General features: G+C 40.5%; 1 protein-coding gene across 5 annotated transcripts; it reads right to left on the bottom strand.

The window, feature by feature from the left end:
- Positions 1 to 23,686: 23,686 nt before the first annotated feature.
- Csnk1a1 (casein kinase 1, alpha 1) lies at positions 23,687 to 69,036 on the bottom strand. 5 transcript variants are annotated; one of them, XM_013512278.1, is made up of 13 exons: positions 68,850 to 69,036; positions 67,224 to 68,531; positions 66,510 to 66,616; positions 49,875 to 50,001; positions 45,884 to 45,982; positions 43,451 to 43,534; positions 39,400 to 39,539; positions 37,852 to 37,930; positions 36,844 to 36,918; positions 35,143 to 35,249; positions 33,948 to 34,096; positions 29,630 to 30,015; positions 28,879 to 28,911 (listed from the first exon to the last, which is right to left on the bottom strand). In XM_013512278.1, exons 2-12 carry the CDS (start codon positions 67,344 to 67,346, stop codon positions 29,996 to 29,998), a joined length of 1,110 nt encoding a protein of 369 aa, XP_013367732.1. In that variant the 5' UTR covers positions 67,347 to 68,531; positions 68,850 to 69,036; the 3' UTR covers positions 28,879 to 28,911; positions 29,630 to 29,995. The 5 variants fall into 5 exon arrangements, with proteins under 5 accessions (XP_005380659.1, XP_005380661.1, XP_013367732.1 ...); XM_005380602.2 differs by lacking the exons at positions 28,879 to 28,911; positions 29,630 to 30,015 and adding an exon at positions 23,687 to 26,231 and having other exon boundaries at positions 68,850 to 69,031; XM_005380604.2 differs by lacking the exons at positions 28,879 to 28,911; positions 29,630 to 30,015 and adding an exon at positions 23,687 to 26,231 and having other exon boundaries at positions 33,984 to 34,096; positions 68,850 to 69,030.
- Between the last annotated feature and the right edge of the window lie 3,053 nt (positions 69,037 to 72,089).

Genomic DNA, 72,089 nt, shown 5'->3' with positions numbered 1-72,089 from the left:
AAAAATTTTAATATTAAAATAGAAACTAAATCTGCTGGAAGATAGAGTACACAGAACTCTTGAAGACATTGGTATAGGCAAAGATTTTATGAACAAAACCCCAATCATACAGAAACTATCACAAAGAATCAACAATTGGGATCTCATTTTAAAGGCTTTTCCACAGCAAGAGAAGCCACCCACAGAGTGAAGAGACAACCCACATTGTGGGAAAAAAAATTTGCCAGCTGTTCTACAGACAAAGGATTATTATCCAGAATGTACAAAGTACTCAAGAAAATCAGACCCCACCCCAGATTTAAAGACGCAATCCACAAGTTGGCATCTGAGTTGAATACACACGTTTCAGGTGAAGAAATACAAACAGCAAATAAATATTAGAAACAATGTTCAATATGAATGTGGATATTTGAGAGATGCAAATTAAAACAACGCTGAGATTCCATCTCACCCCAGAAAGAATGGCTGTCATGAAGAAATCAACCAATAACAAATGCTAGCAAGGCTTCAAGGAAAAAGAACGTTTCTCCAGTGTTGATGGGAGTGCAGACTGGTGCAACCACTGTGGAAATCAGTGTGGGGATTCCTCAAAAAACTAAGACTACAGGTTCCATTTGACCCAGCTATTCCCCTTCTTGGTATCTTTCTGAAAGAATTAAAAGCATCATGCCACAGCATATATACACAGACATGTTTATAGGAGCAGAGTTTGTAATAGCCAAATCTTGGAAACAGACCAAATGCCCATCAACTGGTGAACCGATAAAGAAGATTTTTTTTTTATACAGTGGAGTCCTACTCTGCCATAAAGAAGGATAAGCTCGAGACATTCTTAGGTAAATGGATGTGCCTTGAGGACACACTGCCAAATAAACAATAAAATAAATCAGACATGTATAAATACTGTATTGTTTCTCTGATGTGAGACATCAAAAGTGTAAACAAGAACCAAAACATATAATAAGTATTGTGAAATACAAAAAAAAGTTCAAATGGGGAGGGGAACAAAGGAGGGAGAAAGGGCAAAGGAAAGAAGGGAAAAGGAAAAGAAAACAGAGAAAAAGAGGAAAAGTGGAAGCAAATATTCTGTAAGTGAGGAAGGGAGGAGGGATTGGAAGGAGTGTAGGAGAATGGGAAAATAGAATCAAGTTCTATCATGTAGAGGAACAAATTCTCTATGATGAATGTGGACATTATGTATATCTAAAATGTACCAATAAACTCTGATTGGAAAAAAAGAAAGGGGAAACTGAGGCCAAGCCGGGTAACGGACTTGTTAGGGCCTCATGCTGGAGACACGGAGCTGGGCCCTGGCTCTAGGCCAAGAGCCTGCTGCAGTAGGTCATCCCGGCTGTGTCCGGGTTTATATCTGTGCAGGGATAAAGTAAAACAGGAGGGGCCCAGAAATGTGGGCAGGAGGTGGAGAGGCCTGGGCCGGGTTGGGAAGCCGTCCAGCACTCCCCACAGGGGCGGTACACACGTTCCCCTGCTGCCCGTGGCCGGCTGCACGGAGAAGAGGCCCAGGGAGGTGCCCAACTCCCCCGGGTCACGGGGCCGTTGATGGCTTATTGCCTCGGCGTGTGTCTCTTGTCCCGGTGCACAGAGAGCAGAGAAGGACATTAGTGTCTCCCCAAACCTGCTCCCAGGTTGGGTCCTGCAGAGGCCCAGAGAGAGCTGGGCCAGCTTGCAGCCAGCTGGGCTCTCCCAGCTCCTCTACCAGCCAGGAGGGTGAAGAGAAAGGAAGACACTGCCGAAACAGGAAAAGCACCCTGCCCTGCCTCCCTGCTGTACCAGTGTGGAAACCAAGGGCTGGGACCTGCCCCAGGCAACAGAGCAAGCCCGTGGCGAAGCCAAGACAAGCACCCCACTCTTCTGAGCCATGGCTCCCTGTCCTCCCGCTTCCTGCCAGCCCTTCCCCTACCCCAGCTCCCTCTTCCTCAGCTCTGACTGGCCTCTGCTCATGCTGGTTCTCCTGCCAAAGTTCCTTGCTTGACCCTTCTCACCCTACAGACTCTGAGAAGTGTAGATATTTTTTCTTCATCGTTATGTTACTACTCTCAAGTCCTAGGCCAGAGCCAGAAGGGCCTGGCTCCCAGGAGTCCCAGTATACCAGATCTGGCCACTTGACTCAAATATCAAATAGGGAAAATTAGGAAGGGAATTTAGAGTACAGTATAGCCCTACCCAGAGCCAGCGCTTTTGGGGGTCCTGGAAGGAGCTTCAGGTTTAAAAAGCAGAAGAATTGGGGCAGAAACAAGAAGTTTGTGTGGCTCCCCAGCCTGGGTCAGACTGTGGTTTGGTTGGTCATCTCCTCAAGTATGGTTCAGTAAGGTCTGGAGAGGTCTAGTGCTTGGAGGACAGTTTGGTTCCCAGCTCAAGATGGTTGCTCCTGCTTAGAGGGCGGCCTCAGTCCCACCGCAGGGGAATCTGCCCGCGAGGCTTACTGTTCTTGGAGTCTTGAAAATATCTTAGTTACTCTGCTCATGATGTCATTAGTCTTCAAAGAGGACGAGAGAGGTTAAATAAGTTTGGGGGTAATCAATCTTGTTTGACCAGTTTTTAGAAGACGGACACTCCTTAGATGATGAGCGTGTCTGTGAGCAGAGCTGAGCAGGAATCTGACCCAAGGTCTGAGCTAGGAAAAGGAGACAGACCCACGATGAAGATGGACAGCAGAGCTTTTATCCCGCTTTTAGACATCTACAGGCCCAGGCGAAGAGTCAGCGCTTTCAGCAAAATAGTTTCTAAGTCCCTGTTACAATTATTCCCCAAGCAAAAGCTCTAACAACTATTTACTTCCTGCTTACATTGTATGAGGTATTATAAATAATCCAAACTGATTTAAGTATACGGGAGGCTGTGAGTAGGTTATATACAAAACCTACACTTTTTATAGAAAGGACTCAAGCATTTGGGGATTTGGGTGTCCACCGTGGCTGTGAGGGATGACTGTACTCCAGAACAATTTTGAGTGCTTCCATGATGCAGCCCAGCCCGGCCCAGGCCTGAGGTGGGTCCTGCAGTGGCAGCAGCTGCCCTCAGATGCCAGCACTAGATCCGAAATCCCGGCAGCTGCGAAACCTGGTTGCTGGCAGCAGCCAGGAGTGACTCACAGGGAGTGGAAGGCAGGAAGGCTTGGGTGTCGCCCTGTGTAAAAAGTCTCAGTGTCATGAAAAAGAGCTTGGGACCTGGCCGGAGATCTGGCCCAACCTGCCTGTCTCCTCTGGGATTCTGCATGCTGGGTGATGTCACTGAGGCTCGGGCTCTGCTTTAGAACCGCACGGACAACCTTTATCCCTTGTGCCAGCTCCAGCAGGCTGATGTCGCTGGTTGTTCAAAGATGAGGAAGGGAGGCTGATAGTAGCCACTGAGTTGATCCCCCAGGGCTGCAGTGTCTCTTAGGGTTCCCCTTTGCCCTGATGAGTGCATTCCTTCCATCTGAGTCACGCACAGAGCCACTGTGTCGCTGCACACAGAGAATCCAGGCATTCAGGTGAGATAAAGGAAATATGTCTCCTGCAGGCTTCAGCCCTCTCCCCTCTGCATGGCTGCCAATAAGCCTTCTTTCCAGCTGGTCCCAGCCGTGCGTGCAGCTCAAAACAGGCCTGAGCAGAGAGTTAGGCTGCACTGTTTCCTGCCTACAGATTAAGGAGGACAGGGGTGGGGAACACTGGAGAAGCCGGGAGGAGGGCTGGGAGGCAGAGTCCAGGCCCAAGCTGATAAGCCGCCCTGGACGCTGCCCTGAGGATTTCCATCACCACTTCCTGCTTCCTGCTAGAGCGGCTCAGGGCTCCTCCAGTACAACAGTGGCCGGTCTAGGCCGGGGCTTAGCTCAGGGAGCTGGGTGTGACACCCAGCTTTCTGTGTGGATTTGGGCCACTCTGTGCCTCAGTTTCTTTCTCTGTAAAAGGAAGAACACTTATAGCACCGGGTTCAGTCTCATGAAAGATAGCTGAGCAATTAGGGGGATAATGTCTTGCTCAGGTTCATGTCCCCCAGAACCTGAGAATAAGAACCTATCTTGGAGGAGAAAAAAAGATCTTTTCAGATGTAATTAAATTGATTTCATAACAGGTTAGGATGGGCTGATAACCCGGTATGACTAATGTTCTTATTTAAAGAAGGGAAATTTGGACCCAGAGACACAACACAGATATGCACAGAGAGAACTGCGCTTGCAGTGGGAGGCAGGCATTGCAGGTGTGCTGCCGCAGGGAATGCCGGGCACCACCGGAACGGGCAGATTGCCCCAGAGCCTTTGGAGGGCATGGCTCAGCTGACACCTCTGGACTCATGAGACACAAATTTGTTTTCAGCCACCTTGTTTGAGGTGATTGTTAAGGCAGCCCTAGGAAACCAGCACAGGGACATCCACATGGAACGGACCCGGGTGTGGCACGCAAGGGGCCTCGCCTGGTGGTGGCTGCTGCCACTGCTCCAGCCCGGCTCCTCCAACTGGTGCTGAGACGCAGAGTCGTCCTGACTCGTGGGCCTTTAGTGCCTCCCTCCAGGCTCTGGCTCCATGGCCACACCTGGCCAGCGAGGGCCAGCCATGCCGTCAGACACGGCCAGACCTGTCAGGGCAGATGCGGGCCGAGGGGCCAGCTTTGTCCCAGAGTCAAGGTCAAAGATGGACAGGGGCCCTCATGCCCCTCTGAACTCTTGGCAGGGAGACCCTTGAGGGTAGGCTGCGTCTACTTTATTCCCACACTGGGCACAAGCCTGCCATTTGCTTGGGCAGAACCCGTGCCAGGCACTTAAATGCATCCTTCTAGTTGCTCTTTGAGATACCATCATTATCCCCAGGTCAGAGTTGAGGACACTGAGGCAGACAGAGCTCACAGGACTGGTAAGCAGCAGAAGCAAGGCTCAAACCCAGGCGGTCTGGCTTGGACCCAGGATTCATCATCCACTCCCCATACAGCTAGTCAGTGGCAAAGCCAGATCTGTGGCTCTCCCTCCTTTTTTTTTTTTTGTTTTTTGTTTTTTGAGACAGGGTCTTCCTCTGCAGTTCAGGCTTGCCTTGAGCTCACTTTGTAGCCCCAGCTGGTCTCAAACTCACAATGATCCTCCTACCTCAGCCTCCCGAGTGCTGGGCTTACAGGTGTGCACCACCACCCCCAGCCATTCCCCATATGGAAGCAGTGAAGGAAGGGCAAAACTGACAGCAGCTGTGAGAGCTCACGTGGTCTCCCAAGGTCAGTCAACACTGCAGGGCCGGGACCTACTACTAGATCTGGCAAACAAGGGCCCTTCACCTTCCCGGGCCACGACATGTGCAGAGCACCAGCTGCCACCTCAGTCAACCGCCACCCTCACCTCAGAGGAGTCCATGGGGACTGGTAGGGCCCGCGCGGGTTTACAGAGGGCAGGCCCCAGCTCCTGGTCCAGGAGGAGCCTCCTTGGCCCAGTGGTGCAGACTCCATCGTTGACAACCCAGCATGCCTTTTTTTGTGCCCCCCCATTCCCTCGCCAGGGCAGCCCCGGGAAGCTGGTCACGGCAGCTTCGGGAACCAGGAGCCATTACTCCAGCAGAACTCCTCACCCTCACTCAGCTGGTCTCAGTCCCTCTTCTCCTCTCGTCTTCCAGCTTGTCCTTGCTACAGCTCTTCTACTCTTTGCCCTGAACTCATGTTCCCCAAAAGTGGACCTGCCTGCTTAAGCTAATTTTCCCACCAGGGTGCCTGAAGCGCCTGTGAGTCAGCTGGCAGATTGGGTCCCCACCCGTGGTGGGGGTGGGAGTCACAAGGCATCACCCATGGCTGCTTCTAAGCGGGAGGCTGTGGGAGCGGCGGGCACGTTGAGGCTGGCAACCTGAACTTCAAGTTATGTCCTTCATGCCCCAACTCTCCTTATAAACTGTAGAGCCCAGTTCTCTCTGACAGGTCCCCTCCACCCCAGGAGAGACCTGGAACCCAGAGCTAGACCCAGGCTGTCTGTGTGGGGCATAGGCCGCCACTCCTTCTCGTCCTGCCCAAGGCGGGCCTGACCAGTCAGTCTATCCCACTGGCTGAGCACAAGTGCAGACTCATTCTCGAACCATTGCCAGTGGTTACCGTTTCCAGTTGACAGGAGAGAACTAGATGGGATGGGATGCTCTCTCAGCTGCTCTGGGCACTGGCGTGATTAGAGTGAGTCAGCCTGCAGTCCTCACCTGGGCAGATCACACGGCCAGGGAGGGGCCTGGAACAGTGGTCAGTGCCCGGGGAGAGGTTCTAGTTACTTATGAGCCTGAGGGTATTGGCACTGGCCAACTTGTAGGGAAGCCTGGACCAAGGACAAGGCTGAGGTGAGGTGCTGACTCGCTGGCTCTGGGTTTGAAGTTCATCTCCTGACCTCCTTCTGTCTCTGTCTCTGCTGTGAGTCAAACAGGCAGCCCCCTCCCGTCCCAGGGGTCCTCTTGTGCTTCGAGAAGGTACCAAAGCATCCACCCCAAAGGCACATGGCCCAGCATGTCTGTCTGGGGAGCACCCGCTGCACAACATGGGGACCTTCCTAACAGGGAGGCTGGACACCATCATGAGTGGTGTGAGGTGACTCAGAGTCCAGACTGAATGCCGATTGCTGCCTGCTTTCTGCACTTAAGCGACGTCCTCACTCAGCGCTTTGTGAAGCCCAAGTTCAAAGTCCTGAGTGAAAGACCCGATGATGAAACTGACCCAAGGAAGACACAAAGCTTTAATTACGGTGCTTGTAAATGATCCTGATATATATGTTTGCTTCCTTGTATTTCTTCTGTGTTCCAGTAGCTTCCCTGTGCCCATTTATAAAAGTGGTTTGAAAGGTGCAGAAGGGCAGGGCTCAGCAGGCAGCCTGGTAGAAGAGTGGAGGCAGAAATAGCTATGGATCAGCCTGCTGGGCAAAGATCCCGTCATTCCAGTTATGCCATAGTAACTCCAGTCTATGCCATAATAAAAATAAGTAGCATTTGCCCTACATTTACCATGCCTGAGTATTCATGGATCGTTCTATTGAATTTTCATAGCAATGCCACACATAATTACATACGCATTTTACAGGGGAAAGAAAGAATAGCTTAGTAAGGACCCAAGGTCACCTTGCCAAGAAGCAGCAAGCAAGCAGTTTGGACACAGGCCTGACTTCGGGCCTGGAACTCATGCCCACGAGGCTGGTCTGCTCTCTCTGGCTGTCATGAGGTCCCCAAGACTTGAGCAGAGCAAGCAGGTGCCTCTCTAGCCTGTGTGTCCATGCAGGCCCGCCAGCCTGTGGGCTGAACAAATGTGGGGCCCACAGCGTTCCCTACGAGGCCTGGTGAGAGAATTGGTCCAGATCATGTAACTCCACACTCAGGGAGATGAGGACAGGAAACGTGTTCGGCAAGAAAAAGAAGAATCAGAACACTGTGGGTCGGGCGCATAGGCACAATGCCGGTGAGAACCAGACACAAAGCGGCACAGGATTCCACCGAGGGGCAGCTGGGCTGGGCGTCTGGCTCCCATCTTGAACTGGGTGGTGTATGCCCAAGTGGACAGATATGCAGAGTTCATTAGCCGCAGGCTTAAATTTTGTGCCCTTTTGTCATATCTAACGTGTTCCTCAATTATATTAAAAAGAGGTGAAAGCACTGGAGAAGATTTGATAACAACTAGGAAAAATGAGGCAGGTTCTGGCTAAGAAAAGAAGACGGGCTGGAGGTGTGCCTTAGTGGTAGAGTGTGTGTGGGACACTGGGTTCTATCCCCAGCAACACAGAGGAGAGACAGAGACAGAGAGACAGAGAGACAGAGAGAGGGATGGAGGGACGGAGGGAAGGGGGGGGGATGGGCAAAGATGGTGATCGTCCCTGGCAGTTGTAACATGCAGGATCCTGACCATGCTGGCACCTTCCTAGAGTCCACGCACTATACTTCTCAGCAGTTCCACGCCTGGCGGGCAATGTCACCTGCTCAGGGTGCTCGGAACTTCTCACTTTCTGGGCTAACTGATGCACTCACCCATTTATCCTTTCCATGTGCATAGACCGTGGTGAGCCTGCTGTGTGGCAGGAACCGTGCTGATCAAGCAGACCCACAGAAGCTCCTGCCATCGGGTTTCTGTCCTCCCAGTGGATGCTGAGAGGGTTTTAGTTCATTTCATTATTTTTTTAAAATGTATTAAAGTTTTATTTATTTTTGTAAGGGCAAGACTGAGCCCAAACTCTGGTAAATGCAAGGCAAGTGTTTCACCACTGAGCTAGAACACCATCCCTGAGTACAATTATTTTAAAATATTCAGTAAAGTTGGGCATGGTGGCTGAGGCAGGAGGATCACCACAAGTTTGAGGATAGCCTGGCTATATGGTGAGTTTAAGGCCAGCCTGAACTGCATAGCAAGACCCTGTCTAACAAAACAAAACAAACAAATAAATAAATAAATAAATAAAGGGTTGAGGAATGTAGCTCAGTGGTAAAATACTTGCCTAGCATTCTTGAAGCACTGGATTGGATCTCTGATGCCACAGAACAAAAGTAAATAAAACAAGGAAAGGAGCAAGGTGTGAAGGACAGGCTGTGTGTTCACACTAGGTAGCCTCGGAAAGCCTCATGGAGAAGGTAGCATTTTGGCGAAGATGAAAAAGAGGATCTGGACCACTGGAAGTGCAAAGGCCCTGGGGAGACCTGTGTCTCAGTTACTTTTCTCTTTGTGGGGACGAAATACCTGACACCCAAAGATAAAGGAGAAAAGCTTTATTTCAGCTCATGACATGGCAGGGCAGCAACGGCAAGCAGCAAGCAAACAGCAGCAGCACCAGCAAATAGCGAGCCTGCCTTTTTCTTTGATCCCATCCAGGCTACAAGCCTTTTGCATGGTGTCACCCCAGGGCAGGGCTTCTGTCTTCAATAAATCCATTCAGCCATATGTAGAACTACACTAACACACACACATTTAATCTCAGTGTCACACACCCCAGATCCAGCCAGTTTGGAATAGCCCCAGCTACAAGCATATGAGGCTTTGGGGGGACATCTAGATACCAGCCAGAGCAGCCTGGACCTGCTGAGGGAAGCAGGAAGCAAAGAGGCTGGAGGGGAGTTTCAGGGAGGAGCTCTGGGAGCACCAGAGGGCTGGCGAGTATGGGGCTTCACCTTGCTTCTGCTGAGAAGCAGCTCTCTCAGAGGGCTGAGGATCATGGGCTGCCGCGACACTGGTCAAGCAAAGATGGAGACACAGCATAGGGTGGAAGCAAGAGGAACCTGGCTCTCCTGTGCTTGCTTTGCTCCTCTGGTCTAGTGAGTGGTGTGCCAGGCAGACAGGTGGCCGTGCGGAGGCACCAGGAGGACAGGAGAGAGGTGAGGAACAGCCCAGCCTCAGGACATCTCTCCTGAGCCTCGGGCCTTTGATGTGCCTCTGCCTGCCATGTTCTCATCCCTCAGCACCTTCAGCACCATCAGCACCATAGTCCTTTATATTTACCTGGATTCTATAAAACACTGAGCTCTCAAAAAGCCCTGTGGGATAGGTCTCTTTTCCTCCTTTATGACTGAGAAGTAGAGTGATTTGCCTAAGGTCACACTGCTCACATGTGAAGGACCAGAGTTCATGCCTTCGCCTTCAGGCTTGGGCTCGCTACTCGCCTGTCCCAGGGCTCTGATCAGATGTGGGCCTCTCTTGTCCGGATGGACCGCAGCTGTCTAGGGGCAGAGGCTGAGCCTCCCCTCTTCCTCGTGACCACAGCTGTCCGGGGCCTGCCCTTTTCCTTGCTCCGCCTCAGGGCTTGGGAAGACAGGCTTTTCCCAGCAGCCACCCTGACACAGGCCCGGCTCCCAGGTGGCCTCAGTGTTTCCTGTGCTAGGCAGGGAGGGCTGGTTGCTCTCCAGACACACAGCTGCCATGACTCACCACAGCCTGGGCACCGCTTACTACCTCCCGTGAGGAGCTGTGAAACCCATCGGGGTGTGTCCAAGCTGGCAGCAGCCATTCACCCACCTCCCTGCCAGCCCAGACCTCGGTGACTTTGCCCAGGTAGACAAAGAACCTCAGGAGCTAGGCCTGCCCACTAGTCAGAACTGTGTCTTCCTTCTTCAAAACTACCCATCCCACCATGTTCCTGAGAAGCAGGGAACATGCCTTCTGAGGGAACATTCCTTGATATTCTCAAAGGCAGTTACAATCACAGTTGTGTGCTTGGCCCTGTTCTAAATACAATAAAACTTTTGCCTTTAAGCTTTAATTCTAGGTAGGAAGGCAGCACAAAGTGAAAATCTGAACATCTTGGGGTTGGGGGGATTTTTGGTGCTGGGTTTTAAACCTGGGCTCACACACACTAAGCAAGTGCTCTACCACTACCCCCCCACCCAGCTCACTGAAAATTTACATCCGACTGTTCAGACACAAGAACACAAGAACTGAATGTCAGGGAGAAGAAGGGAGTTAACTTGGCTCTTGACCGGTGCACAGGGAACTGGGGAGGCTGGGAGTGCGGCTCATTGTAGCGCCCCTGCTTAGCACGCCTGAGGCCTGGGGTTCACACCCCCAGATGACCATGAAGAGAATGCAATCTAATAACTTACTGGGTCTGTAACAGGCACTTAGAAGCTAAACCTCCAGATCCTCACAAGCAATGTGAAGCTTGGTATCTCTGCCTTCATTTCCTGTCTCCTTATTACCTTTAAACTTTGGGTCAGATTCCTGCTTGGCTCTGCACGGAAGCATATTAATCTCTTATGGAGAGTCCATCTGAAAACTAGCAATGCAAAGTTTATTAGCCCTAAGTTTACTTTTGTCCCCCTCCAAGACTGAGGACACCAAAATAAGAGTAACTAAGATATATTTCAGGATTTGTAGGCACATCTAAGTACCAGCCAGTGTTCATAATGTCCGTTCCAGATGCCCTGGAGCAGGGCCTAGGTCTGGAGCCATTGTCTTAAACCTGTAGCCACCTGGTGCAGGCAGCAGAGAGCCTCAGAAAACAGATCGCCTGGTAATGAAACCACGGCATGGTAAGGTCCCTCCCCTAAGCAGGAGCAGTCATCGTCCGCCAGCCTCAGGGATCGCTCCCGAAGCCACCTCGCAGAACCAGTCCTGAGACAGCCATCAAGCTACAGCCTGACCAAGGTCACCTGCTCTGCCAGCTGTGCAAATCCCCAACCACTGATTTGGTCTCCTTTCCTATGAAAGCCCCAAATTTCTGTTAGCCCCTTACAAACAAACCTTGAACCTCTTTGTCCTTCCCAGCATGGCCTTGATGATGAAAGCTGCTTCCCTGCCCTTCCCCGCTGCCTGGCTCCTTGATTGGCATTTTGAGACCATTGGCTGAGCCTGGTCTGACAGGACCCTTAAAGCTGGAGCTTTTGCCCTAAAACTCCAGTAACAGATCTATCTCCTGCTGCTTCCAGGGGATGGAGCCTCCTCCCAGGAGCAGAGGATGCTACTTTTATTTCAGAGCAAAGGTTAATGCAGGAGAAAATTACCTATGTACACGACCCTAATGTGGCTTCACCTTCATTACGAATGGGAACAAGCCAAGGAGAGAATCCTGATGAAAGCTGAGATAATGAATGTGGTCAGAAAGAGGCAAGAATCCAAGTAGCTTCAGATACAAAAGCAAAGTTAATGGCCTGAGCTAAAATGCTAACGGCAGCGTTAGCATCACACGAATTTCCAGAGTGGTTCAGTGAATTGGTAGAGCCTGCTGGCTCCCTGCATTGTGTAGAGCTGATTGTACAGGGCACAAACAGCTGACACCGGGCACTTTCAGCAAGCTGGATTTAGAAAAGAACATCCTTTTGGAGGGGAGGTGAATGTGGTGGCCAGATTTCCCAGGCCCCTCTGCTGCTGATGTTGTTTTTAAGAGCTGCATTTGAGATCACCAGATTGATTTGCTAATTATACAGGTTGAGACTTTGTCTGGCAGAGACAGTCCGCTGGACACGGGGTTGGGGGGGGGTTTCCGGGTGGGGGGAAACAGAAAACAATCCTGATTTTCAGCTCAATGAAGTGTCAGGAACCAGATCCAGAGATGACTGCCTGGAGAGGGAAAGGAGAGGCAGAATTGGGAGAAAACTCTCACAGCCCCTTGCTTGGGCTTGGGCTGGAGGGTAGCCTGGCCCAGGAAGCAATATTTCCACGAGTCCCTACAGTGCACAAATTGCAAAGCCTCTCTGCCTTGTTCTAAAGGCTCCTTTAAGGAAAAGGCTTCCGGAAAAGTGGCGGCCATGCACAATGTGAAGCAGGAGCTGATAGACTGCACAGTGATTTTTGATAAAAGACCTCTGAGTACTCTGGGCATCATTTAAACCACAACACTTGTGACCACGAGATCTCTGAGATAAAACAGGCTCTTTGAGCCGTTAGAAATGCTAGCCAAAAATCAAGGACATCCAGGGAAAAGTTCCTGCAACCCTGGCAGTGAGACTGGGTGGCAGTTGGAGATGTCTGGTGGACTGATGCCAAGAGCAGTTTTTATAGCTTTGGGGATGGAAGGCACCATCACCTAGCAGCCGGCCCTAGATCTGAGAGGCAGATGAAACAAGCAGAAGCTTTGGGATAGCCGCGGGCTCTGTCAGAGGTACTGGCTGCTTCTGGATTGGTTGGGGTTAACAGCTGGTGAAGTTTAGCTGTAAACAGGGCCCTGGTGAACCTAGTGGTAGCTGCAGTGGGATTTAAGTGAAGGGTTCAAAGTTTTCATTGGTTTCACCTGCAGCTCTTAACTGATTAACCTCCCATATCTCCTGCCCTTTTACTTTCTGGTCTTTGTTATTAGATTTAGGACATCTCAGATTTTATTTATTTTTTTAATCACAGGTATCTTGAAAGAATCTAGGCTGGGCCATGGTGGCCCACACCTGTAATCCCAGTACTTGGGAGGCTGAGGCAGGAGGATTGTTGCGAGTTCGAGACCAGGCTGGGCTAAATAAGTGAGTTCAAGGCCAGCCTGAACTACACAATGAGACCTTGTCTAAAAAAGACAAAAAAAAAGAATCTAAAACACCATAATAGTAAAATGTCTTCCAGTTCTATATAATTATGTGGACAAGGCTTCTAAACATACCTATGGATAAAAATGGAAAATGAGGATAATACTGATGGTGACCCTGTGCCAGTCCAGGAATAAATAATGTCTATCAACTATGTATGAACATACATTTAAAAATCCATTTCAATAAATAAAATTTTTTTGAGACAGAGGCTCTCTGTAATTCAGGCTGACCTTGAACTCACTATGTATTCTAGGTTGGCTTCAAACTCTTGGCAATCCTCCTGCCTCAGCCTCCCAAGTGCTGAGATTATAGGCATGTGCCACCATGCCCCGCTCAATAAATAGATTTTAACTGTTCATATTTGAATTGTGATCAAATTTGTAACACATGTACGTGGCTTTGATCATTGGCTTTGATAACTATAATGGCAACTCCGCTACTTCAATAATGCTGGTATGTAAGTGTTAAAACTTTGACAAGTTATGATAAAAAATTAAGTGTATACTTCCAAATGCCCAAAGAGATACATCAGTTTCACGTTTCTCTTGGGGGCAACAGATGAGAGTCTGAAGGCCGACGTGAAAAGCAGCATGGCAGCCAACAAGATGCCCATTCACGCTCCACTTTGCTCAAGGGACGCAGAGCTACCTTCCAACCTTTCACCTTGAGAACAGAGAAGAATCATTTTCTCTCCCCCTTTTCTGATTTAAACCCCAACGAACCTGAGAATCATAGCACCGTGCAAAAGAACAGGCCGCAGGGGGAAGGAAGCTCAACTAGGCCTGGTTGTCCTGACTTGCTTTTTGGTCTGGGTGTAATTAGTGCTTCCTCTCCAGGCTGATTTCTCAACTGCAGATTGTTGGATCACATTTTTTGATGTACATTTAAAAGGCACAATCAGAGCAGGTGTGGTGGTGCACCTCCATGACCCCAGCACTGAGAGGCTGATGCAGGAGGGGGCGGATCACAAGTTTGAGCCTGACCTGGGCAACTAGCAAGACGTTGTCTCAAAAGGAAAACTGGTTGATGATGTCGTTCGTGGTGAAGCCCTGGGTTTGACTCCCAGTGTCCCTAAATAAATAACTAGGCATGGTTGCTCCTATAAGATTATGGTTGTATGCGTTTGTGCGCCTATGGGCTGGGGATTGAAGCCGGGGCAGCTGTGTGACTGAGCTACATTCCCAGCCTTTTTATTTTTTATTTGAGGATGGAGTTTTGCCAAGTTGCCCCAGCTGGCTTTGAACTTGTAATCACCCTCCCTCAGCCTACTGAGCAACAGGAATTACAGGCATGCACGTCCATGCCCAGCAGGTTTGTGGTCTTGATGTCCCTTCTAGCGAGAACATTTTTAGACTCTGCTATTTTTCAACACCGAAACCTCGTGTTCTCTATCACCTCCTGACCTGTGCCTGTCTTGGAGAGGAGTGATTGTGATGTTGGGTGAAACCTATGCCTACCTTGAGACCCCCAAGCCCTATGGACTGTGTGTTCCTTTCCACCTAGAATTCACCTTAGCCCGAGGCTGTTTGTACGGCCGAGTTGGTGCTGTTTGTGGGTCCATCGCTAAAGAAATATTCGCTAAGGGGGCTGGGGATTTAGCTCAGCGGCAAAAGCGCCTGCCTGGCAAGCGCAAGGTCGTGAGTTCGGTTCCCGGTACCGGAGAAAAACCAAAAAAAAAGAAATATTCGCTAAACACAGACCTGCCATGTGCACCGCAGGTGCAGGCAGAGGTGAGTTCTGGCCCTTGGGAAACTCTCAGTCTGGTGAGGGAGAAACGTGTCTAAGTAACTGGAGAAACACAATTGCAAAGATGGTTAGAAAAGTGCTACGATGAGGGTGGAGAAAGGAGGGATGCACTTTCCTGGTGGGCAGGCAGAAGCTTCCTAGAGATATTTAAATTGAGTTTTGAACAAGCAGGCAGACTGGAGGAGGAACAGAAAGATTTCTAGCACACAGCGAGTCCTGGGAGCTGAGACTGTACCTGAATGTAGGGTTTGGGTGTGGAAACTGGGGTGGGGATAGACGTCAAGAGATACAGTAGACAGGAAGGTAAGCAGGGGACAGATCACAGAGTCTGGTCATTAGCCTGAAATGGGAAAGGAGGAAGGCACATTCAAGAATGAGCCATGAAGATGGGGGCCTAGCTAAGAGGCTACTTCAAGCCAGGAACACAATCCCAGCACTTTGGGAGGGTGAGGCAGAAGGATCAGATTTTAAGATCAGTCTGGGCAATTTAGTGAGCTAGTGAGACCCTGCCTCAAAAAATAGGGCTGGGCAAGTAGTTCAGTACAAAGGTCCCTGGTTCAGTCCTCAATCACACACCCACACACATGCACGCATAAAGCTATTTATAGTGAGGAGATGGACATATATTGAGAGAATTACAGGAGGGAGAGCGGATTTAGAGGCAAGATACTGAGTTCATTTATAGTCACTGTGAGTCTACATTTATATCACTGTGAGGTACTTATCTGGCTATTGCAGATTATGGATCTTGTCTTCAGGTTACACAAAAGCCTAAAAAAAGTCCATGTGGCAAAGCACAAAAATCACACAACGTAACCGAAGTACAAAGCCACCCTAAGCATGGACTAGAGCCAACTATCAAACAGAGGCAAGCAAATTTTCAAGCTGTTAGCATGTTTCTATCGCCTTTCGGGAAGCAGAAGAGAAGGCAAGTTTCTGAAGAGTAAGTAAGCATAAGAAAGCACTTCTGTTTTAAAATGTCCTTGAAGGATCAGCATGGATTGAAAAGGAAAAAAGAAAGTTTTCAAATTTAGCCCTGCAACACTGACCATCTGAAAACATACATTAAAAACAAACAAAGCCACCCAGGGTGGCTCATACCTGTAATCTCAGCTACTTGAGAGGCAGAGGCAGGATGATCTCAGGTTTGAGGCCAGCCTGAGCAATGTAGGGGACCGTATCTCAAAATAAAATAAAAAGGTCTGGAAATGCATCTCAGTGGTAGAGCTCAATCCCAAGTCTTGCAGAAACCACAAACAAATGGACAAAAGCCCTGATTAAATATTGATACAATTTTACAGTTAGATGACATTTCCATTTTCAAGAAACTGAATATGGAGCCTGTGCTTATCCTTTTGCCATAGTGCTGCAGTCACATTTATGTATTATGTATGTATGCATGTATGTATATATGTATGCATGTATGGACCAGGCACTGAACCAGGGAGCATGGAACTACATCCTCAGCCTTTTTATTCTGAGGCAGGGTCTGGGATTACAGGGTGTGCCACCATGCCAGGCTATAAGGCCACTTTTGAATCTAAAAACAGCATATAAGAATTCATTGTTTTCCTCCTTTCTTCTCCTCCTACTCATCTTGTTTTTGGTGAGTCCAAGATAGATGTGACTTAGCCATACATCTTGAGTACAATAGTGCAGTTTTAACTGACCACAAATCCAACAAAATAATACCGCTGAGAGAAAGCTAATACTATTCTGACTCACATTAATATTCAACAGTGGTTTTATTGGTCACCTTCTTGTGCGGGACTAAATGCAAGGGAAAAGGGGTTATGAGTCCTGTCCCCCACCCCTCTCTCTCATCCTAGCAGAGGTGCACACCCTTCTCCACTCCTACACACCAGCAGAGACTTCGCCCCCTGAAGGCCCAACAGCTGTTGGTCATTTATGGGAAAGCTGCAACACTAAACTCTGAGCAGATTGGCAGATAATTTCTTGCTGGTATTTACACATTTCCTAGCAACAGGGAGACTGCCTGGTTTGTTTTCCTATGTGACAAGCCCCGAAAGAGAGGCAAGAAGCCAGTGAGAGACCCATCTGAGTTTACAGGGCCCAGGCTCCGCCTTCCTGGAAAATCCTACCTGGATATCGACAGTAGCAATGGCTAGAGACTGCTACCAGCCTGGGCAACTTAGTTGTGCTGGACACATCCAGCTTTCTCTACAAAGAGTATATGCAAACAGTGTGATAGAACTAACTATCCTCTTCCATCCATCTTTAAGCTTCTGTTGCAAATAGGGTCCGACTAGCTCTGGTCAATGGTCAATGCAAAATCAGTTGGTATCATTCTCCAGCTGACATGATTTGTTGCCAAGGTACTACTTCATTATTTTTCCCTGCTGCATCGAGACCTGGGAGGCTTGAATCCGGATAGTGTAGTCCTAAAATGGAAGCCTTGCTACTTGGCTCAAATTACAGGGAAATACATTTTGTAGTTATGTAAGACTTTGTCCCTTGCAGTAATTAGCGTTAAGCACCTTGGCTAAGTAAACAATGCAGCCGGCCCTTGGACCTCTCCATATGGTGCTAACTTGCTGGATGTCTTTCTTTGTGACTCCTTCCCTTTGTAATTCATCATTCTTTATCACCAGAGCTGTGTTCAACACCCTTCACTTTCAGATCAAAAATCTCAGCAAGAAAGGATTTACCTGGCTTTAGAGGGTCAACTATCACCCTTAACAGCACAACTCCCAAATTCACATCTCTGACTTGCAGCACTCGTCTTCCGGCCCCCTGATATTATGAGGAATGTGGGGCTTCACAGAATTCATGTATGAAGTCATTAAAATGTACAAATCAGATTTCTCCCCTAAGTCAACATGTTTTAAAAATTGCAACATACAGGAATTCTATAGTCAATCACTTAATTTAACTAATATCCTTGTTGCTACAAAGTAGGAAAAGAGACATCTGATGAATATTTATCCTGGAATCAGTGGTAGACTGGTGACCAGCTGCGATTAAGAGAAAAGTTCTGACTGTAGGGTTTTTTAAACTTCCCATCACAACTTAGGTCATTACTAAATGCAGAGCTGCAGATTTTATTTACTTATTTAGCAGCACTGGGGCCTGAACCCAGGGCCTTTACACTGACCTACACACCCAGCCCTTTTTAATTTTCAGACAAGATCTCACTGAGTTGCCCAGGCTGGGCTCAGTCTTGCTATCCTCCTGTCTCAGCCTTCCAGAGTGCTGGGATTACAGGCGTGGGCCCTTCATCTGGTTTTTTATCCCCTCCCAGCTTGTTACAACTTCACGTATAGTCTATGGAGAAAAAAGAGCCCAGGGGTAGGCTAGCTCTAGATTTTACAAGCAGCAAAATTTTCCCTGTTAGGCTAAATATGCACGTGGGCGACAATGAACATCTGAATAGACTATAAAAGGCTCCGCACTCACTCAGAATAAAATGCACAGTATTTTCCTTCCTGATCTAGTTATAAATACAGCACGTTTTTCCTCTAAGGGTGCAAATCAAAGACACACATCCTTTAAAAAGACATTAAAATATACTTATACCACAAGGGTTGATCATCAGCCTTAAAAATCTCTCTTCAACATCTTCTGGAACCCAGTGAGTCAGCATCTTCTTAAAGCTGTTTTTGAAGTTACTGTCAGCACCACGCATGGGACTTTTCAGGGGGTCAGACCTGTGATGGGGTAAGAGTGGCATTTCCTGGCTTTCTACCAGTGACCAGGAAACAGCCCCACCCATTTCCTACCCTTGGGAGTCCTGCAAGCTCTGACAGCCCTGCCCCACTCCCCCACGTCGGGTTGATGCTTGCTGCTTGCATTTTCTCACCTCTTCTCTCCCTCCTCTGCCTCTAACACCTATCTATTTTTGTTCTCCCTTCTTCTTGACAGCAGTGCAAGGATTTTAGATCAATAAAACTTGTTCATAGGAGGAGAGGGAAAGTCCCAACCAGCAATGTTCCCAGGGAACTTTGGGACTTTCTCTCTCATCCTATGTAATTCCACATTTCAACTTTTGGTAAGAAATTGTTACAGCTGCAGGCGTGCAGCACCCATAGACGTCCAGCACTTACTTCCTGTGCTCTCACTGGATCTCTACTGGCTGAAATTATTTGAGTGGGTATTTTGCTACTGTTCCTCCAAGTTAGTTTATTCATTACCCGGGGAAATCTCACTCATCCTTCTAGATACTGTTGTCTCCTTCTGCCCCACTAGTACCTCACACATTTTAATACCCCCTACTGCATATGGCCCTGTATGAAATGTCCCCTCTGAATTCCCAGGAGGCAAAACAGTGCCTTGCACGGAGACTCAGGAAATACTCAATTGCTAATGAATACGATTAATCCTTATGACTGTGTAGAACTTGCACTTTTGCACATAGGCTAAAAAAAATAAGCCCGGTGTGGGGTGCATACCTGCAGCACTAGCTGCTTGGGAGAATGAAGGACAGAAGAGTGTCACTTGATCCCAGGAATTGGGAGGGCGGCCTGGGAAACAGCAAGCCCCTAGCCCAGAGGAATAAAACCACATCCTACAATCACATAAAATTCAAAGAAGCAACAGCTTAAACATCCTTCATCCTTTTGCAGGAAGGGAGGTCAACCATACTAAAAACTGCCTGAGTTATTTACTTTCCTTTTTCCAGGTTGCACACACAGAACTAGAAGCTAATGTTTTACTGTCTAAATCTAGACCAACTAAAAAGTTACACTCAATGGAATCATGTTAGCATGCTGCAAATCAGTTTTGCAATTAATAAAAATATTTACTTAGCAACTGTTATGAGCAGTTTCTAAAAATACCTACCTCTTCCCTCCCTTTCGTCTAAATATCTAACACAGCACTCTATCACCAAGATTTGTGCCACTGTCCACTGGCATACAGAACTAATGGCTGGATGCCTGAGATCTATAGTAATTGTTTCCAACAGCTACCCTATTTTCCTTCTCTGTGTTAGTAGTTTTGCAGACTTAATATGGTAATGTTGAGAAATGGCTACATTTTTGTACCCAAGACATTTTGCTCCACAAAAGACAAGCTATAAAAGTATTGTGTTTTAAGGGTTAGCGGAATGTCATTTCAGTAGTATAGTGCTTGAGGCCCAGGGTATGAAGGTATGAAATCCAGGGTTTGATGCCTAGCACTATCCTCCACTCCCAAAGAAGTACTATACTGTAGAGAAGAATCATTTCAGTAAACATGTTGGTATATTAGAACAATCTGTATAAATCTGGATGCACAGAGATGTTTTGAGCAAATATCACTTGATGAAACATGGTTTTATTTAGCAGAGTGCAAATCTTACATACTCCATCCCTGATCATTAGGTATGGATAATGTAACATTTTTTTTTCTTTTTGTATTTTTGAGACAGGGTTTCACTATGCAGTTCAGGCTGGCCTTGAACTCACTTTGTAGCCCACAGCTGGCCTCAAACTCGAAGTTCCTCCTGTCTCAGCCTCCAGAGCGCTGCGTTTGCAGTCATGTACCATCACAACCAGTCTTTTTTTTTTTTTCTGGTACCGGGAATCGAACTCACGACCTCACGCTTACCAGGCAGGTGCTGTGCCGCTGAGCTAAATCCCCAGCCCCCATTACACCCAGTTTAACTTTAGTCAATAGTTTTAAGTTGACTTTAAAAAATAAATTTCAATTTTTTGGTAAGACTGTTAAGCAATGACTGGCTTTCCATTTTCTTTTCACTATCAATATGCAAATGAGGTACTGGTGGTAACCAGTAAAGGTTGCCTGATGAATGTAATAAAGTGTTCTTAATGATGCCATTGGGCTATTTTTAAAAAGTATGTGGACGTACTACTTGGCCTGGGTTGTAGTCTTGGTTGGGGAACTTGAATTTCTTTCAACTGATCTGCAACAGCTGGAAGAAAATGAGCTCTAGGATATGGTTCTCAGTGTGGACTCTATTAATCAGCCATGAAATGATCAAACAGGTAATTAGTAAAAAGCCTGACATTCCTCTCCCAGACCTAAATCTGTCGTGGTTGCAAACTGTTTTTAACCAATTGTGTGGGGAAAGGGCAGTGACTCCTTAGGAATAGCAACCACTCCTGTCTGAAGGCCGAAGGACCAACTCACCACTACAACCTTGAAGAACATACACAAGTTCGTTCACAGTATACACAAAACAGTGTCCCAGCTCCTTCTACTTCTGAAGCAGTCCGACTTTCACTAGTGGTCCTCACATTCTTGCCTCAGATTATTTGAACTGTTAATATCCCTCACCTCAACCCCCAACCTTACCACATAGCAGCTTTCTGCATATGGCTCACCCAGTTTCCAATTGGTAAATTAATTCATGATTAGACAGTAAAGCTAAACGTTTTCTAATAAAATGGATATAAAACACTACATCTTGGTGTGGTGGCACATGCCTGTAATCCCAGGATGTAGGAGGCTGTGGCAGGAAGATCACTGAGATCAAGGCCAGTTTGGACTACAAAGTGAGTTCAAGGCCAACCTGAACTGCATAGTGAAAGCGTCTCAAAAAGATCAAAAAAAAAGAAAGAAAAAGAAATCCTCAAACAAAAAACCAAAACCACTACAAAGGAACAACTAAGTCACCTCAAATCTATGTACATCTACTTAAGATGCTCTTACTTCCTGGGTATAAGTACAGGGAGTGACTGGCTGCCCTTGCTGTGTAAAATGTGTGAAAATTTAGGATACAGAAAATACTCATTTATTACAGGTGGGCTCTGTGGGTTTGTGTCAACATAGTCACAACTTTCTTACAACCCAGTTTTTATGCTTGAATTAAGCAAACCTCATTTACTGCCTAATTTGTGTGTTGATAGAACCCAGGGCTTTGCACATGCTAAACTGTCTTGACACTTATATCACTAGCCTTTAAGTTTGATACTAAAGATAGTACTTAATAACATCTAATAAAAGGAACCGCAATGAAATCTTAGCTCAATCTCAGAAAGGGCTGGGGATGCAGCTCAGTGGGACAGCATGCCTGGGTTGTCTTCATCACTGCCAACATACCCACACTCTTCATTCCATCTCTGACATGAAACTTAACTCCTTGTTCTGTCACACCTTGGTGTACACTCATGCATAAGACAAGACAGATCCTACTTTATGGAAAGCTGAGGATTAGGCTAACACATGTAAAGTGAAGCATTTAAAATAGCTCCTACCATATAGCATCCAACACAGAGCTTATATTACCAATACTGGTTTAAAAGGGTGACGATGTAGTTGAGGATAGAGATATGTAACAACTACTGTTGATTCCATTATTGCGATATGTAACAACCACTGTTGATTCGTATTATTTTGTCTTGAGACCCTATATCACTTTGAATGTTCTTGCTCTGATTTGCCTGTTCGTTCCTGATACTGGTATGCTACTACTGTTCTTTTTTTCTTTTTTTGCTTGTTTCTCATTTACTATCTCTTTAAAATTAAAAAAAAAAATTTAAAAAATTAAAAGGGTGACAAAATGCTGGGGAGTACAGGTCAGCAGCACAAGCGCCTGCCTGGCAAACACAAGGTCCTGAGTTTGATTCCCAGCACCAAAATAAATAAATAAAGGGTGAAAAAGAGCATCACCGTTTAACTATATGAAAGCTGAAGGGAGTCGGGTTGTACCATGATGCCCCACCTGATAGCTTCACTTTCTTCAAACATTTTTCTCACAGAAATAACAGTATCTCATGTTTTGAACATCAAGATGATATACATAAGGATTCTGAAATCTAGTTGTCATCACACTATTCCCTTTACTAGTTGGGCCTTTAAGAGCTTTCTCAGAACTTTGGATGTTTATTCAATGAGCTATGATGATTTTGGTAATGTAATTGACTCCCAAAGATTTGGCCACTCAACCGTTCAAGTGGCTCCTGTGTTCTTTTGACAGGAATCCATTACATTTTGAGATTTCATTTCTGGCACAATAGGGTGGTCCCGGTTTATTCTGTATCTCTCGCCCAGCCCTGAAATAAAATACTCCTCCAGGTGTCATGGTTCTCATTACACACCTTGGTCAGCTAGTTATTGCAACAGCTGTCACTGCTGGACATTTCTATTACTCCACTTTGTAAGGGTCACCTGAAAACTGGTCTAGCAAGTCATTTCAGAAAACCACTGTACTTGGATTAAACACAGAATGCACAGCCTGCTTAGGTCAGTTTAGACTTTGCTTATTGCTACCTCTGGCTGTTTCAAAAGCATACTAAAACAAAACCAAAACCCCAGACCCTCTGAGACAGGATCTTGTTAAACAGCCCAGGCCGCCTGGAACTCATGGCCATCCTCCTGCCTCAGCTTCCTAAGTGCTGGGACTACAGGCATGCACCACCACACCCAGCTGTCCCAGGGTCACTTTCCAAGGGGACAGATGGGTCATGAATATATCTCAGTAGAGCTTTTGCTTTTGGTGCTATGTTCCATTCCCAGCCCATAACCCTGCCAGGACAGCACTGCTGGAATAAATTTACGTTTGTAACACTTTATTACTTTATGCAGGTCCCTTCACATCTTGGTCACACTGTCAGTTTTAAAAACTGGCAAACATAAAATATTGCTATTGCCGAACTGTCCTGGAAAGGAGCCACTCTTAGAAATGTTTTTCTTAGAATTCTGTAGCTCATTCTACTGAAGAACTGTAATAAACTTTGCTTTCTTTATAGACAGGATCTTGCTACCTTGCCTGGGTTGGCCTCTAACTTCTTGTATCTGCCTCAGTCTCCTGAGCCATTAGGATTACAAGTGTGTGTTACCACACCAGGCTAGAAAGTATTTTCTCTGCAACCTTCAGGGAAAACCAGCTGGTTTCAGTTCCAAGATTCTTGTTTGATATAATGCAATTAAGCTTGTAATTATTACAGTATGCTCTACTTGCAACAGTCAATATTCCTAGTATTCCAAGGACTAGTAGATGTTGGAAAATCTCTTAATAAAAACATTTGTTGGTGGGAAATCACAGTAAAAGCAAACCCCCAAATATCCTTTTGTAGGCTAAGTGTATAAGCACAGTCATGTGGGAGGAGATAACCAGTCTCTCCCTTCATATATATTTTTTTATTTTCTTCTTATACCTTCCCAAAACAGAGACATTCAACAGTAGTTAGAAGGGCCATCTCCCAACATTTAAAAAAACTGCACCCCCAATGGGTGAACAAAGTAAAGAGTAGTAACCTAGAGTTCAGCGGAGTAAGCCACTGGAGAGCCTTAAGTGGTGAGGTCTTCCAATTTCAGAGTGATGTGTCTTCAACTTGTGTCATTTTTGTGGAAAAACATAATTTAATTTTGGTGAAATGAGATTCATCTCCCGACAGGATTAGTAACAGCATTCACTGAATTTCACAATCTTCTTTTGTGAACTGTGCAGAAAATGAATGGTAGCTAGAAGATCAATGGGATTCCAGCTCCAGCTGCAGATGGAATAACAATATACGAGGACAAAAACACCTGTATTTTGATTTACAAAGCTAACAGCAGGTTTAAATCTGCAACTTAATTACAGACCAACTACACCACAACCTTTTCAAATGGCAAAAATACAAAAAAGTGTTACAAAAATATTTCAGAAAAAGTGCATAGTCTAAGTGCATAGTAAATAAAAGCACTGAAAAATATCTTGCTAGAGGGAGTTCAGCTTGGAAAAGTTATTATTACCAAAGCTAAACAGTTTTATTTTACACAAACTATACTCAAAAATAGCTTTATGAGACTGATTTCCGGCTAAAAGTATCAAAGGGTTTTATTAGTCAAGAAAAAAAAAACACCTTAACTGACAAGAGTGGTTAGAAAAGAAAAAATAAGCTGCCTACCCCAGAAGTTCAGACTAAGATTTCTTCCATATTAGGTACCAATATATCCATTAATGGCAGAATGTGGCAATCATGGAATTAATTATTGCTAAAATAGTTGTAAAATTAAAAAAGGAAAAAAAAAATCCTTTAAAAACCCCAAAATTAAACCCAGTACAATCTGACCAAACATGTCAACCTACAGTTTTGAGGATACTTTACAAGTAAAATACCTACATTTACACAATAAGCTCCTGGTAGCATTTCAAACTATTGTTCTTTTAATTTATCCTGACATGCTATAAATGAATAAATTACACTATTTAAAGAATTACTGTCGATAAGTTTTCCTTTCTCTTTGTCAGAGAAAAAGAGCGTGTAAATAAGATTGAGAAGTGCGCACGCACACATGTAACCTACAGAAGCGGGCTGGGGTAGAGGATCAAGAATCACTTGAACTTCACACAGTGAGACACTCTCCAAGGATGAGTCAAGTGCTTACAGCCATTTCACAAGTATTTTATAGAAAAGCATGTTGTAGTTAAACCCTTTAACGCTTTCATTCTTACTCAAAATCAGTCCAGCTGTTAAGTCAGTGGCAACAAGAATTACAAGGTCAAGTTCTGGCAGAGGCAGTATTAGGTACTGTGCCTGCAAGTCATTAAAAAAAAAAAAAAAAGCCTTTTTCTTTCAGACCAAAAGGAACAAAAAAAACCCTTTAAATTAAAAAAGAGACAATTTTATACACTAAATCTTAAACAACTTGCAAAGGAGTGTCATGTAACAAATGGCTTGAAGTAGTCTATCAAAAAATTGGGGAGATTTTTATTTCATGGAGTCAGCAAGGCATTTTGTTGTTTAAAAAAAAATCTCATTTCCTTACAGAAAGTTTTTAGTTTTTAATGAATTTGTAAACAAAAAAAGCTCCCATTTCAAAATAAAAACAAAATCCCAGATCATATAGATGTTTACAGTGATTACATATCTAAGCAACATACATACATGTTCAGTTGTAAGATGTTAACTAAACTTCTGTGACAAATACGCTTTTTTTTTTAATACCAAGAACATTATAGAGTTAATGCAGAGTCCTAAGGATAATCTAGTAGTCACTAAATTTTTCGTAAGTCTTCACTTTAGATGCTGTTATTTCTAGCACAGGTAAGCAGGCAGTCTTTCGTATGCTCAAACACTGGAATCTTTGGTTGCTACCATATCAGCTGGCTTGCAAACAAGAAGCCAACCATTTAAAGAATGTTTTAAGTGAACAACTTGCAAACCCCAGGGATGGAAAAACCCTAAGAATGCACAGTTGTGAGCATTTACAACCATCACAACTGTGGCTGAAGACTGTTCATGCCGTTCTTCTGAAATGAGATCTCAAAGTAGGATATTTCAAAATAAAAGGTTTCAACAAAAAATTGGCATATGCACAATTTCTCCACCAATTTGTGTATGTGTACGTGTGTGTGTGTGTGTGTGTGTGTGTGTGTGTGTGTGTGAACCATTTAGTTTACTTTTCCCCTTGAAAAAGTGCAATAAAAAACCGGACACCATGTTTCACTATCTCAGTTAATATTCACAATTACAGTGGCTACGACTCCGGACAAAGCATCAGCAATGCTGCCCAGAGCCAGTTTATACTGAAATTAAGTTCTTTACACCAAGTAAATGGTTGTCCACAACCACTGGCTAGTGTACATATGAACTAAAATTTCTAGATTTGGGGAGAAACAAATGCTGCTCCGATCATCTGCTCTGCTTCTTCTGTTCTTCAATTCACGCTTAAAAGCCTATTTTAAAAAATCAAAACAGAGAAAAGAATGTTAAATTTCAAGTTAAAAATTCTTAAAGAAAAATCACATCTAAAATAGGGAAACTTGGTAGGTCTGAGATAATGCAGCAGCTCATGCCATTTTATCTAATTGAGAATCACTAGGCTTAACTTTCTAAAACAGAAAAACATCAATGCACAATTAAAACAAAATTTTCTGATTTGGATGACCTTAAAAAGGAGTAGTGTACAGTGAATTAAAACCTCAGTATACAAGTCTCAAGAATTACTAGTAATTCACATGGAGTATGTTCAGCTTACTTCTTTACTACCTACAACATATGCTTTCAAAAATTTGGTCAAGCTAGGTGTGGTGGCTCACACCTGAAATCCCAGCACTAGGGAGGCTGACGCAGGAGGATCATTGGGAGTTCGCGGCCAGCCTAGGCTACAAAGTGAGTTCAAGGCCAGCCTGAACTGCATAGTCAGACCCTGTCTCAAGAAGACAAAAACAAAAAAATTTGGTTAAAGCTGGGCATCACGGCACATGCCTGTAATCCCAGCACTCGAGAGGCTGAGGCAGATCACTGCGAGTTTGAGAGCAACCTAGACTACATAAGGAAGTTCATGGCCAGCCTGCACTACATGGTGAGACTCTTTTTCCAAAACAAACAAACAAAATTTTTTTCAAGCAAACAAATAGATTGCTTTAACATTACAGAGTATAGGTTCAATCATATAAGCACAAACTTTTTCTTCTTCTTCAGTACTGGAGATTTGAACCCAAGGCCTCGAAGCTATATATCCTTGTCTCTCTCCTGTTTTGAAACAGGGTTTGAGGCTGGCCCCAATCTCTGAGCACTGGGACTGCTGGTACGTGCCAACCTGCTTAGCCATGAAAAATCTAATTTTTAAACAGAAACCTTAAACAGCTTTAAAATTTCTTTACTTCTGCCTGCTCACATTAAAGAAGAACAAGTTTCGTCACTGATTTGAACAATGTAAACAAGTGATGCTTTTGGGTTTTATCTACTTCTCAAGTCCTTCCACTGTATACATACCTCCCTCTTCTACTAGCAGACCCCAGGACTTCTTCATAAAGGCAAACCTGAATACAAGAAGCTTGCAGGTCGTAAGAGCTGCAGGTTTCATCTTTGGCTATAGGCCAAGAGGAAATATGCCTCTTAACCTGAAAATCTTACATGCACTTTCTCCTCTCACCTACAGATACTCACTGAGACATTAATGTCCTTTTGACCCCTCCTCCAAACCCTTATTGTTGGATTCTATTAGCAGCTCTAATTTCTTTGAACACAAAGCATGTTTTCCACATTGAACTGCTCTTTTTCTCAAATACTTGTTAGGTAATCTCCTTTGGGCTTTGTATGGGATACGTAAAATATCCCTGTCATTTCTTATTGCAAGTATGATTTGGGTGTTTTTGAAAATAGTACCAAACATTTATAAATTCTTGCTCACTTTTTCATGTAAGGGCAGGCTCCTCACTTACTTTGATAAGCACAGTGTACTAAGCCTTATGGACAAAGATAAGAGGGCTTTAATTTTGTCTTTCCACAGTGCCTAACTAAAGAGTAGGTACATAACAGACATTGTTGTCTGAATATTAAATTCACAGGAAGCAAATATGAAAAATGGAAAATAAAACTTTGAGAATTTAACCACAGGGAATACTACGTACTTGACATATATTATTAAATCAAATGAACAAAGTACTCTCTTGTTCCTGACAGGGTCTTGCTATGTAGCTTAAACTGCCTCCAACTCTCAATCTTCTTGCCTCAGCTTGCTGACTGCTGGGACTGTAGATGAGGACCACTATACCTGGTCCCAAAATAAACTATAAACAAACAACAGAAATAAAACCAAGCCTCAAGTAAATTAACTAAATTAAGCTATCCAAGTTAAACTATGGTTTAGCCAAATAGAAATGACGCTTATAGTATTAGAATTTGATTTTGGGCTGGAGATATACCTCAGTGGCATAAGTGCCTGCCTGGCAAGCACAAGGACCTGAGTTCAATTCTCAGTACCTCCCAAAAAACCCCACAGAATTTGATTTTAAGTTTTGCAATTATTCTCATATATGATAAAAAGAAAATTTTCGCAACTATTAAAACTGGTGGGTTTTCTTTTATCACAGCTTACTTATGTAATCACATTGTACTGAATAATTTGTCATGTTGAATATTCCCAAATGATTTCCAAGCAGAAACTCCGACCACCAACAAACTAAAAAGGAAACCTTTTATATTGTCTTGGAAACTCTTTTGCTTTAAATAATGGAAAAGCTCTAGATAAGAGTTCTATCTGTTCAGAATCACTAAGCCAATTAGTGATTACAATTTTTAAGAGGTTGACTAAAGCCTGGCCTAACAATATTCTGCTAAGAGTATAGCAGTCAAATCCAGATTTAACTCTTCAGATGAGCAGTAGAGGGACATTCCACCCAGGACCAATAGTTTTCTCCAGTGAATTGTCCAAAGAGATATTGAAGTACGTAAAATCTCAAAAGGATGATTCAGCAGGTATCCAATATTCAATCTTCAAGCACTAATAAACATTCTATGCTTTAGTCTTTCATTTTTATCTTGCAATCTGAATGACATCTCCTGGCTTCCAAAATTCAAGAATGTATCTTCATTGTAACATCTTAAAATGAGGGATGAATCCCTTTATTCCTAAAATAGAGGGGAAAAGAAAGTTAAGAGAGAGTTGGAGGACTAATGTGATGATTCAGGAGTTAATAGCAACATTTAAGCTTCTTTTTAAATCTTAAAATGGGAAGATTTTATTATTTTTATGTAACAAGAATATTCTGTCCCTCATTCTAAAAATTGAAGTATTTTATTTATAAATTCATTTCAAGTATGTTTGATTTTAGAAAATAGAACCAGAAACCAGTTTAATGGGATTATTTATGTAGTAGTAAGGTTTTTTTGAGACAGGGTCTCGCTATATAGTTTAGGCTGGCCTCAAACTCATGGCAGCCCTCCTGCCTCAGCCTCCCAAGTACTGGGATTATAAGTACATGCCACCATGCCTGGCAGGTTGTAATGGTCTTATAAATCCATGATGGGTTTTCACTATACAATCCCACTTCTATGAACTTTACCTATATGCTTGTGCACAGAATTAAGTTCAGAGAATTTTGAGTCAGACTGGTTGTATATACTGTTTAAAAACAACAAAAACAAGAGTCTACCGTAACTCCTCCCTCTAGAAACCACAAGTGTTAAATTGGAAAGATCTTGTATCGATACAAAAGAGATAATTGACAAGTAAGGAAGGTTTGTATCATCCTAACCTGTATCACAGACTAACGATCTGATTCTTTGGCTTCCCTACTACAGAACTGATTCCCAAGTAGATTTCTGAAGTCACCGAATTTCAAAATACCTGCTACAATTGAATCCTTCCCCAACTTGTAGATGGTCTGCATTATACGCCACTGAAATACAGCAACACTGTTATTCGTTTAGGTCTTCTGAAAGTTGCAGTGTCATCCAGATAATCTGACATATTGAAAAATTTGATAGGTCCAGCTCTAGGTACCACAAATCAATTCTTGCACATTCATCTTTATTTTCCTGTTGGGTTATTTAATTCTTTTCTCTCCAGCTTTACTGTTCACAATGAAAAAAGCTGACAAAAATTCAAGGTTTCAGTGAGGCGATGAAGTTGACTGGTACTTCTTTGGAATGTATTCAGAGCAGATCATCTTCAGATATTTCAAGGTCTTCCCCTGTGACTTGGGTTACGTTGCTAAGTGACCAGCCATGTTCCTGGCAGTAATTGGTGAAGTCAGAAAAAGTTAAGCCAGACATAAATAGCAAGTAAAGCCCAGTACATACTAGAAGGTAATTTAAGGAAGACCATGGACATGGTGGGTTAATGTGATGGAAAAATATTTTTAATCTTCTTTGAATGCCAACAATTTTGACATTCACTTACATTATTATGATAAAGCTATGTTTAATATCTATGGTTGGTATGGTATGCACGTGGGTTAAGGTGATGAGAGTGGAGAATGGAATTACATAAGGATTCATCTTTGACTTCACTATTTCTGTATTTGCCCCCTACTTCTGCCCACAACTAAAGAAATGATCAGCTTGTCTAGATGATGATTATTCTTTCTTTTCTCTCTTTTTTGAGATGGGTCTTATAATTCTTGAACTTGCATTCCTACAGCCTCAGCCTCCCAAAAATTTGGGATTACAGATACACATGCCACCATGCTTGGGTTTAACTACATTTTAAATGTCCTAAAACTATTTTCCTTACCTTTACTACTATTTAAATGTATTAAAAAGTGCTTTTCTGATAATTACATATTGCTGACGGAATGGGATTTGATATAGTTAAAACGTATCTATTAGTGTGTTGGGTGTGAATTCAGTTTTTCTCTTGAAACTAAAAACAAGAAATTATAATCGGTAGCACACCAGCACTAAAAAACTAGCACATATAATAATTTATGAGCATCAGGAAAAAAGCCTTGCTTTCTTGGTCTTTTGATGGGCTTTGGAAAGTAGGATTTTTTTTTTTTCCCAGTACCAGGAATCGAACTCATGACCTCGCACTTGCCAGGCAGGCGCTGTGCCACTGAGCTAAATCCCCAGCCCCGGAAAGTAGGATTTTAAAAGTACTAAAGAAAACTAATCAGGGCAGCAATGTACACATTACATAAGCCCGTGCTACTGAAATAAAATGAACTTTAGCCTTTGTACATTTTAGAATGAACTGCTAGAACTTACTATAATTTTCCATGGAAGAAACATTAAATAAAGCTGTTTAAAAAATAACCACATAGAACACACTGGTGAATACCAGTATTTGGAGAATTTTCCTAGGAAAAAGCATTCCTACAATACAGGCCTACTTATGAAGATTCATTTATGAAATTGAATTCAATGAAATGCAAACCTTTAAAAAAAAAGTAATTACATGTAAGAAGGCAACTTCTAAAATTTTTAAGTAAGAAAATCTAATGTGTTCTCATCATCACTGAAAAGACTTCCTGGATCAAAGAATCACTGGGATGATTGCGTTCCTTAAATTAAGAAAAAAGCCTACTGCAGTGGGCCTTATGCTTTTCTACCCTTCTATTAATTACAGACCGAAATAAAAAATCATCTATATACTGCGCTGGGGGTAAAAGTTAGGGGGCTAGCCTTCCCACAGATCCACTATATTTTCATGGCTTTATATACAAAAAGATTTGTTTAGGATTAGATTAGGTACTAAATTCTTTTTTTTTTTTTTTTGGTTTTTCTCCGGTACCAGGAACCGAACTCATGACCTTGCGCTTACCAGCCAAGCGCTTTGCCGCTGAGCTAAATCCCCAGCCCGCAGGTACTAAATTCTATACACAGGAAATAATACAGATGTTCTCAAGAAGTTAATTCTGCTATGTATATTCTATGAAAGTGGCATATCTTAATAGAAGCAATATTTTGCTCAGGGTCACAATATATCTATTACTAGGAATTCCCCCCATCCCTTCCTAAAACAGGGTTTCTCCATATTGCTCAGGCTGGCCTTGAAATCTTGGGCGTAAGAGATCATCCTGCCTCAGAATCCTAGGTGGCTGGGACTACAGAGCCATATCCCAACCTTAGAAATTCATCTCTGAATGTAGTCAGTATGTGATTATTTGCTGAGACATCTGATTCTTCAGAATTTTATGAGTTCATTTAATATTTGTATAACCACTGTGTCTGGTGATTACTCTTATGAAAAATAGCTATAATACAAAATAAGCATTAAATATAATTACAATTTTTCTTTTTCCAAAAACACACACTAACTTCTCATCTTTTAACAACCTGGATAAAGCTGGGTATGGTGGTGCACACCTATAATCCCAGTACTTGCGGAGGCTGAAGCAGAAAGACCAGTGCAAACTGGGGCCAACCTGGGTTAGACAGTGAGTTCAAGGTCAGCCTGAACTATACGGCAAGACCTTGTCTCAAAAAACAAATAAAAAAAGGCGTGGATAAGGCAGGACAAAATTCTGTTTATTAAGAGATACACAGTGAACAATGAAACTAGCTCAAAATAAGGCAATTCTTTCTGAAGGCTGCTGAATACCTGAAGTAAAATGTTCTAGGCCCAACCTAATCTAATCTTAGTTTTAGAAACCTCAACTCATGATAATCTTATTATCCCAGCATGTAGCTTTAGGTAAAATTAAATTCATTTTGTGAGAAAAAGCAAATATCCTATATACGGTCATGTATAAGAAGTCCTTGGCTTAAAGACTGGATTTGGTCTTAACTAAATAGTAGAACCAATCCTCAGTGACACTACCTATCTCGTTATAGATTTCATAACCTTATAATCAGATACAATTAAAACGCATACGAGGCAATCAAATCCCAACCGAGGTGCAGAGGCAGAGCACTGGGAAAGCATTAGTGTTTGCTATCCTGAGTTTAGATTTATTCATCAAAGGATCCTTGCTACATGAAATCTTCAGTTCTGAATCCTTCACAAATACAGAAACATGGAAGGGAAGCCACTTCAAACTTCATCTCTAATGGATGAGCTGCTGGAATGAGGATAACATCGCTTATCCAATACTTCTTGAAAAGTATCCTGAGATTAGAATCTATTTTTAAATTACAAAAATTGTTTAAATACAACCTTAGAATATGGATCAACAATTAATCCATGAAGACTAAGTTCAAATTAGAGAAGCCAATCAGAGATTAAATAATTAGAACCAAACACCAATGCTTACCTCCCCACCACTTGTAGAAAGTAGGCAGGTATTAGGAGGTAAGGCCCAGGAAGGGGAAAAGGAAATTAAAACATAAAAACAACGGCTGAACTGAATGACGACAGTGATTAAGAAACTGAGCTGTACCGTAACAGTTTTACTCCATAGAAGCAGAGTCCCAGAGAACGACAGAAAGGAAGTAGATGAGCAGTTCAATGGCATTTACCCCAGTTATCTTCAATCTGCGAAGCCTAACTGCACACTTAAACTCCACATTGAATACTGAGAGCCTGATATTTGCGGTATTTTAAAATTAAGAACTAATTAAGAACTATTACAGTTGACCAGCAAATAAGTTTATTTCTGTGATTAGGAAAGATATAAAAGCTTTGCAGTTATTTGAACATTTAGGAATACATGAGATACTCTTCAACTGAGAAGATAAGACACTTTAGGGGCGATGTCAAACTCACCCCTCTTGAAATTAGAACATGTTCACAATTTCCTCTTAAATGCTAAAGTATTAACATGCAAAAATTCTTAACACTGTTAGTCTGAAAGAAAGTCAAAATATAATAACAAATCAGATTCATTATTAAAAATCAACAAGTGTTAGGTCTAGGATTTTGGATTGATTGATATAATACCATATTCCCAACACCAAATGTTTATTTTGGAAAAGGGTTAATGAATGAGTAAAAAAGATGCAGTTGTTAAAAATGACCCAAAATCCCAAGAGAAATGATATAATAATATACACACATATATGTATATACAAATACATATACATATATATATATGAACAAGGACATTTGGGTTTAAAGTTAGTAGTCAAATTTTCCAAGGACGTCTTTTTTTTTAAACATAGAGCCAAATTCTTATGTATTTTAAAACCACCTCCTTGATCTAACACTGTTATAAATGAATGAATTACCCAATTTTGTATTCAATTTTTTTCCCTGTAACGTCACTTGGTTCTTGGCTACTAACCTTTCATGTTACTCTTGGTTTTGTCAGTTTGCTTGCCTGTGGGGGTTTGGGCCTGCTGACCCTGCCCACTGGAAGAGGCTGCCTGCTGTGCTGCTTTCTGCTTTAACATTGTCCAATCAAATGTGTAGTCGTATTGGTGATTCAAGGTCCTGGAAAATATAAAATAACATGTTCTTTCCACTTCCAACTGAGGCACACATACAGCAGACTGAAAAATTACATGCTGACCCTTTAATATTATCAAGTAACTACTGATTCTTCAAGACAGAAAGGGCATTTCCTTAGAACATCAATATTTCTTCAAGTGTGGTATCATCTAAAGATTTCTCTCCCTACAAATAATTTTAACTCTTCAGTGAAATAATTCCAGCTTTTTAAGCGACAAGATTGAGGGAAAGTCACTTCAGTGGGAAAAACAGAAAAAGTCACTCAGGTGTCACTATTATTGTCTGCTACATTAGATAAAAATAAATCATCTTTCAAACAGAAGATTCCTTTATTCCTTCAAAAAGGACAGGTGAGTAGGGGTAAAAAGGGCAGAAATGAAGAACCACAACACCGAGTCCAGCACTCAGCCAGGAGGGTACTGGTAATGGAAGGTCACTACTGAGAAGCCAGAAGAGGAGGCAAGGAACTGAAGTTTGTGAGGGAGACGTGTGCACTGGCGCCCTGGGAAGACTCTCCTGGAATTTAACAATTTTATCATTCCTACTTTCTTCCAACTATGTGCCTGAGCTACATGTATGTTAAAGGAACCCAATTTGGGACTGTCTCTTCGTTCCAGAGACTATCTGGTATTTTAATTGCTTTCCAATTTTGGACTGCATAGCTAGAGAGTTCCAAGGGGGCACTGACACCCACTAATAGGTAGTGTTTCATTTCTCTGTTTTTTGAGACAGCGTCTCACAATGCAGTCCTGGCTGGCTTCAAACTCCAGGCAATCTTCCTGGCTCAGCTTCTCAAGTGCTGAGATTACAAATGTGCACCACCACACCCTGCCTTACTAATATGTAATGTGAATTGCAATTACTTTGGAAAAATTTTAGACTCTACAATGATTCAACTGTTACTTTGATTCATACTGGTTAGGCCTCTTTTACTACTATTTGCTAATTGTCTGAATAGGTAAGTTAAATAGAGTTAACTTATTTCCCTCGCTAAAGTTTACAGTTTTAAAAGTACCTTGAAAACTGACCTGAAAAGGATGCGAAATAGCTGCCTCAGGTACATGTAATCCGGGGCTTCCTCAAAACGCAGCCCACGGCAATAGTTTAAGTACATAGCAAATTCTGCAGGAAACCCCTAAAAGTTTAAGAGTTAAAAAAGAGCAAAATCTTAATTTAAAATAGGAAAATAAATTACTAAATAAAAGCCCAAAAATGTGTTTCAACAGGGTGTTTCACTATTTTATAGAGATATAACAAAATTATGGCCTGGGTTTTTCAAAATACATTTCATGTGGTGCCTGTCTGGCAAGTGTGAGGTCCTGAGTTTGATTTCCAGTACCAAAAACCAACCCCTCCCCCAATAACCCAAACCAAAAACATTTCAACGAAGTTTCATTATTCTACCCACTCTATTATGTACATTATCTTCCCATATTTACAGAGGAAACATGTATCTTTTTCCTATATAGTACTATGTTCCCAAATAATTCAGATATTCTACTTGTTGATTTACTGTCTTATTAATGTCTAAAAAAATCTTGGAAGATTTTTGTTTCTTTTGAGACAGGACCTCACTCTGTAGTTTAGGCTGGCCTTGAACTCACTATGTAGTTCAGGCTGGCCTCAGATTCGCAGCAATCCTCCTGCCTTGGCCTCCCAAGTACTGGGATTACAGGTGTGTTAACCACCCTCCCGCCCCGCCTTTGAAGATTTTTTAAGGCTCTTCTTATCTGTCACCAAGAGGATTATGCCATCAGCAATGAAAAACATTAAAACACACCATAAACGCCCATTATCTCCTCCGAGTAACTGCAAATGTGGAGGGAGCAAGTTATAGGAGGCAATCTCTTCCCACAACCTCATGATCTGAGAAATTTCTCATATCCAGGAATGAAGGCAGGACAGAATGGTGACACTTGCAATGTTTTATACTAATCACATTTATGTAATCAGGTTTATTTTGTTGTTTTTTTTCCCCGGTACTGGGAGTCTAACTCACGACCTCACGCTTGCCAGGCAGGCGCTGTGCTGCTGAGCTAAATCCCTAGACTCTGTAATCAGGTTTAATGGTTATAAGTACTCATGTTATTTTTTTGTTGAGTGAAGACCCAAAACTAAAGCAGTGGATACATTACACATTTTTATTTTATTTTCAGGTATGCAATTAGTGTCTCAAAGAAGACCATGTGGCCTTATTTCTATGGAGGAGATCTGAGTAGGACACAAACACTTCTCCATTCTAATTTGCTTATCTTTTTATGAAGTTTGAGACTTCAGAGAAACAAGCCTGATTCATATTGCTGTATACAACATTTATCTATTGTTGGAAAACTGCTATTTTTGGATTGCTCTGATTTGTCTGCCCTTTCTCTATTCCTTTATGTACCAACCACTAACATGCTCTCCTTTGTGGCATCAGCTTATGTTGAAAGGAGACCATTTCTTAATTTTTCTTATATATTAAAAAGGCTCCATCAGAAAAATTTATCTGCCTTGTTAATTTTCCTCTAGTTTTTACAAATTAAAGCTCTAACTAAGCAGAAACATTAAAAACTTATTTAAAATGTATCATACGTTTAGGCCATAGTCAAAGATATTTAGAATAACCAAAATGTAAACTTAAAACAACAAACAGCTACCTAATAGATAATTAAGTCCTGGTCTGGTAAGTAGAAAAAAAGTTTTTTTTGTTCTTGTATTTTTAAGCAATGTTCATCACACATATTTACCTTACATAAAACTTCAACAGGAGTGGACATTTTCTTTTCACTAATCTTTTCATATTTTTGTTTTTTTGTTGCAGCCTATAAAAGTAAGAATAAACAAGATATACTAATATTGAGAAAAATCTTAATAGTTTAACTCATTAAATGTACAGATATATACTAGACAAGGTTTAAGACCTGAGATTTAAGTAATAGTAGGTGGGATCAAATTCATATCAGATAAAGCTATCCATAAGAACTAAGCATTTTGGCTATTTCAGACATTTATTGAGTGTCTGAAATAGTCATAGTGCTTAGTCTTTGTACCTTTATCCTTTAATGGACCAATAAAAGATAAAGACAGCCATTAAATTCTATGACGTTATTATCACAGAACAAACAAAATGTTAGAACTGTACAAATAAGTACCACTACTAGGCGAACAGGTTTTACTCTAAGCCTTTTCAACACATGGTTACACAACAGAATGAGAGCCCTTTCTTAGCTGCTATCAACTTCTATGTAGGTAAAGTCCGTGATTACCAATGGGTACCACCTTACTGTCTCAAAAGAAATTATACTTTAATTAACTAAATTCTTATTGAAATGAATAGATTTTTCACCTCAAATAAAAGGCAAAAATACAGTCAATTCAGTCTCAGAAAAATTACAGATTTGGAAGGGACAAGGGACATCCTCCCAATATTATTATTATTATTATTATTATTATTATTACTGTCTTCTTGAGACCAAGTTTCACTATATAGTTCAGGCTGGCCTCAAACTTATATGATCCTCCTGCCTCAGCCTCTTGAGTGCTGGGATTACAGGCATGCACCACCATGCCCAGCCCCTAATATTATTTTTTTTCGGAGATGGGGGTCTTTTTATGTTGCTTGTGCTGGCCTCAAACACCTGGGCTCAAGTGATCCTCCCATCAGCCTCCTGCATGCTGAAACTACTGGTATGTGTCATCAGATGCAGCTTAATTTTTTCTTAAAAACAAAATCCCAGTAATCTGTATCTGATTACCTTGAGTCCTTGCCATGGCAGGCTGGTTCTATTAAAATACATCAAAACATATCCTAATGATTCCATGTCATCTCGACGACTAGAAAAGAAAATGTAATTTTATGAACAGGAACTGTAATGGACAACATATGAAAAAAAGTCAAATAGTATGTGCAGAAAAAATTTTCCAAAATGAAGAGAGAATTATTTGGTGTCTTATGCAGGAAGGTATCTAGTTTACAATAAAGCTCACAACAGATTACCTCTAAACCAATTTTTCTCACAAAATCTAAAATTTTAGGAGCACAGTCCTAAATGTAGTTTTTAAAGAACAAAAGAGATTTATCTAAACAAGGTTAATAAAAACATAAAACTATGTAGCAAGATACTTTAGCGATGCTAAAAATCACATTTTAAATCTAATTAAACATTTATATGAACATATATACCCATAAACATATATTCAGATAAATACACACATTTGCTTGTTTGTGGTGCTGACAATCAGACTCAGGGCTTTGCATATGCTAGGCAACTGTTCTACTACTGAGCTCCATCCATAATTATACATATTTAAAGACAGGCCAATATTTTAGCAGAAAATGTGAAATCTCAGTTTAACCTAAGATACTCATGGTTATTTCTAAACTGGAAATTCTCATGAAGTTCCTTCCCAATCCAAAAGCATACAATTTGTTCTTTCTTTTTCTTTTTGGATGGGTAAGTGGTTGGGGGTGGGTTGAGACAGGGTCTTGCTATGTAATGCAGGCTGGCCTTGAACTTGCTTATATAGCCCAGGTTGGCCTCAAACTCATGGCGCTCCTCCTTCCTCAGCCTCCCATGTGTTGGGATTACACCATACCTGGCTGTTATTTCTATCTTTTATGGAAGAAAAAGTTAATGAAGGGAAATTGAAATGCCAGAATACAAGTGAAGACATAGGAAAAGACTAGAGATTGTTTACTTTATTTTTTTTTTATTTATTTATTTTTTTGTGTGGGGGGTTTTCTCCGGTACCGGGAACCGAACTCACGACCTTGCGCTTGCCAGGCAAGCGCTTTTGCCGCTGAGCTAAATCCCCAGCCCCGAGATTGTTTACTTTAAACTAGATCTTATTAATGTACAAGTGAAAAAGTATAACAGGAGATGGTATACCATTCCCTTCTGGCTTATTAATACTCTCCTAACATTTTCCCTGTAAAAATAATCAACTGTTTCCCCAAACTCAACATGTATCACTAAAATATAAAACACCAAACATCAGCATTTAAAATAATCACTACTATATTCAGTTGCAAAACAAAAAGTAAAAATAGTATCAATGCTTTTAACTTTCCATCATGCAGTATTTTATCAAGAGACAACCTTCAACCAAGTAAACAAAAGACCTCATATAACTGCCCTCTCCGCGAAGGCAAAAAGCGGCAGGTAAAACAATTAACAAGCATCCTTTAAATTCTCAGCCAAGAGACATCCTTAGACATTCTAAAAAAACAATCAAAGTATCTCAAAAACCCATTCATAGCTTTTGCTATAGATGTGATGAACACAGTAAATTTTCAGACTCACCTCTGCTCAATACCAAGATGTGCATTGATGCTAGCATATCGGGCAGTGCCAGTGAGGTTTTTATCTTCTCTGTATGGTATGTGTTGCCTTGTCCTGTTGTCTCTGTACTTTTTGGCCAAACCAAAATCAATAAGGAATAACTTTAAAAGAGAAATAAAGAGACATTAGGTTTTCAATCTTAATCAATTAAATAATTTCTTATTCATTAAATTCCACATGTTCTATGCATTCGATATACAAAATAAAGTATCATAAGTTAAACAGATAACAACAGACACCTAGTAATTACTAGTCTTCTTCAACAAATCAAATTAAAAAAACAGAACCAAAAAACCCCCACTTAAGTCTAACAGTTTGTCCTTGTTATATGCACAACTTCACAAGCTCTAGTCAGGAGCTTGTCGTTATGAAGTAAGTAAAGAAATGCATACACGCTTCATGGCAAGAGTTGTCAGGTGTGCTGCCTGCCACAATGAAATCTGACATACGGTTCCTACTGGTAAACAAGCATCATGTTTCAAAATCTACACATAAGCGATCTGGAACTCTTTCCTCCTACAAGGGCCACTCTTCATATGCCAACAGAAGGCTCATTATCTAAAATAAGACAACCCTCAAAGTCTGATGGCCAGTAAGACCAAGGTTTGTTTTTCTTTAAACTAACAAAAAAATAAGACTTTCATGAAGAAGCATGTGCCATTCCACTACTGTGCACTGATATTATGTAAGCAGGTTAATCTGGAAAGCAGAACAAGTCGATTTAAAAAAAAATCTAAAAGAGCACACCAAGATGTGGTTACTAGCAACAGTTTATATACGCTAACTAAAAACAAAATTTATATTTTAGAATGCTTAGTTTTACATCTATATTGTACAGGCAAAGAGGGTCCTCATTTATAATACAGAATAATTTTTCTAAGTAATTCCTTTATTCTCTAGAATTAAAACTTTTTAAAAGAAAATCCCCTATTTTTGATAAAAAAAGAAATTTAAAAATTTTTATCTACATTAGAAGCAAAATAAACTTTACTTAAAATCAGAATTAGGTTTAAAAATCTGACCAAGAACCTCCTTTATGAAGATGAGTAATACTTATTTCAGCCAGGCACTTTAAACTACTCTCAGTTATACTCTGGATAGTAAAAACAGTAACATTTGAATTTGTTATCATGAGAACAATGATCCTTGTTTTCACTTGCTCTATTTTTAAAAAAGGATTATTAGTAAAGTACAACTGTTAGATGAAAAGCTCTCTAAGTAATAAGAATAAACTCCTTAAGCAATCAAGTCATTTTAGGAATATGGAAAAATCAGTGGCATAAAATACTAAGAAATAAAAATAAAGCTTATATTTTAATAAAGTTCATTCAATATTCAACTGAGCAAAATACACTTCTGGTAAGCAAAATAAAAATTAAAATTAAATTCTGCACATTCATAATGAAAACAGGAGCTGGGTATAGTGGTGCACACCTATGATTCTAGCACTTTTAAGTCTAAGACAGGAGGATCGCCCTGAGGCCAGCCTGAACTCCATAGGCAAGATCCTATCTCAAAAAACCTTAAGGAAAAAAAAAAAAAAGTACCCAGGAAAAATTAACACAAAAGAACATATCCTTAAGTATATATGAGGGGTTTGCATGAAAAGTTGGTAATCAGTACATGAAATTTCCTCTTCAGGAAAACTTCCCTTTAATACTTCAAAAAAGGAAAGAAGGGACCACTATAATTCATTAGTCTGATAGTTTTATTCAAGCCTAAATCTACATTCAACATCTCTATTTACAACTCAATAATGGACAACCATGGTCTCACAATCAGACTGCTTTATAGAAATTCAGTACTCACTACAGTTCCTACTACAAGGCTCAAGGGAAACTATGAAAAAACATCCCCCTCAAACACTAAAAAAAGCAATATAAACATCTAATAGAAGTGTTTACATGAAACCATGTGATATCAAAGATACAAACAACTGTGAATATGTAAAGTCAGTATCAAGTGAACATAAGACAATGTATTTATATATAGGCTTGCATATGCAAAGATATGCAAATTTCTTCGGTGAGCCAATTTGCTTTTCTGCGGTCTTTTACAAATTGTTTTGAAATTTATGCCTATTTTAAAAAATTCAGCCTATTTATTGAAGGCATGAAGAAATGAGTTCATGTTTGATAAACTGGGGCCATTTTCTTCAGAAACACTACCTCTAATTTTATTTATTTATTTATTTATTTATTTATTTTTTGTTTTTTCTCCGGTACCAGGAACCGAACTCACGACCTTGCACTTGCCAGGCAGGTGCTTTGCCGCTGGGCTAAATCCCCATCCCACTACCTCTAATTTTAGATTTTAATTTCTGGAGCAATTTTTCTCCTAACCAGGAGTTACATATTTTTGCCCTTTCAAAAATTTTACAAGATCACTTTACCTTACAACCTAACTAACCTCTATGTACAGAATATTAATTTAATGTGGCTTCACATGTAAATTAAAAAATGAGTAAATGAACAGGTAAGAAAAAATGAAGCTCCACAGTTTTAAAATTTTCTATTGTCTCATAATGTACCTGTTTACCTACCATCTGCTCTCATTCTCAAACAAAGATCTAGTCACAAGATTTGACATTTCTTTGCCTAGAAAAAAAGTAACTGAATTTCCGAGACCTTTTTAAAAGCAAGAGGTAGTCCCTGAAATAAGGGCTGGGAAGTATGTAAAAGGATTAAATTATTATTCAGGTGATAAATATGTATGAAAAAGTAGTACATCAAAGTACTGTTTTTTCTTTTTTGGTTACTTATACCAATATTTTATTTTTGGCATACACTAAATTAAAAAACAAGAATCATTTGTTCAAAAGCATCAAAATATATGTACTCAAATTTTATTTAGTTTCCTCCCTTTTGAAAAAATTCATACAGGTACCAGGCATGCTGGTGCATGCACACAATTCCAGCACTCTGGAGGCCGAGGCAGAAGGATAGCAAGCTTAAGTCCAGTTGGGGAACTTAGCAAGACCCTGCCTCAAAATTTTCAAACACAATAAAAATATGGGGTACAAATGTAGCTCAGTGTGAAGGCTCTGGGTTCAAACCCCAGTATCACAAAAACAATCATATAAGGGGGAAAAAAGGACAAACTAATATCAGTGAAAGTATTGGGAGTGATGTGTGATGAGGCACCCTTGTAATTCCAGCACTCCAGAGGATGAGGCAGGAGGATTGCCCTGAGTTTGAGGGCAGCCTACATACTCTACATAGTGAGTTCAAAGCCAGCCCAAAGTACATAGTGAGTCTCTGTCTCAAAAACAAAAACAAAACAAAAAATGATAAAAGTAAAAGAAAGCCTGAAGAGAACCTTTGACTTTCTTTAAGTAATTAGAAGTGAATTTCTGCAATGATTTTTGGCCTGCCAAAATCTAAATCATCAGGGTATGCATTTAGTTATATTCTATATTACTAATGACAAACTACCATTTGTTTTGATAAATGCTTAATTACTATTATATTATTAATATATTTTAGTTTCAGAGCATGTGATGCTCTTTAAGTATCCATTTGGTGGAAGCTGAGAATTTATAGGTTGTGAAAAATCTGTGACCTATACTTACCTGCAATTCATTACAGAAGGAGAGAGGTAAGGAAGAATACAATCATTTTACAGTACTAACGCAACTGAATTTTTTGATGAAGGTCTACAACTCCAAATAAATTTTAAGTACTAGTCTTTCTCAAGTTTATACTATATAAGTAATTAATACTAGACCAACACACTATTTCCACATATAGTTGTTAAGAGATCTAAAAGATAATACCCTAATTTTCTTTTAGATTTTCTCTAAAATTCACAAGTTTTAAGCAAAAGCCACAAAGGAATATCTTAGTAATGTTATGTTTGCCAAGTATGTCTGAATAATGCCAACATAAGAGGTGCTTGAGCAAGATCTACATTCTCCAGAATTAAAACAAAGTAAAAATAATCAAAATAAAGCAATAAAAAAGAAAAGCACATGAATTTGGGATTGAGGTTGGAATAGGAGACAGTTTCAGACCTGGTTTAATCCTGAGAAAGATGGGTCCTGAGAAGTACTAACAGTCATGCTTCTTTTCCTCTTCCCCACTGGAGATTCTAAACACTAAACAGACAATAGAGGGTGGCAGTGCATCAAACAGTATTGCTTACATTGCAACAATGGCCGGCGCAGACAGGCAACACCGAGGCATTAGAGAAAGAACAGGGTAGCCAAATGCCATCCTTCTTCCACCAAGCACTGTAGCTTCTCAGTTTTCCAAATAAGAATCACATGCTTAGGAACATTTGAATTCTGGAGAATACCAGGGTTTTTAATGCCACTATATTGTGTCACTGCCTGAAACAGGGATAGCAATGGTGACATTTGGCTCTTAAATTTTAAAATCAAAAATGGGGAATTTAGATCTATAATCTTTGGCACCACAATCTGCCCTTTCCCCAAAAAAGATTGTACAGGGGGAAAAAAATCTTCAGTAAGGAAGAGGTAGAAGGCATTTAGTCACCTTAAAATTTATTTTCAAAAGCATGCAGGGCCGATTACTGGAAGAGATGAGCAAATTCACTAAGATTGGAGTGGTCACTCCTAATATCAAATTCAGAACAATTTTCCAAGAAAGAAATTTAAAAATTGATCTCAAAAGCCCCTCCCAATTTTTACCCCCATGAATAGAAAACTACTAGAACAAGCTGACCAAAGGATCCAGTCTCATACAACTGGCATTTTTCAAACTACGATACAGAAAACACTAAAAACCAACTAACATAAACAGAACACTAACCTAAGATATTCAAAAGCAACATTTATTACTTAGATCTTAGGCGATCTTCCACCCTGAGGTATCTTTGAAACTAACAATAAGCAGCTCCACAAAATTTATCGGCAAGGACACATCCTAAAAGTTTTTACCACCCAGCTACTTGGATTTCTCAACACAACTATGTGATTCACAAGGATTTCTTAAAGGAAGAAAAAAACCAAAGCAAAATAAGACCCCAAATTATCTAGGCCATCATTTAAATTTAAAGGCAAAAAACTATGTACTGCATTGTCAACATGCAGACAGGTATCCTATTTATAGGAATACTGGGTCTTTAGGAATAAGAAAATGTGGAGGGGGCTAGGAAATGGCTAACAGAAGAGTTACAGTGACAAAATTGTCCAAAAAACTGAATCATTGATTTTTTTCAACTAGACTCCAGGTTTTGTAAGAACAATTAAAGAACCTGGATGTTTCAAATAGAGAAGCTACTTAGTAATTTTTAAAAATGCAATTTGGAAATAATAAGTTAACATGTAGATGGACATACTTTTCATTAATAAAAGCTCAGTAAAAATTTTAAATTCCTGAAGCTTGGTCAGACCAACATTAACATCTCACACATTAACAAATAACACCAATTCTAATGGTAATGGCTCCAAGTTGGCATTCATACAGGCAAACAAAGGTAAACATTTATATAGCTGGATCTAAAAACACCAAACATTCCCTAAAACAGTTTAATAAAACAAATGTGAATCTTCCTTCCAAAACAAAACAAAACAAAACAAAAAAGCCACAAAAACAAAAAACCCCCAAGTTGTCCTGAAGTTGAGAATTTCTATCAGATCATTAGATCACAACATGCTTAGGGCATTGCCAATGCTGCCTGTCTGCTCGAGCTCAACAGTGAATAGATAAAGAAAGCAATTCACTCAATACAACTAATCATCGCAGAAAAAATTTCAACACAATTAGTTTCTATCTGCAATCATGCGTCCCTAACCACAACCCGACCACCCCGTAGGCTGGACCATCCTCAGAGATCCCAATTAGCACTAGTGTTGCTGTATGAACGTTCATTTCACTTGTCTACATTTTCCTTTAAGGGAGGTGGAGGGACTCACCCAACTTGGCACACAAGTAAGAAACTGCCAACTAGTTTTGAAGCAGGCCTGAAAGTTACCCTTTTAAATACACAAACCCAAGGACTGAGGAATTCTCAGTACCAACCATGCTCAGTCAGCAAATGCTAACTCCATGGTGACAGATGGGTCAGTGGCTGCCACACTGGCACAAGCACATATATTACAAAAACCCACACTTTAGAGCCAAAGTTAAAATCCGGTTTTTAGCATACAGGAGGAAAAGTATATATGGAGGTTTTCACTATTCAAGTGAATGAAAAATAGATACAACTCTTCCACAATTAAATACAGATGGGTACAGTTTTTATAAAGCCCTTGGAATTTTAAATATTTCCATATAGATAACTAATGTTGGTTGGGTAAGTTGGAAAGAATATATTTCAAGTTACTAAGTTAATAGAGTTAGCTGATTATCCTTCTGGCACAATCTTTTAAAGCAATTATCAACAGCAAATTCAATTTACTATGGCTTTTTAAGATTGAAAAGTTTACCAAAGCAACTCTTGTCAATATTTTCCTCTTTCATGCAAAGAGCATTTGACTAACCTTATTACAGTGACGCCCAATACCCATTAGGAAGTTATCTGGCTTAATGTCTCTGTGTATAAAATTCTTTGTATGCACATATTCAATTCTACTGATCATCTGAAAAAAAAAAAAAAAAAAAAAGCGAGAGGAGATACATGAGTTAAGTGATAAAAACCAACATATTTCTTTTCCAAGTAGTTCCACAGCTTAATTATTTAAAATTCACAATGACAGACAGCATAAGATAATATTAAATGCAAAGAACAAAACTTCTCTATTTCTAGTTTGCTGGCTATCTAAGCATAAAGTATGATCAGAAACTAGTGAAATACTTAAAAATTTTGAAAGTTTTATTATAGTAAAAGACATCACTCTCAATCCTCCTAATCCTTCCTCCTTTTTTTGAACACTTATCCCATTATTCCTGCCACTTTCTGAAGCAGTTTTGGAATTTAGTTTTCGTAGAGGGTCTTCAGGTGTGCTCTCATGTCTGCCTCCTGTAATGAACTGATTCAAAACAATGACTATTCATGGTCCTTTTGACTTTTGGGAACAGCCAGAAGTGTGATGGCACTTGGCAGTGGCACTCCCCGTATTTTTGATCTCATAAAGGCACCAGAGGACTTCCAGAACTGCTTCAGAAAGGGCAAGAAAAGTGCAATAAGTATGTTTGAAGCAAGGGGAAATATTCTCAGGGAGATGAATGACAATGTGTCTTCTAGTATAGTAAAGTTTTTCAAAAATTTAAATATTCATTATATGTTTCTATCACACCTCATATAATGCCCTTTGGCTTATTCTTCCAGTTTTAAAGGTTTAAAACAGAGATCTAACTTGTTTGTGACACTCAAATTATAAAAGTAATATATTTTGGAAAAAAAAAAAAAAAAGTAATATATTTTGAATCATTTAACTTGTTGTATGTATAATAAGTTAAACAAAGCAGGTAAAATCTGTGTTAAAATAGGCTAGTGAGGCAATGATATACATCAGTATGCAAAGCCCTGGGTTGGATTGCCACTACAAAAAACCAGTATAGCATGTTATTACTAAGGCCTATTTCCATACTATTCTTCTAATTACACACACCTGTATTTGCTGCCCAACCAGCAAATACAGGTGTAAGCAACTTGTTACCTCAAACTGAGAGGCACTGTATTCACTTTATTTCTCTCCCCTACTCCCTACCTCCCATACTGGGGACTGAACCCAGGGTCTCACTAAGTCACTAGGTTGCCCACGCTGGACTTGTGAGACCCTCTTATCCCATTCCCTATTCTTGGAAGTTGGTAGCTACAACATAAACATGTTTTATATACAGAGAGACACACCTACATGTCAGGTTTATTTCTTTGTGCATTTAAAAAAAACTTTCCTGTTTTTCCTCCATGCTCATATTAACATGTCATTCTAACAAGCTTTATGTCTTAGAAATTATGTCAAGACAAATACCCTTGTTATTATTTTTACTGCTAGGGATATTTAAAAATTTATTTCCACATAGGCCTTCATGCATGCTAAGAACATATTCTACCACTGAGCTACACCCTCAGCTCTGCAATATTCTTTTTAATAGCTAAAATAAGTTATTCCCCTACTAACAGTATTGTTTCCAATTTTTTTCCCTATACTCAACAATATCAACATGTTTATGTATTCTTAACTACTAGTGTTTTTATTGCTATGAATATAAATCTAATAAAATCACAGGGAGTGAAGTGTTGCTTTTCATTTTTTAAAAAGGGCTTTTTTGGGGGTCTTTTTTTTCTATTTTCTTTTTGGTACCAGGACTTGAAGTCAGGGCCTCGCATTTGCCAGGCAGGCACTGCACGCTGAGCTACATCCCCAGCCCTCATTTTGATAGATATTCAAATGCCTTTCAATTTTTAGGAGCTCTCCGCATACAATAATCTTTTTTATCTGTTATGTAAATAGATTTTACTTTTTAAAAATATCTTTTAGCTACTAACAACATCTTGTATACAACAGAAGTTTCAACTTTTTAAATTATCAAATATGTCTATCTTTTCTGGAAGATACTAACAAGTTACATTTTAAAAGGTATTCTGTATCTAAAGGCTGTTAACGTTATTTTTCTACCCATATGTTCTTATTCCTCTCGGGAGTACAGTTATCCCCACTCCCCTCGAAGGTTTTATTACCTTGGATATACAAACTTTTAATCATACTCTTCTATCTTGACATCTTTCTAAAGCAAAACTGCTCATCTCTGCCTGAAACTATACTCTAGTACACAATGTACAAGTATACAATGTACATGAATTACCCTTTTGGTATAGCAACTTATACTTCACAGAAAGTGAAATAAAATACTTAGGTCATTTAATATGCATATTTGTTGTTGCTAAGTAGTGTCCACTGTTAACTTGAGACTGTTGAATCACTGGGAAAAAGTCAACTACAATTGCTGAAGCAGGATGATTCTAAGTTTGAGGCTACCCTGGCAATTTAGTAAGACCCTGTCTCAAACTAGAATAACAATAAAAAAAAATAAAGGCTGGGGATGTAGCTTAGTGTTAGAATGCTTGCCTAGCATAGGCAAGGTCCCCAGTATCAAACATGCATACATGAGAAAGAGAGTCAACTAAATAATTAATGGCACAACATATAGACTCCTAGTGTTAGCTATTATCTACTAAGCAAGACTTTAGCTGGCTTAAAATCTTTCTTGCAACCCCTCTCCAGACATTGTTTTTCAGATTACCAGTGTACCCAGCACTCATTTCCTTCACAGAACCTTAAATAACTTATTTTTCCCATCTTTCTGGTCTAGAGGAAAGGGACCTCTTATTCTGTGTCCCCTAGCACTTAAGTAGAGTGGTAGGCCCTCAATATATGTTCACTGTATAAATGCTTATGTACTAACCAGACCTGCAACAAATAAGCTATCCAACTTTTTTTAGGATTTACTCGCGTGTTAGTTAAAACACACTGAAAGGTTTCGTTAACTTTATGAAGCTATCCACCAATGAACATCGCAATTTGCTATTACTATTTGCCTATGCCACAGAGTAGTTTTTAATGTTAAGAAAGCTTGGGTAATTACGTGCTGAAAATAGGAAATGAGCACTACTTTTTAATGTTCTTAATTTATAAACATTCTAAAATTCTACCTTAAATGCCAGTTGTTTATCATCATATTCCTTTATGACATTTAATCTATACTTAAGAAATGTTATTCCTTCTCAATATTTTTTAAAGAACACTGATTTTAACTCAAATCATCCCCAATATTGTTTCTTTTTTTTTTTTTCTGGTACTGGGAATTGAACTCACGACCTTGTGCTTGCCAGGCAGGCGTTGTGCCGCTGAGCTAAATCCCCAGCCCCCCTATTGTTTCTTAAAATAACAGATCTTGACCAAAATTAAAATTTCCTTGAGATTTACCCTTTTTAATGTAGTATCTTTCCCCATCAGGTTTGTTCCTGACACCCTAGTTCCGCACCTTTTAATTTTTAAAAACGATTCCTCACTTTCTTAAAATCAAAATAAAATCTAATGCAGGACAAGTCAAAAACTTTTTGAGTCTTCCTTCATTATTACTAGTGGCTAAAGATCCAATACTTCAAGAAACCATCTTGGCATGCCTGTAATCCCAGCACTCAGGAGGCTGAGGCAGGAGGATCGCTGCAAGTTCGAGGCCAGCCTGGGCTACATGGTAAATTCAAGGCCAGTCTGAGCTACATAGTGAGACCCTGTATCAAAAAACAAAAGCAAACAAACAAGAAACCATCTACTCCCTTAAATCACTACTTTCATACCTCCCTTTTCTCAAAAATACAACACAGCTTTTATAAGGATCCTACTCATAATACCAAAAGAAAACATTTGTAAGTCATAAGAGTAGTATACCTGAATGACCACACCCTGTAAGAGTGGGGTAGAAAATCCCTTTTGCTTTTCCCAAAAAGTCAAATAGTGATACTCTAATTCGTGAGACGTCAGTAGTAATATTTTCAGTTTTTATTTTTGTCAAAATTTCACATACCTGGTCAGCTAACATAAGTACAGTTTTCATTGTGAACCTTCTTGAACAGAAATTGAAGAGGTCTTCAAGGCTGGGTCCCAGAAGGTCCATGACTAGCACATTATAGTCTTTTTCCTGGCCATACCACCTAACAAAATAAAAATGAAAGAGAAGGGAGGGTTATTATAAAAACCTAATTATCATTCAATATCACAAATTTTTTTATTAAATTCTTAAAGTGCCAAGATTAAGAGTTTTTCTTCTCTGGTTAGGTTTTATTTAAAGTAACTTCTCTATTCAGAAGATGAATTCACCAGTCAACTACATTGCTCAATACAAAATAGGAGTAGTTAAGACTTCTTTTCCTTTCAAGTGACCTCAATGTTCTAAAAAGACTTGCACGGCTAACTTAACTCTTCTTTCTTGCCAGAGCAGCTGATTTCTATACCCATCTGCCATTGAGTCCTGTGACCTTATACAAATTGCTTAATCTCACCCAGATCAATTTCTAACTGGAGAAAGGAGTACAACAGCAGTAACTCCAAAATGTTTCAGAAAGTAAATTTCTTTTATCATACTCCTGGTTCCCCTCCCTACCAAACTATACTTGGTGATTATTCTTTATAAAAAGTCACATTTTTTACAGCAAGCAATTAGTAAACTCAAACAGATGACACTTATTTGCTTTTTGACAAGAATCATGTTTTTATTATTCAGTGCTGAGTTATTACGGATAAATATATACTTTATCACCAATATCTTAAGAACTACTAATGTTAATTTCATTTACCCCAAGGACTAGGAATCACCCAGAGTAAGTAATTTCAAATTTTGATGTTTACGAGCATGCACTTGTACTTCAAACTTACCTATATAAAAAAGTATTTGAAAAGTGGTTTTCAAGAATGGTTGAAGTTGCCCAGTATAATGTTCTATACTTATAATCCCAACTATTTGGGAAGCTGAGGCAGGAGAACAAGTTTGAGGCTAGTCTGAGCAACTTAGCAAGACTAAGTACAAGTGATTGTGAAACTTAGGCTGGACTAATTTCTTCATCAATTCCAGTAAGAAACTGAACTGGTACCAAGACTTACCATAGTTGAAAGATTGTTTTTAAGTATTCAGAAAAAGAAAAGGCTTTTTTGAAATCCATGCCAAAAGCACAACAAGTATCAGTCTAGGAAACTGCTTAATTCATTGTTATTTCTTTTTTGAGATTTTGCTCGAACATGCTGTTTTACTGATAAATGTTATTGATTCAAATTAAAAGACTATGAGAATTTAGTATTTTAATAATTTTGTTAAAATAGAAAATGCAGTTAGCTACATGTGTGATATTGTGGTATCTCTTCTTTAAAAATGGTCATCTAGGACTAACACTGTGGCTCAGTGGTAAAGTACTTGCCCAGCTTGCATGAAGCCTTAGAACCACAAAACACCAAATCAAACCAGACCAAAAGACAATCTACTCTAACTCATCGTTCTGGACACCCATCACCATTATCTGCTGATGACATCAATCAGAACTGAAGAACTTCACACATGGTACCTGAGATAAGCAAAAAAAAAGTAAACCTTTAATTCAGTCCTATCCCTAGAATCTTATGTTGAAAGTAAAAGATGCTAAAAGGCATAAGCTTAGAAAGCACAGATTCATTCCTGTGACTTTTGCTTCATTCATTTTCCTTTTGGTTTTGTTGTGTTACCTGGGATTGGACCAAGGGCCTTGCTCATGCTATGCAAGCATACTACACTACAGCTGAGCTACATCTCTAGATATTAATAAATAAATAAATAAATAAATTTTCAGACAGAGTCTAAGTTGCCTAGCCTAGCCTCAAATTTGCCTATAGCTGGGATTACAGATATGTGCCACTTCAACCATTCTTGAGATTTATTTGCCAGACATGAAACGTGGAAAATCGCCCCTAACACACAGAACACAGGTTACATTCCCCTTTCCCTTTTCCTGTTTTACTTATCTGAAGCCACAAATCTGTGACAGGGTTGTCAGTAACATCTATAAATGTCCAATATTTATGTATCTACGTTATGAGACATGTAACCCAGGCTGGCCTTGAGATCACAATCTTTTTGCCTCAGCCTGCTAGGTGCTGGAATTACAGATGTGTGCCACTATGCCAAGCCTGAGTTATAGATTTTTAATATAAATCTAATTTACCTAGATTTTTAAGAAAATGAGAAGAAATTCAAAAAGTGCAAAAAAAAAAAAAATGAGGGGAAGGCAGGAAAGTCAAATAGGCTTAAGGGAAAGCATAAATCAACTCTCAAAAAGACTATCTCATTTCCATTAAACTTCAAAATAATTAAGTTGTCCTGCTCTACAAAGACCAGTACTTTTATCTCCTTAAACCCAACAGATGTTTCTTGCATGATTCTTTTTGATTTCAAGGAATATACAGCTTACATCTCTACAGTTAATACTATACCCTCCATCTGTGTTTTCTATCTAGACTAACTTACATGTTGAGACTATTGTTATACATGGATTAGGAATCACAGACGATTTGCTTTTTAAACCCTACCTTTTTTTTTTTTTTTTTGGTCTTTTTGAGACAGGGTCTCCCTATGCAGTTCAGGCTGGCCTTGAGCTCACTTTGTAGCCCAGGCTGGTCTCAAACTCACAACAATCCTCCTGCCTCAGCCTCTTGAGTGCTGGGATTACAGGCGTGTGCCACCACACCCGGCTTTAAACCCTACTCTTAATTTCTACTATCACCTCCTATTTTCCACTCCTGTTCCAGCACTTCTCTCTACTGGTAATCTCAAGCTCAAAAAACCTTAATACCAAATAAATCTTCCTTATGTAGCTACCTCACACAGGTCTTCCATTTCACACAATTCTCCTCATTTGACTATTGCTTGTATCTACATTCTAACTCCTTGACAATAAAATACTTTGAGGAATAAACACTACCCTGTTTGCTGATAATCTGAACTATACCAACACAAGAACCTCACTCCTCCATTTAATAAGTGCCTTCAAGTTAGACTCACTCTCACCTTTATATATTTTGATGTTAAGTACATGACATGACACTATTAAGTTTACTATGAAAATGATGTGCACACTGTAGATACTCAGATTATCTATGAGATTAATAAAAAAAGTTGAAATGCATTTTATTCTAATTATGTTAATAGATGAAAGCTTAAACAAAGTTTAAGGGTCAAACTTTCTATTTGTTTTAAATCAATATTTTTATTTAGACTTTAGTGTTATTTGTAAGTAGGCTGAAGAATGAGTTCACAACTGACAAAAACCATCTTTACTTACTTTTACTAAGGTACCTTTAAGTCCAAAGAATATGCTATGAGAAAGCAAGGTCTACCCTCTCTGTTCTCCTTTCTTCTAAACTCACATCCAATTAAATCTAGCTTAGAAACTAATACATACACACAAAAAAGCAAATGCAAGAAGATACAAGCTCAAAGTCAAAAGAGGGAACCAAAAATACTAAGAGAATTCAGACAAAAGATTAATGGGAATTAAACCATTCTAAAAAAACATTGTGAAAATGGCCTACCGCCAGGCAAATATTCAAGAATGGGTAATAGTCTGATCAAGAAGGCAGAAAAAATGGCATGCTAGGCAGGGGCAATAACCAATCATTCGGAGGCAGGAAGATCACAGTTGAGTCTGAGGCCAGGCTGGGCTACATAGTGAGTTCAAGGCCAGCCTGAACTGCATAGTGAGATCCTGTCTCAAAAAAATCATTCTGGACCACAGGCTCCCATAGAAGAGTCAAGGTGGTAAACAGTTTAAAGCTAATGTTATAAACTCTCAATATAAGGCTAAAGAGATATGTATTCTGTACTATTAGAGACTGTAGCTGGGATATAATAAAAATTACGTTTTGGCATTATTTCTAACACCACTATGCGATATGGAATTGAAGGAGAGGAAGAAATAATGACATGGGGACCAATTGAGAAATAGTGTATTATAGGTGTTAGGGGTGCAGTTCAGCGGCACTTAGGTTGAACAAAAAAAGAAAAATAAGGAAGAGTTACATTATAGCTTAAGATTTCAAGTTAGGGTTTTTTTTTTTCCTCTGAAAAAATCTCCTTATAAAAAATGGAACTATCTTCCAGGTATGGTGATGAATGCCTGTAATCCTAGCACTTGGGAGGCTGAGGCAGAAGAATCACCATGAGTTCAAGGTCAGCCTGGGCTACACAATGAATTCAAGGCCAACCTGCACTACACAGTGAAACCCTGTCTCAAAAACACAAACAAAAAAAAAAAAAGAAGAAATATCTTAGAAAATGAATGAAATTATTTATTGCTAGGAGACCATTCTTAAAAAGTGCAGTTCAGAAGAAAGTCCTCTATACAGTAGTGGGTCAATCACTATAAGGACACAAAAGCGAGCAAAGAATAGTAATTATTTAATGCAGATCCTCCACTTCAGATTATCAGCTTAATAAGCACGGCCATTTTATTTGCCTTGTTCACAACCCTGTATTTCCAGCATCCAAAGCTTTATACACAGAAAATAATCAGTAATATTTGCACAGTGAATTAGCTATTAGAGGCTTCAAAAGAATAGGGAATGCCTGATTTGGTAGAATTTAAAAAAAAAAAAAGGAATGTAAAAACACTTCCTGCAGTCAATGTATCGTGTATCATAAGGAAGCATCTTCTTGTCTTGAATCAAATAAGCCAAGTAAGTACACAACTCCAAAAGTGATAGTTTAGCTGGATGCAGTGGCATAAGCCTAGGTCCCAGCCATTTGTGAGGGTGAGGGTAAAGGATCACTTGAGACAGAAAGTTACAGACCAGCCTCGACAACAAGGTCTACCTACACACACACAGAGACACACACACTCACTCACTCATGGGGAGGGGGAGGTGTGTGCCTGTAATCCCAGCATTCAAAAGGCCGAGGCAGGAGGATCACAAGGCCAGCCTAGACAACAGAGTGAGACTCTGTCTCAAAAAACCAAAGTCTCTTCCTACACCAGTGGTGGCAAACCTACTGCACACATGCCACAGTGCGCTGTTTGTTATCACTGAAAGCTCAGAAAGGTTGGCCAACACTGTTCTATATCATTTATCTTTTCCATCTTTAGGTTATTAATATAGAGTCTTCACTGAACAGCTGAAAAGTATAAACACTGAATCGGCGCTGGAACACATTTAACTTTCACAGCAGCTGTAAGATATTCTCCAGATCCATCTCTCAAACTAAAGACTCTTGACATTCTATCATCGTGCATCTTTTATGTTCCTTTTTATAGGGTTGTTCCAATGCCCTCTCTTAAATGCCACTGCTAACAGTTCCAGACACCCTGCTCTCTTTTTTCTGAATTTCTCTTAGTGTTCCTATACACTAACATTTCTCTGTGGCATTATTAACCGTACAACTTTGCCATTCATAATACAGAGCTATACCTTAAAACCATATCCTGTCTTCCCATTCTTAATACCCGAAGTATTCAAGCCAAAGAAATCACTTATAGGCAATTCTTGTTTACACCTTCCTATATCCCCTTAATTCCTCTTGTTTACTGTAATCATGCTGGTTTTTTTTTGTTTTTTTGTTTTTTTGAGTAGTACTCCAACCTCATCCTTCAAAATCAACGGGTTTCAGAACACTCTCTCTTCTCAATTTAAATACCAGTCTCAAAAGTCCCCCATTTTTCTGGTATTACATTTAATTGTTGATTACTTCTCCAAGATGCAGGCGTTTAGGCAACTATTAGCACTTATTAAACTCCATCTTATTAATGGTATTCATTATAAAAGAGGATCCAAAAATGCAAGGCAGGTTCAACCACATTTTGATTTATGCTAGCTCTTCAGTGCTCTTCAAGAAGAAATATCTGACTAAAGAGAGTTAGTTTCTTCTGGTTTTTTGTTAAATCTTCATAAACAAGGGTGCCATGTGCAACTCTCATTTTCTTCAAACTTCCTTGTTCACTTCCTTGCTCTCATTTTACTTTCAATATTAGACACTTAAAATTTCATGATCTGAGCTTGAACCCTCCTTCTATTAGAAAACCCAAGCAAACCATTTCTTTCTTGCTTGCAATTTCACATTTAAAATACAATTTAGATTTTTTTCCTTCTTTGTTTGGTATCAGGAATCAAACTCAGGATCCTGTACTTGCCAGGTAGGTGCTGTGCCACTGAGCTATATCCCTGGCCCTGTAATTTAGATTTTATTTTATTTTTATTTTTTTGAGACAGGATCTTGCTATGTAGTTCAGGCTAGCTCTAAACTCACTATGTAGCCCACGTTGGCCTTAAACTTGCAGCAATCCTCCTGCCTCAGCCTCCCGAGTACTGGGATTACAAGCATGCACCACCACATAATTTAGATTTTAAAATGTAAGGAACTTAATGTTAACCCACAGTCATCTTCTTTTTTTGTCGTTTTTGAGACAGGGTTTCACTATGCAGTTTAGGCTGCCCTTGAACTCACTTTGTAGCCTCGGCTGGCCTCAAACTTGTGACAATCCACCTGCCTCAGCCTGCCTCCCAAGGGCTGGGATGCATTAGTTTTTAACACAATTTCATAAAAACAAAACACCATCAAATTAAAAACTTGCAGAAATACCTTTGAATTATTTAAGATTGAGAGATTTTTCACTAGAAAGAATTTTATTTGAGGTTACTTGGCTAGTGCAGGGAAATCAGGTTTAAAAGAGAAAATAATAATTCTGGCTAACATGATGATCTCAAGAAATGTTAGTTACTAACTCAGTTTTTAAATATCATTGAACCATCCCAAAACTGTTCAAGCCCTCACTCCCTTTTCTTGCAAGGTTTGGGATGGAACCCAGGACCCTCACACTGAGCTACACTCGTGGCTCATTTTCATTTTGAGACAGGATCTCACTAAGTTGCTAAGTTGCCCAGGATGGGTTCCAATGTGCCATCCTTCTGCCCCATGTACCACCAAGCCTGGCTACCCTGTCACCTTAAATTCAACATGTCCCAAACCATCCATTCTACTTAACACTGTATCAAAATTGGGCCCCCTTCCCAACTTCCTCAAATTCTCAAGGGTCAAATGATTTGCCTCCCCCCAAAATAAGAAAACATGACATGCACATAAAAATGTTCTTGCAAAGCCCTGGGTTCAATCTCCAGCACAAAGAAAGACAGGAAAAACAATGCATGAATAATTTCCCTGCCCTATATTAATTTGCTTATCAAATCCTTTTTAAATAGAGCTAAAGCAAGCCAGGTGTGGTGGCCCACGCCTGTAATCCCAATTTGTAATCCCAGCACTTGGGAGGCTGAGTCAGGAGGAGAGTTGCAAGTTCGAGACCAGCCTAGGCTACAAAGTGAGCTCAAGGTCAGCCTGAACTGCTTGGTGGGACCCTGTCTCAAAAAGACCAAAAAAAATTAAAATAAATAAATAAATAAATAAAGCTAAATATCTGCAGTAAACAGTATCTGAAAAGCACATAGGACAAAATTAACTCAAATTCTCTGTATTAGTGGAGAAAATGAATAGGAAAACAATGAACTACTCTGAAGGTTGGTGTAATTTTTAAGTTGCAAGTACAAGCGAAAAGACATAGGCCCGGGCTAGTAATATTATTTATTATACAAGATATGGCAGGGGAAAAATGAAACAGCCAACACAACCTACTAGAAAGGACCCATACATCTGTAAGAATATATGAATATCTACAAATTCTGTACAAATCTGACTACTAATAAAGAACTAGGCAATACTCATGAAAATAAGCCCTTCAGTGGTTAGAATATTGAACATGGTTCAGTAAATCAGCAGTCGGGTTTAAGAATGGAAAGGCAGGGCTGGGAGAGTAGCTTAGTGGTACAGCACTTATTTAGCACTTACAAGGCCCTGGGTTTAAACCTAGCACACACACACACCCCCATATACACACACACACAGAATGAGAAGCTGGTTACATCGCAAGTGTGTATATGTAACAGCATACCAAGAACACTGAATGAGCAGCCAGAAACACAGGTTTTAGTCCTGGCTTTTTGTCATTTCCTTGCTCTGTGACTCTGAGTCATTTTTCTCACTGGTCAAAGTTCTGCATCTTTCTCCTCTTTCTTCCCTTCTTCTGGTGATGCTGGAGATCAAACCTAGAGCTTATGCTAAGTAAAGCGCTGTCACTGATTTACAGATGTCTAGCCCCTTAAGACTTTTTAGTCCACCCTATCTACCTATTAAGAGGTGCTATGGTAATTATGAGGTAGTCTATGTAAAAGCACTTGGTAAATTACAAAGCATTACATAAATAAGGGATTTTTATTTTATTATAAAAAGCAAATAATGTATATAAAATGCTACCAACTAAGAGATGATAGCATTTTCTATAATAACCACAGCCTTTAGTAAAATTTGCTATTACTAAGAGTTTAATAAATGGACAATTAAACTTCAGTACATAATTTCTCAAAGTGGTTCTCTGGTCTTTCACAGAAATTACCTGGGGCAGTTGTTACAAATAAGAGACTCTTCCACTCCATTTCAGAACTGGCCAAACATGGATGTAATATAGAGAAACTTCCTTTCTTAACAGGGCCCAGTGACCTGGCCAACGAAGGCAATCTCTAAAATGCTTCCAGGTACTGTTTGAAGCTTACACTAAATGCACTATCCCCTTGATATTAAGGAAACATTCATATCCTCATAGTTTGAGATTTAGATATCCTTCCTCCTTATTTTCAGGAGACAAATTTTCCATTGCCATATCTCAGACTCATGCCAGATGCTCAAAACATAAACCTCACAGCATTTCTGAGTCTTCACTGAAATGTGCCCCATATTTTAGACTGCCGACACACAGTTGGTATACTCGTATACATACGTAATATAGAAGCTGAAAGAAATACTTATTACAAAGTGAAGTATGTTGTAAAGTATGTTATGTCCACAGTCTCGAACCAACAATCAGAGCTTTCGTTAAAGAATAAAAGCTAACAACACTTCCATAAAAGGGATACAAAATATTAATATTACAAAGGTTGCCGGGTGTGGTGGCACACACCTGTAATCCCAGCACTCAGAAGGCTGAGGCAGGAGGATCGTTGGGAGTTCGAGGCCAGCCTGGGCAACAAAGTGAGCTCAAGGCCAGTCTGAACTATACAGTGAGACCCTGTCTCAAAAAAGACAAAAAAGACACACACACATACACACACACAAAAAAATTACAAATGTTAAAAAATGTCAATACTATGATTTCAGTAAGTGGAACTTGGGGATAAGAATAACGTCAATTATGTGTGAACAGCGAAACAAAGAATAACCCAATTAATCAATACTAAAGTACACAGTAAAGCAATGGAAAAAAGAAAGCATGGTATTCATGCAAAAGTATGAACTCCAGTCTAATTAGTAGATTTTCATTATTTCTAGGTTCAAATCAGGACAGAATAAGGACAATGTATTAAAGACATTTCTCTAATGTAACTAAGACTTGAAAAATCTGACTTAAAATCTATAAAAATTTCACACTACTACTTTCCAACAAAGTAGCTCAAAATCAGACCTCACACTCTTTTCCATTAAGGTCACCATGAGGATAGAACGGTTTGTCAATGTGGGAAAGCGTAACAGAGGTCAAGAATTTAGAGCAGCTTTAAATGAGCTGAAATACAGATTGAACACTTCTAAAAATCCAAACCTTGTAACTTTTTATAGTCAAATGTAGCAACACATGCCTGTAATCCCAGCTATGCAGGAGGTTGACTGAGGCCAGCTTGGGCAAATGGGAGAGACTCTGTCTCAAAATTTTAAAAAAGGGAGGGGGTGGAATGCTGGAAATGTAGTTCAGTACTAGAGTACATGCCTGAGTTGCCTAGCATGTGTGGGCCCTTGGGCTTAATTTCAAGTACCACAAAACCTTTTCAGTGCCAACTTGATGCTCTAAGTGTTTTAGATCTTATAGTGTTCCAGATTTTATAGCATTTCAGATTTTCAGAATAGGTACATTCAACTACTGAAGTCCATGTAAATATTTCAAAATTTGAAACTCTTCTGGTTCCAAGCATTTTAGATGAAGGACACACACTCACACACTATACAGAACAACCTCAATTTCAGAAGGTCTTGCAAACCTCTTTACTGTACACTTAAAAATGGCACAAATGAAATATATGGACAGTTTGTACCATACGATATATGCTTGTCTCCCCCTTTAAACAAAAATCCTTCAGTAAAAATGTTGCTGCAAGAAGCAATTTCACAATATTGTAAATCTACAGCCAAAAGAAATTTCAAAGGGCCAATACTATTAACTTACAGATGTTAACAAGTACTGAAGTTCATCATCATCCCCTATAATATATCTTTACCGTGAAGTTAAAGCATGTTAAATTTTAATGATATAGTAATACCTTTACATCAGTATTCAAAACTAAAAGATCTAGTACAGGCACATTTCTGTTTGTAAATTAGTGGCCAGACTAGTAGTAGCTTCAGCTGAATACGTAAACAGAAATATCAAAGCTGCTGAACATTCCTTTGAGAAACTGAGGAACTGAACTGTACATTCTTCATGTACTTCTAAATTCAATAAATACATGTAGTAGCCCTAACTTTCAGCAGTTTTATTAAAGAATACAGCCTGGTATGGTGGTACATGCCTTAGTTACTTGGGAACACGAAGCAGGAGGATTTTGAGTTTGAAGCCAATCTGGGCAAAATAGCAAGATGTGGCCTAAAAAACAGTAATTACCCTAATTCATAAAAGAGGTAAATTAAGAACCCAGCCTTATTGAGATGTAGTTCCAGGCAAAGGTGAGGATTAATAAGGAGGCAACCACGATTAACACCCAAAATATGGTAGTTTGTGAACTTTGCTGTCAAACAAAAATCACCAAGTGAGCGTTTAAAAAGCTGATACCTAGGTCATATCCCAAACAAATTAAATCAGAACATCAGAGTAAGAGTCCAATGACTTTTTATTTTTATAGATTCTCACATGATTCCAATGTGCAGTGCAGCAAAATGTGGGAACTACTGTATGGCAGAGAGAATAACATTTGTTCCAATAATACACTAATAATGTGACTTTACCTAAATTAACCTCTCTGACATACGTGACACCCCAACTTACAGGGTTTTTAGGATTTGTTTTAGCTTTTTGAGACCAGGTCTCGCTATGCAGTTCAGCCCCCTGCCTTCGTCCCTGAGGGCTGGCACTACTGGCATGTGCTACTAAGCTCAGTTCAGAATTGCTGTAATAATTAAAAGATACTATACACAACATCTGGATAATGTCTGATTCTCTTCTTCTTCCATACAGGAAGAAGAAAAGAAGAACCACAATGAATTCAACTAACTACTCCCTTATTTAACAGTATTTATCAATGTTATGAATAAATCAAAGGCAATTATAACCTCAAAGTTAGAACAACTGCAGCAGAGAATGGAAAAAGCATCTTTTACCCTACTGACTGTCAATTTATATAAAGCATTTTAAAAGCTCAAGACCTATTTGGTCTTAAGTTTCTAAGTAAAAGCTGACATTAAAAAATTACAGAATTCATTCCAGGTTCAAACCTACATAAAATAATAAACAGAATCCTAACACTGACTCCCAAGACAATACTTTTTCCATTTCCCTTTAACAGAGAACCAGAATATATTGTCTTCAACTCAACCTTTTTGTACCGTACTTCCCCTATTAGAAGAGCCACAACATGTCTGTCACTTGCTGACAGCTCTTTAAGGGTGGAGAATAAGGCAAAGATACTAATTATCACTGAGTATTCACCCCAACCTGCTGATTATTTTGTCAGGTAAATCCTATAGTGTACTTCATGTTGACAGAATAATAACCTGCAGACTTTGGTATAAGCAAGTCAACATCAAAACCAGTTGTGTTAACTATGATCTAAAAAACCTTTCTAAAAAAATTAGTTATGTGTCACAGAATGTCACCAATGATTAACAGTCTATGTAGAAAGAGAAGTTACTTCTTATTTCAACAGAATTGAGAGTCATACCAGTGTATGTGCTTATCAGAACTGATCTAACCACATGTTAAAATCCATGAACTTCACTGCATGTAAACTGTATTTTTTTAAAATCCCATTAGGCTAGCATCAGTGCAAACTCTGTTAACACTGGTCATCTACACTTGTTAAGAGTCATCTGAAATTATACTAGAAACAGAGACAGAAACAGAGCTGGGCATGGTGGCACACGCCTGTAGTCCCTGTACCCGGGAGGCTGAGACAGAACAATTGCCTCGAGTCTGAGGCCAGCCTGGGCTACACAGCAAGACCCTGTCTCAGAATACATACATACACACACATACATGCATACAGGAAAGGGAAAAGTTATGAAGCACTTTTATAACCCCAGAAAAATGTCTTTTAAATTCAAGGACTGATTTATTTTGCAGTACTGGAGAACTCAAGCACTGAGCTACACCAGCAGCTCATTTTTTATTTATTTTTATTGAGACAGTCTCACTAAGTTGCCCAGGCTGGCCTCAAACTCAGGTGGGCACCATGACACCCTGATCAAGGACTTATTTTAAAGACTCAATTTGTAGTATTTGCTTCAAATTCTAGTTTTGTTTATAAACCTGAGGGTTGCTGGGAACGGAACCCATGTTATCCCATACACTAAGTATGTAAGTGTTCTACAACTGAGCCACAACCTAACCTGATTTTGAGTGTGCATATGTGGTGCTGGGGAATCAGATTTCTTAACAGTAAATATTCTTTCTGAATATTGACAATTCATGAGATAACCTTACTTAATACTTCAGATACTACTTAAATATACTTTGAAACAAAACAATTTAGTTCTAATAATGACTGAAATCAAGGATGTAAAACCCATACACTTTACGTAGGTTCACAAGTATTTATTACAAACAAGGTACAAATTAATAATTTCCAACAAAATTCTTATCCTGCAATCCTAAAAGGATTCAGAAGGGAGAAATATGCTGTAAATTATACGTATCTAGTTAAATAATACAAATCAATAGGTCTCCTCCATTTGGCTTTTGTTTTCGCATATTTTATAGTGCTGGAGATTGATCCCAGAGCCTCCTGAATGTTAGGTAAGCACTTTACTACTCGGGTAATAAGGTGTGGCACATGTGAGCAGTCGTGATGTGACTCTAACTTGAAATTAATAATGACTCTCAGAAGAACTGGTAGTTAAGGGGGGATCCTAGTAATACCTATGGGACTCAACAATCGAATTTTTAATGTATGGTGATGGGAAGAAACATCACGGGCATGGGCTACACACATCTCTTGGCTTTGTCCAGCTCAAAAAATGCTACTTAACATTACTCTGTAAAATAGTACTATAAAGCCTCTCTAGTATACCATGAAGTCGATTATTCTTTGAATCAAAAAAATCACATTTCTTGCACATCCAGTCCTCAGTAGCACTGAATTCTTATCTCAATGAATTCAGCTGTCATATTTGTTCTCCGATAACAGTATAAAATCAGGATATTTGTTTAGTGTCCAAAAGACAAAATTTAAACTGCTCTTAACAGTGAAGGATTGAGGACTAACTAGTACTTCATTATCTGCTAGAATAGTTGACTTTCTTCAGGGAAAGGACAAAAAACCTGGTTAAGGCTACATATGACGGTGCACACCACACCTACAATCCAATCCCAGCACTTGAGAAACTGAGGCAGAAGGATCATGAGTTGAAAGCCCCTTGGGCTACATAGTAAGTTCAAGGTCAGCCAGGACTACATAGCAAAATTGTCTCAAAAAAACAAAAAAAAAAGAAAGAAAAGAAAAGAAAATCCCAAAGTTTTTTGTCCACCATCCTAACAAAATTAGAAAATCAGTATCTTATTTTTATAGATGAAGAAACTGACAGGTTCAAAAAGGTAAGAGACTGACTTTACATCACTAGTCAGTAATACCTGGCAGATCTTTAATACTAATACCTAACTGCCTACATAAGCACTCTTTACTGTTTATCATAATTGTTTCTTTAAAGAAAGTGTTAGTTCAACTCAGAGTGATACAAAAAAGAAAAAAAGGGAGGGGGAGAGTTGTAACAGAAACAGTAACTTCAAGTGGGCTTCTAGATGTCAATTCTGCAAGGATTTAGCTCCTTAAAATACCAAGAGACTAGATGCCACCCTTCATCATTGCTTTTATGCTGGATACTAGACTTCTACTTAATAATAGGTTCCTCAAATTACACAGGAAGAACCTGATTAGGCAGGTCAACCATGCAAGCCAGGTAATTTTAAGCCCTTGTTTCAGGATATCCCATAGTATAGTATTTTAAAAATCCTATAAACAAGGGGGGCAGTGTGGAGTGTAAGAAATAAATGTGGCAAAAAACATGCATTTTTGAAATTAGTGTCAACACTTCTAAAACTGGGTAATGCGGAGTCTGCCTGTTTAAATAGCAACTTAATTCAGTATCAATAAATATTTACTTGGTAAAGTCTACTCTACATATACGTGATACAGAAGTAACAAGGAACAAAGACGTTGCGAAGATGGTTTCACATACTCATAATGTCAGGTAAATCTTCCTTTTATCCTTCAGTGGAAAAACTGTTCCTTCACAGTTAATTTTAAAACCAATGAACCACCTTTGTTCCTATGTACCCCATCCCTACTATTCCTGAAACAATGCATTCTTTCCCCACTCTTATCCAATTACATTTTGTCTTAAAGACTGCTCCCAGAAGCCTCACACTATTCTTGGATGCCCTCCCAAACCAGTTCACCAAGCTTTCTTCCTCTGAGCCAGATCCTGAAATCTCCTCTCCTCTCCCAGAAAGTCTTAAATTGAAAGCCAGGTTAATCTATCTCGTCCCACCCACAGATAGTTTGTAACTACCACAACTCTCCCTGCACTCACCACCACATATAATAGGTACCTATTACTCTGCTCACAAGTTAATTTCATTTATTTGTGTGCTTATTCAGTCTATTACTCATTGGCCTCACTGGTCTATACTGGTGTCCTGAAATAAAAGCTACCAGATAAAAGAGCATGTTCCTAACTTGGGCCCTGAAAATACAAATGTTCAATGTTTTTTTGAAAATTATTTCAAATACATTAAATACAACTTAATTTGTAAAATTTGTAAAATCTCCCAACACTGATGAATCTCAAAAGCATTACGAAAGGTGCCACGTACAAAAGACCTCCTATCTACCCGTAAGAAATTCTCCGAAAAAAACTAGTGATGGAAAAGCAAATGGGGGAGCTTAATTTCACCCCACACAGTTAAGTTTTTATTAGGGATGGGAATCATTAAAAAGCTCAAATCTGGATTATCTCAAATTGCACAATCTCTTCTGCGTAAGATAAACTATGACTTTTCTTCCAAATTATCATTTATAAGCAGTAGTACACTTTATCATTCAATTTCTCCATTAAAAATGTCTGTTTAAAACAATTTTTTAAAAGTGCACTGCCATTTTGCTTGTTTCCACTTCAAAATTAACACAGGCAATACAATGCTTAACTCGGGATTTGAACAACAAAAAACCAGACTAGAAGAGGATACAATATATATCATTCCTTTTCAACCGTTCTGGATGTTTTGTAAATGTTACTTCTGAGTATTGCTGGAAAACGGTTGAGTATTAGGCTACACTTTAGTCTCTATATTAGGAAAGTGGTTCCTTACTCTCAAAAATAAAAAAATTACTCAAAATCGTTTAACCATTTGAAAAACAGTATCTTTTTATCTGATCACCTTTCCTCATGACTATTTCTATTTGCACTCACAAATATCCAATCCCCCCAAATGCCACAATTTCCCTGATGTGAAGTTTTGTGGACAAAACAACTCAACAGGTTAAAATTACTAATCAAACTGCGGTTAAGTGACACTTTCTTTAAAAACTGGCCTGAATACATTTCAACATAGCTGGTGCTGCTCAAACTGCCTTTGCCATTACCCATTAAAACTTGGTAGATTAAAATCACCAAGCATTGCTATTCAAGAAAAGAGTAATTAACATCTTTGACAGGAATAGAAAGGACTTTTTTTTTTTTTTTACAATTTCACGTTGCATCTGCTGCAGAGATCACAAACTGTCATCTACTTCCTTAGACCCCACCGCCTGCAGAAGCTTCCTTCTTGGCTTTCCAAAGGGTTAATTCGCTCAGGGCTGCTAAAGGAAGATGCAAGGAAGCAGAACTTGGAGCTGAGCAAAGGACAGGAATATGGGGTTGAGTCACGTCGTTCCGCCATTTTCTAAGCGGAGGAGGAAGACATGTTGGAACAAAAACACAACAAAAGAGCAGCCATTTCCCAAGCCAGCTCCAATAGCAACCCGAACTGGCTGAGCCGGGTCACTCGGGCACCTTCAGATCGACTTCTCCGGACAAACCTAAGAACCTCAGAGGTGTCGCCCGGAGGAAAGCAGCAGCCGCCCCTTCCGCGTCCGGACCTGGACCTAAGACGAGCTGCACGCTCAACTGCAAATGAAAGCCCCGGGGAGAGCAGAAGCCACGCAAGCCGAAGACAGCGGAATGTAACAACGAGCTTTCAACTAGGTTGCAAACTGAAGTGCACTGTGCTTAGAGGTCTAATGGCTGGCAGGAAACCACCGGCCCTGAGGAACCGAAGTACAGTAGCTCAGCGCCACGGTCCGCTCCTGGCCGGTCCCCATTTCCCCATGCCCGCCCCCGGCGGCCCCCTGCGCGTGCTCCAGTTCTTACCGTATGTGGGGGATGCCGACCCCACCTTGAAGAATCTTATAGAGTTTGCTCTCGTACAGCAACTGGGGATGCCTGGCCTTCTGCGATTCTAGCTTCACTGCCACTTCCTGCAGGGGAAAGAGGGCACGATGGCATCAGCATCCCCACGGAGGAGGCAGTGTCACTTGGGAAAGGAGCGGACACACTAGCAGAGGTCCAAGTCGCGACTACGGGAGGGAGGGAAGGCTAGGAAGAGAAGCTCCCGGTGTAATGATACAAACGGGGCGACCGGCCCTAAAGGCCTCTTCAGGGGGTCATGACGAAATCCACACGTCCTCTAAGCCTAAAAGTGCAGGGAAACGCTTCATCCAGAAACGTAGTGGGAGCTTTTGGGAGACCCAGGCGGTCGGAAACGGTCCGTATCGGGACCGGAACCCCAGTCCGACTAAACATAAAGAGAAACACAGGGATCCCAAGTGGTTTTTGCCCGTCTCGGCTTAACGGTTTAAACCCTTCCGACCAAAGGACATTGGAGAGGCACTGTTAACCCGCTGGAAAACTTCTCCGCTGACTCAACCTCCCCGCCGGGCTCTTTCCCTTTTAGGGAAGGAGAGCGGGGCAGGGTGGCTCCGGCCGCCGCGGCGGTGCGCGCGGGGGGCAGCGGCCGAGCAGCTCGGGGGCTGGGAGGGGGCGAGGAGGCGCCGCGGTACCCCGAACCCCACCCCGGGTGGTTACCTCGCCGTTGGTGATGTTAATCGCCAAGTAAATATCCCCGAAGGAGCCAGACCCGATCTTCCGCACCAGTTTGTATTTCCCTCCGACAATGAACTCGGCCTTGGAGCCGCTGCTGCTCGCCATCCTGGCAGACGAAGATGGAGCCCGGGGCCAAGCCCCGACGCCGTAGGGAGGACGGAGGCCTCTGGGCCGGTCCAACGAGCAGGGCTACGACGGAGAGCGCAAGCACTGGAAAACCGAGGCCTTTCCCGGCGCTGCAGGGCCCAGACTCCGCCGAGGGAAACCCGATCGCCGTCGCTCAGATTTTTATTATTACTATTATTATTTTGCCAGGCCGCAGTTTGGGAGGCGTTTCTCGCTGTTACTTAGGTTAGGCTACTTGTTTCCGGGCGGCCGCCGCTGCCTCGCTTTCACTGCAACGTCGCGGGCTGGAATGAGGGCACGGTGAGTTCGGGCGGCGATATCGCTGCCACCACTGCCGCCGACTCCAGCCCGGGGAGACCCCTGTCACTCTGCCGACGCCGCCATCTTGTTACTCCGGCTTCAACCAACACAAAATGCCCCCAGTCCCCGGGAGCCGCTTCTTCACAGCGCAGGGCACTCTGGGAAGGGGATCGCGAGCGCTATCCCCGAAGAGTCGGCTGGGAGAGAGAGGGCGGAACCGGATCCGTGAGAGTGGCGGCCTACGCTCGGAGCGTCACTCCGTCACCGCCCAGCTGCGCACGCGCGCTGCAACGCCGGCTGACTGCGCAGCCGTGGCGTGGCCTCGCCTCACCCCCGCCCCAGGCTCTCTTCCACTTCCGGTGCTCCACTGCTGCACTCTTGTTACCTGTTAGTCACCTGGGTCCCACCCAGTGTCTGTAAAGGCGGCGTGGCTAGGAGTTTGGTGATCACGTTAGGGAAGGGTCACGTTCATTTTTTTCCGAGGTAGACAGAAGCTTCAGGCCTGCTTCGGAGTTGGTACTGGCCTTTAGTCTTTAAAACGATTTTTAACCTTTGATCTTTCTCGGGGCCACTCCCCTGGGCGGGCGTGCTCCAGCCGGTTTCCGTTGGGAAAGAGGTTGTCGCCCCCAGTGGAGAGGAAGAGAACCGCAGCCCTGGGCGAGCTGGGTGGAAGGAGATTCAACCGGGTTTTAGCCGCTCCTCGCTGATAACCAGCGGTTAAGATTAAGGTGTCTACGGAGTGCCGGAGACACTCCTTTTTACCGGAGGCGAAAAGGAGGAAAGCAGGGATGGCTTAGACGCCATGTCTTGGCATTGTCTCCACACTACATTTGATCTTCAAAGAACAATCCTAACAGCCGCTTGCTTCATAAAGAAATGTTAGTGATAAAAGCAACAGGAAAAGTTGACATTAGTAAAAAACCCAAAACATAAAACTGCGCACAATAAAAGTTGTGACAGCCCGCCCGCTCCGAAAAAAATAACCCCAAAGAATCGTATCTTGGTTAGATTGAAAACTGTAGTATTAACCCAAACGGGGTAGAAATGACTATTACAAAATAAAATTGACAATGTTTAAACTATATGATACTTTCCCCCTTTTTATATACTAAAAATTGATCAAAACTTTTTTTTTTGAGTCAGAGTGTCTCACTATGGAGTCTAGGGTGGCCTTGAACTCACTGTGTAAACCAGGCCGGCCTCACACCCACGGTGATGTAGTCCAAGTACTCGAGTGCTCGGAGTACAGGCTTGCGCCTTTTACAAGGTTTGACTTGAGAAAATCGGGCTTGGTAAATCACAAAAGAAAGCGCATGGCTGATGTTCTCATCTGTGATGTGAGTCTAGCCTCAGCTGTAAACATTTGAACAGGAAACCAATCTTAAGTATAATAATCTGTTAAAATAGAAATGGGAATAAATGTAAATAAAGAGTTTTAAGTGCGACTTTGATAGCTGAAATAGTAACGGGGTTTATCTGGGAAGATATATTGACCAAACAGGGGCAAGAGGTATCCCCTACGGTGAGCATGGAGTTTGGAGTCAGAACCAAAATCTAGAGTGTCTTGTCAAATCAGCACTATCAGACACTCTTTTTTTGGTGACTCTAAGTTATACTTGACCAATTTAAAGTCCTCTGTTATTAGAGTCTGTTAAAAAAAAAAAAAAAAAAAAAAAAGGCGTGGTGGCAGAGTGCTCTAATCCCAGCACTCTGGGCGTTTGGAGTAAGAACACTCCCAAATTCAAGCACAGCTTGGGCAATATGTGCAGCGATTTAGCAAGACCCTGTCTCAAAATAAAAAAAGAAGGAAAGGGCTGGAGATTTAACTCAGTATGAAGGGCCTGAGAGCCACCTCCAGTGGGCGGTGTGTGTGTGTTTATGTGTTACTGTAAAAAGAAAAAAAGTAAGCCACGTTCAAGTACCTTAAGTTTTGCAGGGCACAGTTAGTATTCTGCTGACTTTCTAGCATAGGCATTGAAAGTTTAATGAACTACTCACCTTTAGAAATTCTCCACAGGGAATAGAGTATACATTTAAAAGGATTTTGGTTGTAGTGATACAAATTCTCGATTGCGGTGGTGACTCCCAAGGGTCTGTGGAAATGGATAGATGCAAATGTAACAAAGTTTTCTATAAAGATACTAGAAAAATGAGAGCAGTATGCAGTTTTCATTTATCTAATTCACACTGTCTTTATTCTGATATTTTATTTTCTTGCATATGTGTCATTAAAATGCCTTATAAAGTGATGCTAATGGTAGATGATTTTGTTGTTTTTAAAACAACTCTATTTGGCAAGGTAACAAGTCAACACTTTGACCTCCTTTTTTAGTGTTTTGTTTTTTGGAACTGTTATAAACCCACAAAATCTTACTTCTGGGACCTACTGACTTTTAGAATGCTTCTAACGTTGATATCTATATCTATAGATAGCTGTAGATATGTCCTCATATCTACATCATTTCACACACATCATTTGTACCTTGCTCAGATGTCCTCATTTGTCTCCTGCCAGCTTTAGTCACGATTCCAGGACAATAATCAGCTTTAGTCACGATTCCAGGACAATAATCTACTAAAATGCTATATGAGGGGCCACAGCCTTTGCAAATGTGATTTCAGTTGGATCCATTTTAAGCTTTAAATTTATTAGATTTCAGAAGGGCGAACTTTTTGTGTGTGTGGTTTTTTTTTTTATGTAGGAAGTGATGTTTTTAGATTTTGGCTATGACTCAACCTTCTTAAAAATCCATGTATCATTTGCAGTAACACTGAGCCTAAGTGATTAAGGAATTATCTGTTTTAGGTGCTTCTATTTTAAAATCATAAATCATTCTGTACTTATTCAGTCAGCAGCAGCTTTTGTATAATACAAGGAGTCTTAAAAGTACAAAAACACAATTGCGGGCTCCTAGATCAGATGAATTCACTAAAAATATATTAAAAATTTTAGAACTAGTTCAATAATCATTAACGTAGTTCATTAGTCAAATGTTAAGTGAAATTTACAGATGCTTTCACACACATCATTTGTACCTTGCTCTAAGGAAAGTGTCTCGCCCAAGATCATACAGATGTTAGTGATGGACACCGGACTAGGACCCCAACTACCGAACAAAGGAGGGAAGGAAGGAAGGAAGAAAGAAAGAAAGAAAATTTGGAAAGGGTAGGAGAAAACTGGGATAATCATGTTAACTTCTGGGTTGGTAGAGAAGTCTAGGTGGATTGAAAAAATAGTTTTCTTTTAAGCCACGGGGTTTATTCAAGAAAAGGTCACTGGTAATTAGTTGTTGTGAATAAAAGGGTAAGAACACATGCAAGAAGTTTAGATGCAAACTAAACACACATGGGCCTGCCCACTGCTGGAGGTGTTTGGTACAAATAAGTAGAAAAAGGCAATGCCTTAGAACATGCTAAATGCCGTCCCAGGTATGTCCTATCTTTTTGTTGTTGTTGTTTCAAGACCAGGTCTTGCTGTGTACTTCAGGCTGTCCTTGAACTCACTTTGTAGTCCAGGCTGGCCTCAACTGCTCGACGATCCTCCTGCCTCAGCCTCCTTTAATGCTGGGATTACAGGTGTGTGCCACCACATCTGGCTAGCTGTGTGACTATTAGACAGCCTTTTGCATAGTCAGTCAGTATCACATAACTGAAAACAAGGCATCAGAAATGTACTGTTGGGTCAGAGTGATAATCCATCTTTGCCAGTGACAGCAATTTGTGGGATGTGTTGTTGTTCTGCTTTTTGAGATGGGGTCTCATTATGTATCCCAGCCTGGCCTCCAAGTCTTCATCCGTCTGCCTCAGCCTCCCAAGTGTGGAGTTACAGGTATATACCACCACATTCAACTGTGACAGTAATGTCTAGATCCCTTTTATTTCTCAGTCTCTGTTTTCTCCTTCTGCATTGTTCACTGGCATTGTTAAAGTGGATTGTTGCATCAGTGATAGCAACTTCAAATACATTTGAGACATTCTTCAGGCATTACCTTTTAAGGAGTCACTAACTATAATTTATTTCAAATAATTTCATTCTTTTAACTTATTATTCTTTGACTCATATGGTATCTTGAACCTAAACATCTGATCCTAAACATCTGTAAATTCCATATGTTTACTACCCGTTGATCTTTAAAAGTCATAACATATATTGTTTAAAATTCATAGTTGGGCATGGTGGCTCATGTCTGTAATCTCAGCACCTGGGAGGCGGAGGCAGGAGGATGGCCCCAAGTTCAAGGCCAGCCTGAGCCACACAGTGAGTCCAAGGCCATTCTGCACTGTGCAATGAGACCTGTGTCAAAAAAAAAAAAAAGATGTGATATTTGAGTCTTCTAAAAGAAACTGGCAATAGATAAGATTCACAGGAGAGACTTCTAGAAAATTTATTTGATTGTAGTTTTATGTGACACAGGAGCTTTC

This window comes from Chinchilla lanigera, unplaced genomic scaffold (genome assembly GCF_000276665.1).
Source record: "Chinchilla lanigera isolate Chin_1 unplaced genomic scaffold, ChiLan1.0 scaffold00014, whole genome shotgun sequence".
NCBI lineage: Eukaryota > Metazoa > Chordata > Mammalia > Rodentia > Chinchillidae > Chinchilla > Chinchilla lanigera.
Note: the sequence above shows the minus strand (reverse complement) of the source record. Positions and strands in the feature narration are given on the sequence as shown.

Bases quoted from the DNA above. Each gene is read 5' to 3' on its own strand.
- Csnk1a1 (XM_013512278.1), bottom strand. From the start codon at position 67,346: ATGGCGAGCAGCAGCGGCTCCAAGGCCGAGTTCATTGTCGGAGGGAAA. The intron at 50,002-66,509 runs GTAAGAACTGGA...TTATTTTGTTAG, and splicing joins GTCGGCATCCCCCACATACG to GTGGTATGGCCAGGAAAAAG. The intron at 35,250-36,843 runs GTAAATATGTGT...TTAAACTTTTAG, and splicing joins CTGTTGAAGTTTTATGTAAG to GGGTTTCCTGCAGAATTTGC.